The sequence below is a fragment of the Leptodactylus fuscus genome, chromosome 3 (genome assembly GCF_031893055.1).
Source record: "Leptodactylus fuscus isolate aLepFus1 chromosome 3, aLepFus1.hap2, whole genome shotgun sequence".
NCBI lineage: Eukaryota > Metazoa > Chordata > Amphibia > Anura > Leptodactylidae > Leptodactylus > Leptodactylus fuscus.
Genome location: NC_134267.1, coordinates 143590155 through 143662243, shown reverse-complemented (window position 1 = coordinate 143662243; position 72089 = coordinate 143590155). Strand labels below are relative to the sequence as shown.

The window sequence follows — 72089 nt, the reverse complement described above, 5'->3', positions numbered from 1 at the left end:
TGTCGCAGTTGCCATCAGGTCCAGGAAGGCGGGAGTTTCAACAAGCCGGAACGCCAACATCTCCTGGGCCAGCAGTTTAGCGATGTTGGCGTTCAAGGCTTGCGCGTGTGGGTGGTTAGCAGTGTATTTCTGCCGCCGCTCCAATGTCTGAGAGATGGTGGGTTGTTGTAAAGAAGCGCCTGATGGTGCCTTTGATGGTGCAGGAGAAGGAGATAAGACAGGAACAGGGGAGGATGAGGGAGAAGTCAACAAAGTGGCGGAGGCAGATGAAGTGGTGTCCTGGCTCGTCCTCTGGAGTGCATCGCCAGCACAGTCAGCAGTGGCAGTGGCAGAGGCAGTGGCAGAGGCAGTGGCAGAGGCAGTGGCAGTGGCGTGGCCTTTGTCCTGCCGTTGCTGCCTGCCACTGATTCCAGTGCTTGGATTCCAAATGACGGCGCATTGAAGTGGTGGACAGGTTGCTCTTCTCAGAGTCCCTAATCAATTTCGAGAGGCAAATTGTGCAGACAACACTATATCTGTCCTCGGCGCATTCCTTGAAAAAACTCCACACCTTTGAGAAACGTGCCCTCGAGGTGGGAGTTTTTCGGGGCTGGGTACGAACTGGAACATCTTGGGAGATTCCGGGTGTGGCCTGGCTTCACCTAAGCTGCTGACCTCTGCCTCTGCCTCTAGCTACCCTTTTTGGTGCTGCACCTGCCTCAACATCCACACTACTTTCCCCGCTTGACATCCCCCCTGTCCAGGTCGGGTCAGTGTCCTCATCATCCACCACTTCCTCTTCCAACTCCAGTCTCATCTCCTCCTCCCGCACAATGCGCCGGTCAACTGGATGCCCTGACGGCAACTGCGTCACATCATCGTCGATGAGGGTGGGTTGCTGGTCATCCACCACCAAATCGAACGGAGATGGAGGAGACTCTAGTGTTTGAGCATCTGGACACAGATGCTCCTCTGTTAGGTTCGTGGAATCGTGACGTGGAGAGGCAGGTTGAGGGACAATGAAAGGAGCGGAGAACAGCTCTGGGGAGCAGGGACAGTTGGGGTTATTGTTCTGTGAAGCTTGGGAATTTTGGGAGGAAGGAGGACAAGACTGTTGGGTAATAGGAGGAGAGGAGGCAGAGTCTGACTGGCTGCTGGACAATGTGCTGTAAGCGTTCTCTGACAGCCATTGCAAGACCAGTTCCTGGTTCTCGGGCCTACTAAGGTTTGTACCCTGCAGTTTAGTTAATGTGGCAAGCAACCCTGGCACTGTGGAGTGGCGCAATGCTTGCTGCCCCACAGGAGTAGGCACGGGACGCCCTGTGGCTTCACTGCTACCTTGCTCCCCAGAACCATTCCCCCGACCTCGCCCACGGCCTCGTCCACGTCCCTTTCCGGGAGCCTTGCGCATTTTGAATTCCCAGTTAGAAATTGGCACTATATACCAGTAGCAAAAATTGTGGGTGCACGTAACCCCAATATATTCTTTGAATTACCAGTCAGAAACTGGCACTATATGGCAGTAGCAAGAAATGAGGGTATTTGTAACCCCAATATATTCTTTGAATTCCCAGTCAGACAATGGCACTATATACCAGTAGCAAGAAATGAGGGTATTTATAACCCCAATATATTCTTTGAATTCTCAGTCAGACAATGGCACTATATACCAGTAGCAAGAAATGAGGGTATTTATAACCCCAATATATTCTTTGAATTACCAGTCAGAAACTGGCACTATATGGCAGTAGCAAGAAATGAGGGTATTTGTAACCCCAATATATTCTTTGAATTCCCAGTCAGACAATGGCACTATATACCAGTAGCAAAAATTGTGGGTGCACGTAACCCCAATATATTCTTTGAATTCCCAGTCAGACAATGGCACTATATACCAGTAGCAAGAAATGAGGGTATTTATAACCCCAATATATTCTTTGAATTCCCAGTTAGAAATTGGCACTATATACCAGTAGCAAAAATTGTGGGTGCACGTAACCCCAATATATTCTTTGAATTACCAGTCAGAAACTGGCACTATATGGCAGTAGCAAGAAATGAGGGTATTTGTAACCCCAATATATTCTTTGAATTCCCAGTCAGACAATGGCACTATATACCAGTAGCAAGAAATGAGGGTATTTATAACCCCAATATATTCTTTGAATTCTCAGTCAGACAATGGCACTATATACCAGTAGCAAGAAATGAGGGTATTTATAACCCCAATATATTCTTTGAATTACCAGTCAGAAACTGGCACTATATGGCAGTAGCAAGAAATGAGGGTATTTGTAACCCCAATATATTCTTTGAATTCCCAGTCAGACAATGGCACTATATACCAGTAGCAAGAAATGAGGGTATTTATAACCCCAATATATTCTTTGAATTCCCAGTCAGACAATGGCACTATATACCAGTAGCAAGAAATGAGGGTATTTATAACCCCAATATATTCTTTGAATTCCCAGTCAGACAATGGCACTATATACCAGTAGCAAAAATTGTGGGTGCACGTAACCCCAATATATTCTTTGAATTACCAGTCAGAAACTGGCACTATATGGCAGTAGCAAGAAATGAGGGTATTTGTAACCCCAATATATTCTTTGAATTCCCAGTCAGACAATGGCACTATATACCAGTAGCAAAAATTGTGGGTGCACGTAAACCCAATATATTCTTTGAATTACCAGTCAGAAACTGGCACTATATGGCAGTAGCAAGAAATGAGGGTATTTGTAACCCCAATATATTCTTTGAATTCCCAGTCAGACAATGGCACTATATACCAGTAGCAAGAAATGAGGGTATTTGTAACCCCAATATATTCTTTGAATTCCCAGTCAGACAATGGCACTATATACCAGTAGCAAAAATTGTGGGTGCACGTAACCCCAATATATTCTTTGAATTCCCAGTCAGACAATGGCACTATATACCAGTAGCAAGAAATGAGGGTATTTATAACCCCAATATATTCTTTGAATTACCAGTCAGAAACTGGCACTATATGGCAGTAGCAAGAAATGAGGGTATTTGTAACCCCAATATATTCTTTGAATTACCAGTCAGACAATGGCACTATATACCAGTAGCAAAAATTGTGGGTGCACGTAACCCCAATATATTCTTTGAATTCCCAGTCAGAAACTGGCACTATATGGCAGTAGCAAGAAATGAGGGTATTTGTAACCCCAATATATTCTTTGAATTCCCAGTCAGACAATGGCACTATATACCAGTAGCAAGAAATGAGGGTATTTGTAACCCCAATATATTCTTTGAATTCCCAGTCAGACAATGGCACTATATACCAGTAGCAAGAAATGAGGGTATTTGTAACCCCAATATATTCTTTGAATTCCCAGTCAGACAATGGCACTATATACCAGTAGCAAAAATTGTGGGTGCACGTAACCCCAATATATTCTTTGAATTACCAGTCAGAAACTGGCACTATATGGCAGTAGCAAGAAATGAGGGTATTTGTAACCCCAATATATTCTTTGAATTACCAGTCAGAAACTGGCACTATATAGCAGTAGCAAGAAATGAGGGTATTTGTAACCCCAATACATTCTTTGAATTCCCAGTCAGACAATGGCACTATACACCAGTAGCAAAAATTGTGGGTGCACGTAACCCCAATATATTCTTTGAATTCCCAGTCAGACAATGGCACTATATACCAGTAGCAAGAAATGAGGGTATTTATAACCCCAATATATTCTTTGAATTACCAGTCAGAAACTGGCACTATATGGCAGTAGCAAGAAATGAGGGTATTTGTAACCCCAATATATTCTTTGAATTCCCAGTCAGACAATGGCACTATATACCAGTAGCAAGAAATGAGGGTATTTATAACCCCAATATATTCTTTGAATTCCCAGTCAGACAATGGCACTATATACCAGTAGCAAGAAATGAGGGTATTTATAACCCCAATATATTCTTTGAATTCCCAGTCAGACAATGGCACTATATACCAGTAGCAAAAATTGTGGGTGCACGTAACCCCAATATATTCTTTGAATTACCAGTCAGAAACTGGCACTATATGGCAGTAGCAAGAAATGAGGGTATTTGTAACCCCAATATATTCTTTGAATTCCCAGTCAGACAATGGCACTATATACCAGTAGCAAGAAATGAGGGTATTTGTAACCCCAATATATTCTTTGAATTCCCAGTCAGACAATGGCACTATATACCAGTAGCAAGAAATGAGGGTATTTGTAACCCCAATATATTCTTTGAATTCCCAGTCAGACAATGGCACTATATACCAGTAGCAAAAATTGTGGGTGCACGTAACCCCAATATATTCTTTGAATTACCAGTCAGAAACTGGCACTATATGGCAGTAGCAAGAAATGAGGGTATTTGTAACCCCAATATATTCTTTGAATTACCAGTCAGAAACTGGCACTATATGGCAGTAGCAAGAAATGAGAGTATTTGTAACCCCAATATATTCTTTGAATTCCCAGTCAGACAATGGCACTATATACCAGTAGCAAAAATTGTGGGTGCACGTAACCCCAATATATTCTTTGAATTCCCAGTCAGACAATGGCACTATATACCAGTAGCAAGAAATGAGGGTATTTATAACCCCAATATATTCTTTGAATTACCAGTCAGAAACTGGCACTATATAGCAGTAGCAAGAAATGAGGGTATTTGTAACCCCAATATATTCTTTGAATTCCCAGTCAGACAATGGCACTATATACCAGTAGCAAAAATTGTGGGTGCACGTAACCCCAATATATTCTTTGAATTACCAGTCAGAAACTGGCACTATATGGCAGTAGCAAGAAATGAGGGTACTTGTAACCCCAATATATTCTTTGAATTCCCAGTCAGACAATGGCACTATATACCAGTAGCAAGAAATGAGGGTATTTGTAACCCCAATATATTCTTTGAATTCCCAGTCAGACAATGGCACTATATACCAGTAGCAAGAAATGAGGGTATTTGTAACCCCAATATATTCTTTGAATTCCCAGTCAGACAATGGCACTATATACCAGTAGCAAAAATTGTGGGTGCACGTAACCCCAATATATTCTTTGAATTACCAGTCAGAAACTGGCACTATATGACAGTAGCAAGAAATGAGGGTATTTGTAACCCCAATATATTCTTTGAATTCCCAGTCAGACAATGGCACTATATACCAGTAGCAAGAAATGAGGGTATTTGTAACCCCAATATATTCTTTGAATTCCCAGTCAGACAATGGCACTATATACCAGTAGCAAGAAATGAGGGTATTTGTAACCCCAATATATTCTTTGAATTCCCAGTCAGACAATGGCACTATATACCAGTAGCAAAAATTGTGGGTGCACGTAACCCCAATATATTCTTTGAATTACCAGTCAGAAACTGGCACTATATGGCAGTAGCAAGAAATGAGGGTATTTGTAACCCCAATATATTCTTTGAATTCCCAGTCAGACAATGGCACTATATACCAGTAGCAAGAAATGAGGGTATTTGTAACCCCAATATATTCTTTGAATTCCCAGTCAGACAATGGCACTATATACCAGTAGCAAGAAATGAGGGTATTTGTAACCCCAATATATTCTTTGAATTCCCAGTCAATGGCACTATATACCAGTAGCAAAAATTGTGGGTGCACGTAACCCCAATATATTCTTTGAATTACCAGTCAGAAACTGGCACTATATGGCAGTAGCAAAAAATGAGGGTATTTGTAACCCCAATATATTCTTTGAATTACCAGTCAGAAACTGGCACTATATGGCAGTAGCAAGAAATGAGGGTATTTGTAACCCCAATATATTCTTTGAATTCCCAGTCAGAAACTGGCACTATATAGCAGTAGCAAGAAATGAGGGTATTTGTAACCCCAATATATTCTTTGAATTCCCAGTCAGACAATGGCACTATATACCAGTAGCAAAAATTGTGGGTGCACGTAACCCCAATATATTCTTTGAATTACCAGTCAGAAACTGGCACTATATGGCAGTAGCAAGAAATGAGGGTATTTGTAATCCCAATATATTCTTTGAATTCCCAGTCAGACAATGGCACTATATACCAGTAGCAAGAAATGAGGGTATTTGTAACCCCAATATATTCTTTGAATTCCCAGTCAGACAATGGCACTATATACCAGTAGCAAGAAATGAGGGTATTTGTAACCCCAATATATTCTTTGAATTCCCAGTCAGACAATGGCACTATATACCAGTAGCAAAAATTGTGGGTGCACGTAATCCCAATATATTCTTTGAATTACCAGTCAGAAACTGGCACTATATGGCAGTAGCAAGAAATGAGGGTATTTGTAACCCCAATATATTCTTTGAATTCCCAGTCAGACAATGGCACTATATACCAGTAGCAAGAGATGGGGGTATTTATAACCCCAATATATTCTTTGAATTACCAGTCAGAAACTGGCACTATATGGCAGTAGCAAGAAATGAGGGTATTTGTAACCCCAATATATTCTTTGAATTCCCAGTCAGACAATGGCACTATATACCAGTAGCAAAAATTGTGGGTGCACGTAACCCCAATATATTCTTTGAATTCCCAGTGAGACAATGGCACTATATACCAGTAGCAAAAATTGTGGGTGCACGTAACCCCAATATATTCTTTGAATTCCCAGTCAGACAATGGCACTATATACCAGTAGCAAAAATAGTGGGTGTATATAGTCCCAATTCTATTGCTAGGGGACTTGCAGGGTATTTCTGAGGTGAAGGTGGGGGGGCACACCGTTGGAACGGGGATTTGGGGTGTATATATGGGGTATACGGGAATACACTGTCAGTGTGTTCCATTCAGGATCCTGGGAAAGCTGGGTTGCGGCGATTGAGCCCGTCAGTGCCACGTTACACTGACAAGCTTCTCCCTGGAATTGAAGTTATATGTAAGCCCAATATATTCTTTGAATTCCCAGTGAGACAATGGCACTATATGGCAGTAGCAAAAATAGTGGGTGTATATAGCCCCAATTCTATTGCTAGGGGACTTGCAGGGTATTTCTGGGGTGAAGGTGGGGGGGCACACCATTGGAACGGGTATCGGGGGTATATATCGGGTATACGGGAATACACTGTCATTGTATTCCATTCAGGATCCGCGGAAAGCTGGGTTGCGGCGATTGAGCCCGTCAGTGCCACGTTACACTGACAAGCTTCTCCCTGGAATTTAGCTCTTATAAGAGCTGTTGGTTGTCTTCTCCTTCCTATCCTAGCCTGTCCCTGCCTACCCAGAATCTAACCCCTAGCTAACTGGACGGAAACCTCTGTCCCCGGTGAATTGCAAGCTCAGAATGACGCGAACCTGGGCGGCGCTGTTCTTTTAAATTAGAGGTCACATGTTTTCGGCAGCCAATGGGTTTTGCCTACTTTTTTCAACGTCACCGGTGTCGTAGTTCCTGTCCCACCTACCCTGCGCTGTTATTGGAGCAAAAAAGGCGCCAGGGAAGGTGGGAGGGGAATCGAGTAATGGCGCACTTTACCACGCGGTGTTCGATTCGATTCGAACATGCCGAACAGCCTAATATCCGATCGAACATGAGTTCGATAGAACACTGTTCGCTCATCTCTATTAATCACATGTTTTTGATAATTCGTCACATAGTCAGTCTGCACATCATATTACATCTGAGACAATTTTGAAAAACACAATCCAAATATAGAGCTAAGGCTAATTTTCCTGTCTAGAATGTACCTTACAGAAAACAAACACAAGTGACAAGTGATAAATACTTTCCAATACTCTGGGAACTGCATAGGGGTGTGAAACACTTATTATATACCCATAATATAGCATAGTATTTTCAATATTACCCGTATGGTAAGATCCATTAGCACTTTCATGCTCTCGGGGATACTACTTACACTACATCTTCAGTAGCCGTCTATCTGCAGTCTCGTTTATGGTGATTTTCTTCACCAGATATGCCCCAGACCATCCTGAAGAGAAACAACTACACACAAGCACGTACTCATACCGTCTCACCTTTAGTAACTGTATATACTTAACCTGCAATCCCTGGAACAGGTACAAGGGCTTCAGGCCTGACTCTTTGGCCTAACGCACGCCATATGGGCTTACATATATATCTGACTATAGTGATGTTAGATCCTGCAGCTGCCCATCCTCCGCTCACCAGGTCACACATGGCTACTTCTAAACAGTACACTTAGTAAGAAGCTGCTTATGCCATAAATGGGGACAATGTTCTCAGTACATACTCTCTTACCACCAGACACCAGGACTTGTACCTCCTCTTTCCAAGTCTCCTTTCCTCCTGGACCATTTTCGGTGCATCAGTGTGGTAAAACCTGAAAAGATTGCTAAAAACGGGTTTGGGTGACCCCTGTAGTTACATGTCCCCTAGGCTTATGCAGCTGGGCTAATGGCAGTGTCTGCCCACATGTTACCCTACTTTCTTTCCTATCAGCCTTGGTGTGTGGCCTGACTTCTGACTATACCCACCTATGAGCAGCGGCAGAATCTCCATCACACAAAATGTTCTTGCCCTCCAGATCGGACCATAATTCTACTATATCAAACACCTACCCTCAGACATTGTACCATGTTCAAGCGATGGCTTCAAGTTCAGCTGAGACCCATGGAGTCCCATAATAGGTCTCCTTACGCTTGGTTTACCTCATATACGGTGACTGTGGCATATCTGATGCAGGATTCACCATCTTTCCCAAATCAAGAAACATCAAATCTGCAAAGAACTTAAAAAATCTAAGTTAACAATAGGTTCATCATTCAAATAACTAACAGTCTCTTGTGACATATAATCATGTTGTTCTATTCTATATTGTCAGCAGAAAATACTTATATATTTCAGTTACTCCCCCCTTGAACCTATTGTTAACAGCTACAAACAGTAATAAACAGGATGGGGCGTGCTAGAAAACAAATAATTTTAGAAACAACTCAGGTAACCAGTTAGATCTCATATCCTGTCCATGTCCAGCCACTGTTATCTTTGTCTGCAATGCAAGATCTACGACCCCCTGTGCCCCCCTCCCTCTGACTTCTGTGTGTAAGTAGGACTACAGGATTCAGCAAGCTCCAGGGCACACTTCTTAAAGGAACAGAAACACATTCATACAATCTCATTAGCAGAGAGGGCAGAAACACTGAACAAAGGATCACAGCATCTCCAGATCACATAACACAATTACACACAAAGAACATCACACAACAGATATAGGGGAGGCTCCTAATTCACTTAATATGGAACAAAGAAGTTTCCTCTCTTTTACTTCCTAAAACCAAAACATCATTACAAAAATAATCTGTGCTACATGTTTTTATCAATCAGCATATACACACACATGTTGCTTTTTGTTTTTTTAAATTTCAAAACTTGGGACACCTTTTTAAATTTCCATAACCTTTATCCTACAATGGGGAACAATCCTGATTAATAGGAGCATGGTTCATCACAAAGAACACAGAATGTAACAGAGCAGAGTATACTGTGTACGTCTGGGAGGGTCCTGTGTTAAAATCAAAGATGGCGTCGAAACACTAGGGCGACACCCTTCCTCCTGCATTCCATTGTGGAACAATGATACCAAATCCTTAATGGCGGATAGTGAATGTTTACACAGTATAGGTGTGGATATATATATATATATATATATATATATATACTGCTGAGACAAAGAAAGGTGAAATTAGCATAATTAACATAACAGAACACAAGATAAAGTTACAACACAAGTTTAACACACAACCATTGAACATAGACACATAAACAAAATCAGAATATCCTTTGTTCCCTGAACTCTTGCACAAAAATTGTAACTTGGGATAAAACCCCAACTTGTGGATTGCGGAGGTGACGAAAGGGGAGTGGCCAGTTCCCCCTGCGTGATCTCCCATACCCATGCTATAGAGATTCAAAACTTTTCACTATCATCTTTTTATTTCCCTTGCATTCAGATGGCCCTTGAGGTCCCTTCCAACTCTACCATAAGAAAAATAAAAGAAAAAAAATAAGAAAGAAAAGAAAGATGCAACAGTTTAAATGACAATAACAGACAAACAGAATATAACATAACCATCATATACTTGGATATATCCCTGTATACACATAGTCAGTACATTTGACTGAGATTAACCCTTTGTATGCCCAACCATGTTCCTTTGAACACCATGCAACTTTTTGAATATTTTCATAGCAAACCCCACTTTATAATCACCACAGATGTTCAGAACTTCGTAAACTATACTTGAAGTTACCATAATTTACCAAACTTTTACAACTTTCTTTACTAGATCCCAACCAAAATTTAAACGTATAATCCTCTAAACATCATAATAGTAGTATACAGTGAGGTCGTTTATAGCTGAACTTATCACTGGTTTTACAAGGAGTCACATTCAACTTCTAAAAATCCCTCTCTTGCTATAGCACACGCCTCTAAACCATGCTGTGAACATTCCATTGTCTCTCACTACGGCTCTGGGACTGACTACAACTTCACGTGCTGTTAACCTTTTCATTGCCTGTAACATGCTGCTTGCCTGCTTGCTTCACAATTAAATCATGGGGGTTATTCATGTCCCGCAGGGACAGGCTCTTTTGACTTAAACATGGACCATATACATTCTCAACTTTCAGATTCAGTCCATCTACTGAGAACCCTGACTGATTGAGCCACATGAGACACAAAACAGCAATGCGTGGTTTATAAAACTGCAGAGGAAAGGCCCAGAAAACCCCCGTCCCTTCTGGGGTTCAGACAAATAACCCGTCATAACTATCACATGTACTAACCACCATTTTCCGATTCACAAGTGAGAATACATATATACAATATAAGTAAACTCACCGTGATCAGTTGAGATTCCGGACTCTCTTCGGAAAATGATGGCTTTCAATTGTAATAATCCGCGCGGGTCAGAAGCCTCTCTGAGTTTCCGTCAAAGCAGTTTTCCCGGGTTTCAGCACCAATTATCAGAGTCGAATTGACTATATCTTGGATCAATCAGTCAGTCCAAATTAAATGAGCATGTTTGTGCACAAATCGCTAATAATGAGACAGACACAGAGTTCCGTATCAAACCAGCCATGCTCTTCACCCACCTCAGCATTACTGGCTCTTTATTGAAAGTACACACACTTTAGAGACAAAGAAAGGAGGGGTTACTGCCCCCATGGCATTCCTGAGTTGTCCAGCTTCTATTGGTTTCAGTCCTTTGATGTCCAGCCTTCCTTCGTCCACCCAGACGACCCCCCTTGCTGTAATTTGAAGACTTCTACCACGAGGCATGGCAAACAAGCTCCCTCTTGGAAATTCCTTTGTCTCAGAGTTGTAGGAAAAATTAGTATTTCCAAAACACATCATACATATAAAGTATATGAAACTTGATTCATGTTCTCAGACTTGACAGCATGGTTGTTGGTGCCAGAAGGGCTGGTCTGAGTATTTCAGAAACTGCTGATCTACTGGGATTTTCACACACAACCATCTCTAGGGTTTACAGAGAATGGTCCGAAAAAGAAAAAACATCCAGTGAGCGGCAGTTCTGTGGGCGGAAATGCGTTGTTGATGCCAGAGGTCAGAGGAGAATGGCCAGACTGGTTCGAGCTGATAGAAAGGCAACAGTGACTCAAATAGCCACCCGTTACAACCAAGGTAGCCAGAAGAGCATCTCTGAACGCACAGTACGTCGAACTTTGAGGCAGATGGGCTACAGCAGCAGAAGACCACACCGGGTGCCACTCCTTTCAGCTAAGAACAGGAAACTGAGGCTACAATTTGCACAAGCTCATCGAAATTGGACAATTGAAGATTGGAAAAACGTTGCCTGGTCTGATGAGTCTCGATTTCTGCTGCGACATTCGGATGGTAGGGTCAGAATTTGGCGTCAACAACATGAAAGCATGGATCCATCCTGCCTTGTATCAACGGTTCAGGCTGGTGGTGGTGGTGTCATGGTGTGGGGAATATTTTCTTGGCACTCTTTGGGCCCCTTGGTACCAATTGAGCATCGTTGCAACGCCAAAGCCTACCTGAGTATTGTTGCTGACCATGTCCATCCCTTTATGACCACAATGTACCCAACATCTGATGGCTACTTTCAGCAGGATAATGCGCCATGTCATAAAGCTGGAATCATCTCAGACTGGTTTCTTGAACATGACAATGAGTTCACTGTACTCCAATGGCCTCCACAGTCACCAGATCTCAATCCAATAGAGCATCTTTGGGATGTGGTGGAACGGGAGATTCGCATCATGGATGTGCAGCCGACAAATCTGTGGCAACTGTGTGATGCCATCATGTCAATATGGACCAAAATCTCTGAGGAATGCTTCCAGCACCTTGTTGAATCTATGCCACGAAGAATTGAGGCAGTTCTGAAGGCAAAAGGGGGTCCAACCCGTTACTAGCATGGTGTACCTAATAAAGTGGCCGGTGAGTGTATATATATATATATATATATATATATATATATATATATTAATGAGCACACAATTGAAAGGCTGCACGGAATGATCCTCCGGACTCCGCACTTAGCTCACTAAGTGTAGTAATACACTGTGATAGGGTGATTCAATATTATTATGTGTGTGATGAAGTAATCAGATGGCCTCTAACCTTGTGGGGCTGTGAATAGATCACAAGACCCTTGATGGCATGTAGGCAATGCTCTTTTCTTGTGAGAGTGGCAGCGGTTCAATCTGCATGCACCAGGAGACCGGGAAATATAATGGATACAGCAAGGACTAGAGGTCCGTATCAGAAGATCCACGCTCTCTGGTTGTAGAGGTGAAACACAGGCCAGGGAATTCAGTTGAAGAACCTTATATTGAGGTAGCTAATAAACAGTACGGCACAACGCGTTTTGGGCTGTAACGCCCTTTATCAAGAGCAAAATGACTGTAACAGTAAAATAACATAAAAACATGAGTGCTGGACTTAAAACAAAATAATGCATCTAGACCATGCAAAATATACAAGAAAAAATTAAAATCAATCATTAAGAATCATACATTGATATCAGAACGTATAGACATACAGAACCTGGTCATATGCAAAAAAAAAAAAAAAAAAACACATTAAAGAAGTATATATAAAAAAGAAAGGCATCAGTCGGACAATCAATTCAGTATGATGTACATGACTAGAGATGAGCGAACAGTGAAATATTCGATATTCAATATTCGTTTTGAATAGCCCCTCAATATTCCACTGTTTGAACGAATATCGAATCCCATTATAGTCTATGGGGGAAAAGCTTTGCTTTTGGGGAAACCACTATTCGACTCAGGACAGTCACCAAGTCCACTATGACACCCCAGGAAGTGATGCCAACACCCTGGCATGCAACTGGGACAGCAGGGGAAGCATGGCTGGGGGCATCTAACAGGCCCAAGTCACTTTATTACGTCAGGATCCCTGTCAGCTTCCGATATGCGCGAGCTGACTTTTTCCCATAGTAATGCATTGACCAGCGTTGATTGGCCAAATGACATACAGTGTACAGCATTCGGCCAATCAACGCTGGTTCTGCCGGAGGAGGCGGAGTCTAAGATCGGTCCACAGCAGTCTCCATTGTGGTCCGATCTCAAGTGTAGCAGAGTTCAATGCACAGATCTGCTACATCTCAGATGTAGCAGCGCTCAGCGCACAGCCAGCTCTGTGTTCAGCACACAGCCAGCTCTGCTACATTTCAGATGTAGCAGCTCTGTAGCAGCGCACAGCCAGCTCTGTGTTCAGCGCACAGCCAGCTCTGCTACATTTCAGATGTAGCAGCGCTCAGCGCACAGCCAGCTCTGTGTTCAGCGCACAGCCAGCTCTGCTACATCTCATATGTAGCAGCTCTGTAGCAGTACACAGCCAGCTCTGTGTTCAGTGCATAGCCAGCTCTGCTACATCCTGCAGTGATGATGTGTCATAAATGTAAACATTACTTCTGCAGCCTATTGCAGGCCTTTGTTATACTGCCAGCATATACAGCATATGGCCACTGAAACCATTGATTGTTACAATTTGAACCCATTTTTGTTAGTCCTGGACAAGCCAATTACCAGTCCTCATGTGGTACATAAATTTGCATAGTGTTTTACTTAATAGTATAGTGGATGTTGGCACCTTAAATATGGCACCCACTCAAGAGCTTTTCTTGAGTCAAGTGTCCTCTTTGATCATGGATATTAACTCTTTGTGTACCTCCCACTCCCCCCCCCCCCTATTGTTTTTTTTTTCCCCTTCCCCAGCCTGCTCACCTTTATCTTCCATTATGGCACCCATGAGATTGCGGGAGCCATTTGGTCTCAATGACAGCTGGAAGCCTTCTGAAGGCTGCCGGATATGTCATACCAATATAACTATTGAGGCTTGCTTACAGAAGTCCTTAGTAAATAGGCATTTTCCCTTGATTGCAGTATGTAGCAGAGATCTAATGATCATGAGTTGAAGCCCCCTAGGGGGAGCAAAAAAAAATTATTAAGTATTTTAAAAATATAAAAAAAATATATAACATTTTAAATCACCCCCTTTCCCTAGATTGCATATAAAAATCATTAAACAAAACTAAAAATAAACAGTATAAGCAGGAAAACAAAGTATACGTCAAGATTAGCACAGAAATTATTCAATTCAATTATTTTGGAGGGTCTTCTGAACGGACAACCTATTATTCTCTGTAACATTTACGCCCCTAATTCTGCTCAGCTTTCCTTCCTTTGTGGGGTCTTTTCTAGCCGGAGGTCTTTCGCTGGGGCGGCCCTGCTGCTTGGTGGTGACTTCAATCTTTTTTTCTCTGAACATGCAGACCAGCTGTCCCTTCGTGACACTACTCTTTCTGCCTCGCAGCTTAGCCTCACCAGGGAATTTTGCCGTTTAATGCGCTCTATGGCATTGTATGATCTCTGGCGCGTTAAATATCCCTCAGCCCGTTCTGTTACCTTTTTCTCCCACCCACATAATACACATTCTAGGATACACTACTGTTTCGGTAACACTCTAGCTTTGCGTCTTCTTGTTGATGCTGAGATTGGTCCTATATACTGGTCTGACCATGCCCCCATTTCTGTCACTCTCTCGTCTACCTCGCCGCCAACTTGGCGCTGTCACTGGCGTTTGAACGAGTTCCTCTTGCACTCGGAATCTACCCACACTTTCCTGCTGACCCATCTCCAGGAGTACTTTAGGTCCAATGAGGTTTCCGTCCCGTAACTACCCTTTGGGAGGCCCATAAGGCCGCTATACGTGGTCACTGTATAGCTCTTTCCACCCGGTTTAAAAGAGACTGTAAGGTTAGGGAATCTAATTTACTTATTGAGGTGAGCTCTCTTACTGACCGCTTAGTGGCCCATCCTTCCCTTTCCCACCTTCGCTGGTTGGTTGCTGCTAGGGCCGATTTTCAAGAATTGGCTACCCATGCTACCCAACGGTTACTTTTGTACACTCACCAGCGCTACTATGAAAGGGGTAATAAGGCCCACTCCCTACTAGCTCGGACCCTCAGAGACCAACAGGCCTCCTCTATGCCCCATGCATAGTTACATAGTAGATGAGGTTGGGTAAGAACATTAGTCCATCAAGTCCAATCTATAACCCTCCGTGACTCCTTGGGTAGCCTGCTTCATCATCCTGACGCCGTAGCTTCGGCGTTTCGTTCTTATTATGAGCACTTGTACAACCTTCCCACCCGGTCTGCTTTCCCTCCGTCCTCCCTTGAGGCGGATTTACGCACTTTTCTTGCCTCCTGCCCTCTTCCCTCCCTCCAATCTTCGGCCTTGCAATTTCTTAATGTACCGATCTCCTCCGAGGAACTGGTTGAGGTTCTAGGGAATCTGCCTAATGGTAAGGCCCCGGGTCCTGATGGCTTCTCTTATTTGTACTACAAAACTTTTCAGTCTGACCTAGTGCCCTACTAATGTGGATTATTCAATGCCTTTTTAGATGGTTTTCCCATTCCTCACTCTATGCTCCATTCTCATATCACTGTTATCCCCAAGCCTAATAAGGACCCACAGGAATGTTCTAACTATAGGCCGATAGCTCTTCTTAACTCAGATCTAAAACTCTTTACCAAGATCTTAGCTGTTAGACTTAACGCTTGGCTTCCATCTCTCATCCACAAGGACGAGGTGGGTTTCGTCCCCTGTCGTCAGGGGGGTGACAACACCAGACGGGCTGTGGACCTGACTGATGTCGCCAATTGGTGCTCTACTCCCACTTTCCTCTTAAGCTTAGATGTCGAGAAAGCTTTTGTCCATCTAGATTGGTCCTTTAGGCCACTTTAGAGAGGTCTGAATTCAATTCTCATGGCAATCTCTGCACTATACTGTTTCCCATCAGCTGTAGTCAAGCTTCCCCATGCCTCCTCTCCTCCGTTCTATATCTGTAATGGCACTTACCAGGGCTGCCCCCTCCCTCCCCTTGTTTTTGCCCTCTGTATTGAACCGTTAGCCGCTAAGATTAGGTCCAACCCTGACATCACTGGGGTCCGAGTGTGTGATCGTGACTTTAAAATATGCCTCTTTGCGGACGATGTCTTATTGTCCTTTACCAATCCTCACACTACCCTTCCCTGCCTATTCTCGACTCTGAAGGAGTATGTCGGGGTATAAGATTAACTCCTCAAAGACTGAGGCCCTACCTTTGAATATTCCGGACCCTGGTCTCCACTTATTGCAACAAAACTATAATTTCCAGTGGCGTGAGTGCTCCATTAAATATCTGGGTATCCAGCTTTTTTCCTCTTACTCTACTTTATACTCGGCTAACTTTCCACGCCTCTTCAATGAAATACACTCGCTTATGGACATGTGGCGCCCCCTACATATCTCCCTCATGGGCCGTATCACGGCAGTTAAAATGACCCTCCTTCCCAAACTTCTGTATTTCTTTGAAACTCTCCCTGTCGCTGTTCCTCGCTCTGAGCTTCGTCCCCTTCAGAAGGCTGTCTTTCATTTTATATGGAACCAGAAGCGTCACTGCATGCCTCGTTCCGTTATGCTGGCGGGCAAGGCCGAGGGGGATTTCGGGGTCCCACACCTCCTGCATTATTATTGGGCTACTCACCTGCGCTGTGTTCCATTTTGGGCTGCCCTTCGTGCATTTGCTAGGTGGGTTGAAATTGAAAAGCTGTGGCTGACCCCGATCCACCCCAATGCCTTTCTATTGCATAATATCAATAAAGGTTTGCCAAATCATAAATCTTTTTTTATTTATTCAGTTCAGAGATATTCTTGCCAGTGTTGTTCTGCAAAACAGGTTTGTTCATCTTTGCATTCCTCTTGTGCAGATGATATATAAATTACGTTAAACCTAGTTTTCAGACAGACTGCATTTCTGAGGTGTCACAGCTGCTTGAAGGTATGAACTAAATCTTGCCATAGCTGAGTTTTTGTTTCTGTATTAATGCTATAATGTGCACTGTATTTACAGACTTAGATTTTTTAGGCTAATAATGCTGTACTGTAATGTACTGTACTGTATAATTTGGCATATATACTGAAATTATCAAGTAATGGTATATTTAACAAGTACTGATGAATAAATGTAAAATAATAGGTTTTAGCTGTAAAGTCACAAAAAAAAAAACATTTTGAAGGGCAAAGATAGGGAAGAATAAAGCTGGGGACACCAGGGGAGGAATTGTAGTGAGCTAGCCTTTGCAAATATACTGGCTAGTAACCAAATGTGTTCTGCAGATCCTATATACTTTAAAGTTACAGGGGCTCTATCAGCAGAATCATGCTGATAGAGCCCCACATATGCATGAATGCATGAATGTATTCAATGAATAGGAACCACGGAAGCTGGGAAGCATACTCGTACAGGAATAGGACCTATTCTATATTTTATGGCCCGCACTGTGTAATTCAGGGTCACATGTATGGGCCCATAGAAATGAATGGGTCAGTGTGCTATCCAGGAAAAACGGTCGTATGCAATGGGGCATAGGCTAAGGACTAGAGATGAGCAAACAGTGAAATATTCGAGATTCGATATTCGTTTCGAATAGAGCCTCAATATTCAACTATTTGATCGAATATCGAATTCCATTATAGTCTATGAGAAAAAATGCTCATTTCAGGGGAAACCACTATTCAACTAAAGGAGAGTCACCAAGTGCACGAATAGCAGGAGGAAAGTGTTTAGGAGGAGTGCTGTGCAGTTAAAGCGCACGGACCCCATTATAGTCTATAGTTAACTGCACAGCACTTGCAGTTGCGCTGATAAAAAGTAAGCTCCCTCGTAACCGCAAGCTGCCAGCTCTCCTGACTAGCAAAGACGAACCTGCGGCAAATCAACGCTGATTCTGCAGCCGGCTCATCCTTGCTAGTCAGGAGAGCTGGCAGCTTGGTCTTACTTTTGTCATAGGAATGCATTAACCAGCGTTGATTGGCCAGTGTACAGCATTCGGCCAATCAATGCTGGTTCTGCCGGTGGCTCGTCTGTGAGGAGGCGGAGTCTAAAATCGGACCACAATGGAGACTGCTGTAGTCCGATCTTAGACTCTGCCTCCTCACAAATGAGCCTCTGGCAGAACCAGCGTTGATTGGCCGAATGCTATACACTGGTCAATCAACGCTGGTCAATTCATTCCTATGAGAAAGACTCAGCTCCCTTGTAACAGTAAGCTGCCAGCTCTCCTGACTAGCAAGGACGAGCCTGCGGCAAATCAACGCTGGTTTTGCAGCAGGCTTGTCCTTGCTAGTTGGAAGAGAGCTGGCAGCTTGCTGTTACGAGGGAGCTGAATTTTTCTCATAGGAATGAATTGACCAGCCTTGATTGGCCAGTGTACAGCATTCGGCCAATCAACGCTGGTTCTGCCGGAGGCTCATCTGTGAGGAGGCGGAGTCTAAAATCGGACCACAATGGAGACTGCTGTAGTTCTATCTTAGACTCCACCTCCTCACAGACGAGCCTCCGGCCGAATGCTGTGCACTGGCCAATCAACGCTGGTCAATTCATTCCTATGAGAAAAAAATTCAGCTCCCTCGTAACAGCAAGCTGCCTGCTCCTAGCAAAGATGAGCCTGCTGCAGAATCAGTGTTGATTTGCTGAATGCTATACACTGTATAGCATTTGGCCAATCAACGCTGGTTCTGAATAGAATATTTACTGCGAATAGCTAGTAGTATTCGACCGAGTATGAATATTTTGAAAACCGTAGTATTCGATCGAATACCTACTCGATCATCTCTACTAAGGACACATGTTGCTGTTTTTGTTATAGCAGATTTTACTGCATTTGTTTAAAGAGGACCTTTCACCACTTTGCAACCTGTGCAGCTTTCTGCCCCATGTTATAGATGCAGCTGCATAGACTGTAGTGCACTTTGAATTACCGCCCTAGCCCCCCTCGTTTTGGAGCTGTGAGCCCCGTAAATTTTGGCGCCCTGTATGGTAATTAAGGCTTTAGTGTCAGAAGGGCGTTTCTGACAATAAAGAGAAAAGCTACGTCAGTCTGACACTGTCCAATTAGCAGTGGACAGTGTCGGAGCTGCTTCTCCTGCCTAATCTCGTGAGTTCTCGTGAGATCAGGCAAACGTCTCTTCACAGGGCTGCACAGAAGACCCGGAGAAGCGATCCAGGCTGAGCACTGAAGTGGATGAAGGAGAACTTCAGTGACATCTTCACAGGTAAGTGAAGAAACCCCTAAGCAATGAGCATAACTGCCCTGTACACCCTGTGGTCCTAGGTCTAGCCCCTATACAACGAGCATTAACCCCTATAGCCCCCTGGCAATGAGCATTAACCCCTATAGCCCCCTAGCAACGAGCATTAACCCCTATAGCCCCTAGGGGCTATAGGGGTTAATGCTCATTGCCTAGGGGCTATAGGGGATAATGCTCATTGCCTAGGGGCTATAGGGGATAATGCTCATTGCCTAGGGGCTATAGGAGTTAATGCTCGTTGCCTAGGGGGCTATAGGGGTTAATGCTCATTGCCTAGGGGGCTATAGGGGTTAATGCTCATTGCCTAGGGGCTATAGGGGGTTAATGCTCATTGCCAGGGGGCTATAGGGGTTAATGCTCATTGCCAGGGGGCTATAGGGGTTAATGCTCATTGCCAGGGGGCTATAGGGGTTAATGCTCGTTGTATAGGGGCTAGACCTAGGACCACAGGGTGTACAGGGCAGTTATGCTCATTGCTTAGGGGTTTCTTCACTTACCTGTGAAGATGTCACTGAAGTTCTCCTTCATCCACTTCAGTGCTCAGCCTGGATCGCTTCTCCGGGTCTTCTGTGCAGCCCTGTGAAGAGACGTTTGCCTGATCTCACGAGAACTCACGAGATTAGGCAGGAGAAGCAGCTCCGACACTGTCCACTGCTAATTGGACAGTGTCAGACTGACGTAGCTTTTCTCTTTATTGTCAGAAACGCCCTTCTGACACTAAAGCCTTAATTACCATACAGGGCGCCAAAATTTACGGGGCTCACAGCTCCAAAACGAGGGGGGCTAGGGAGGTAATTCAAAGTGCACTACAGTCTATGCAGCTGCATCTATAACATGGGGCAGAAAGCTGCACAGGTTGCAAAGTGGTGAAAGGTCCTCTTTAAGCCAAAGCCTGGAGTGGATTTAACTTGAAGTTAGAAGTAAAAGAATATATCCACACAGCTGAGTTTGTTGCTGAATCTTCCCTCCTATTCATTTGAATGGGAGGCAGACACTGCTTTTTACTGATTTTTCACTGATTTGTGATGGACATTAAGAGGGTTGTTTCATGCCAATTACCTTTGATCCAATGTTTGTGGGCATTGTTACCTTCCCCTTGTATTCAATGTTTTGTGATATGATTATCCTTTTGTAATGAAAAATTTCTTTCTCAATAAAAATCAAATTTAAAATAAAATAAAATCTGCAACAAAAAAGCTGCATTTCCACAACGTGGGACCTCAGCCTCAGATTCCTGAAGTTTACTTTTTCAGCTTGTCCAAATTCCACAATATGAACATATCCTAAGTGCTTCCTTTATATTTCCCATTCTTTTTCAAACAATTCTTGACTTTGGCTCCAAAAAAGTCACAAAATCTGCAAAATAAAAATCAGCTTTTCTGCAATCTGTGGCCTAAGCCTCTGGACTTTTTCAGTGGCTTTCAATGTTATTACTATGAAGAAATCCTTTGTATTCATAACTGTACCCTGTGGAGCACACACACAATAAGGATTTTATGCTTTTTAAATGGTTCTATATCTTTGTTTACATGAACCCAGTATTTTTTTTTGCTCACTTTAATAATTTTCTGACACATTTTAGATAACTCTTTTGCTAAACTAAAAAGGATGGATGTTATCTGGATACTTCTTGGGCTGCTGTTGATACTCTCCAGTATGCAATATATGAAAATTCAGAAAATTGCAGCATTACTGCCCCCAGGACCAACTCCTCTGCCTTTCATTGGAAATCTTTTTACAATAAAATTCCATCTGAATCATTGGAAGTTAATGAAGGTAATGGTAGAAATGAAACCCTCTTTACTATAATTCTGTATATACATTTAATCAATATTGATTTGTTTTTGTAGAAACGTTTTAAATAGCAAGGCTGCGTTCACACTGACTCAAATTCCTTCTCCAAAAAATGCCTCACCATACAATCCTAACGCATTGGCAAGTGGTGAGAACTAAGAGCACACGGAACCCATAGACTATAAAGTGGTTTGTGCTCTTTCCGCGTGGTCTCCGCACGAGTCATGTGGACATGAAAGTAGATCGTGAAATACTTTTCTCTCCACATGTTCCGTACGGACACCGCACGGAAAGTACATGGAACCCATTCTAGTCTATGAGGTCCGTGTGCTTTCACTGCACAGCGCTTTCCAACACATTTGGTAGTCTGTTTGGGGGGGGTCCCCATGTGGACTCCCCGAACAGATTACTGAACGCAGATGTGAACCAAGCCTCAATTTTGAAAGTATGGCAAGCAGTGGTGAACCTAGCCCCTCTGCTGCCTGAGGCGGACGATCAAAAGAGCCCCCTCTCCCCCCAGACTGAAGACCGGGGGGCGTGATTAGCTTTTTCTTTTGATCCTCTGCATCAGATAGCAGGGGGATGGTGTGTGTTCTAGCAGTAACATTACAGTGAATACAGTGCAGTAATATTTTGTTACTTACAGGAGACGTCTTCGCACATTTCCAGGCTCCCTCATTACCAGACGTCTTCCCTTTGAACCGCCATGACCACTTCACAGACATCTTTGACTCCTCACTTCTCCATGCACCCAACACTCATATATATATATTATGTCCCACAGCAGCCCCCTGCAACCAGCGGCTGTGACGCATAATAGAAGTTGCAGGGGGCCGCTGTGGGGTGTAATAGATGTTCCAGGGGCTGATGTGGGGCACAATAGAGGTTGAAGGGGACACTGTGGCCCCTGCAACCTCTATTAATCCCCACAGTTGCCCACCCAATTCTATTTTACCACATAGTGGCCCACTCCTGAACTATTATTATACTTGGTGGTCTTTTCAGCCGGAGGGGGACAATAAACTGGGGCAGCTGGAGGCAGACATGTCCCCCTCCAGCTACCCTTCTATCTGCCTTCAGTTAAACTGCCCTCTAAATCTGCCCCCAGTTCCCTCCTCTTTCTCACACATGCTGTCTCTTCTCGCCTATTTATCTTCTTTCAGTCTCCATTCCTGGCAGCTTGCTCTCTCTGTGTAACACTGCAACTGTCCCACGTGGCTCTGCCCACTAACGAGTCTGCTCATAGCCTAGTGAACTAAAGGACCTGTGATGATGTCATTACAGGTCCTTTAGCTGATTTGCAATTCAACATCTATCTAGGTCCTAGATACTCGTAGATGCCGAATTGCAAGTCTTTAAAGGACCTGTGATGACATCGTCACAGGTCCTTTAACTTTAATAACATTTAGGTAAAAAAATAAAATAAAAAAAAATCCTGTGGCCGCCGCCCCCTCCGAAAGTGCCGCCTGAAGCAGCTGCCTCACCTCACCTATTAGAGAGGCGACTCTGATGGCAAGAGCACTGTATGTCTAAGGCCCTATGCAGTGAATCACTCAAAAAAACGCTGCGGAAAAGACTGCTGCACTAACACATCATGGTTGTTTCCACAGTGTTTTTCACAGAAAATCTGCACAGTTCCTCTGTAGACTTTCTGCCTCTATTGCGGAAAACACCAGTATCTTTGTAGGTATAATTGACATGCGGTATTTCCATTGCAGATTTTTTTCTGTAGTGTGTAAATGGGATTAGCTAAAATCTCATCCACTTTGCAGTTAATGTAAAATGCAGTGGTTTTTGCTGCTGCATTTTTGCAACTTGGAACCCTGGCCTAAGGTCTCAGTTTTGTCAAAAGAAATGTGAAACTTCTTACAATAGATATGGAGCTTCATGAAATTCCCCCACAGATTACAGACAAGATATAAAAGACTTATTTACATTCAACTTTGATGTATATATGTGAAAATAAGATTTTAGATGCTTATCAAATTAGGCAAATGGTCTATTACAGTATATGAATTAAAGGAGTCCAGTTTCAGACAAATTTTATTGTTTGTATAATAAAGTTATACCATTTTCCAATATACTTTCTGTATCAATCCCTCATGTTTATTTAGATGTCTGATTGCTGTCATTTAATCTGCCAGTGGATAAAAGTCAGTCATGTGCACATGGTTACCAGGCAGATATCGGATCACTATAATGATCCATGCGCCTGTGTGTTCATCACATGACCATGGTTTATATTACACTATATTCACACATTGGAATTTTGCGGCAGAATCTGTTGCAAAAATTCAGCCTACTTTTCATTTCAATGTTTCAATGAGAGATTCATTTTCTTATGGCTGAAAAAATTAGGTAGCAGAAAAAAAGAAGTGTATTGTTCGATCTTTAGGTGGATTCCGACCAAATCTCCCATTGAAGAGAATGGGAGTAGTTAATCTTTCTGCTGCCAAAAGGTAGATTTCCGAAGTGGATGTTTAGCGCCTCACCCTCTTGACATGCATTGCCTGGTAATCTAGAGCTGAGACCCAAGGCCTGCTTGAGATATTTTTGGCCTCTTGATTCTGCAAACCTCTCCAGCCTCTGTAGCAGAAACACAGGACAGACCCCTGACCCTAAACAAATACATACTCTAAGACCAGACCCCATACATGTATTGAATTGCTGGTCTGCCCTCTGGCTTGAGGACCAGCAGAGATCATGTGCAGGGTCTTTTACAGGTCCTTTACATTTCTGCACAAAGCAGTATAAAACCCCAAGCCACACAAACTCTCCATTATATTATAATCCACCCTGGTAAATGGGGCATATATATATATATATATATATATATATATATATATACATATACACTGTCAGGGGCGGATATACTGTCCTGGCTGATGCGTTTCGGAATTGGTATTGGTATTCCTTAGTCGAAGCCTAAGGCTATGTGTTCACTTTTCCTGCATTGTATGCATTCTGGGCTGACAGAACTACAGTCCGTGCACCCGGTTCCTCTACTAAGGATGTGAGTTTTTTATTTTTTTTCACCATTTTTACATGTAGGTTATGTTTCCCTTCTCCCTAACCCTCATCTCTTGATCTCTGAAGTACCACCCTCGGCCACCGGGCCTTCAATCTCCTCATAAGGAGAAACTCCTGTAGGAACTCTATCATGGTGGGCAGAACAGTACTGCACCAATGCCTGATCAGCCAGCCGCGAGGAAAGGTCGCAGGAAGTATTATAACTTTTTTTTTCCTTCCCTAAAGGGCACCATGTCCATTTCAATGCTTAAATTTGAAGATTTACACAGTATTGGCCCACAATTGTAGATACGTTTAACAGGTATTTCGGCTTGTCAAGTTTATCATATTGTGCAAATGTAAGCTGTGAGGAGTGAATAAGTGTATAACAAGATGGAGAAGCAATCAAAATAGGAACATGAAATTGTTACCTGGATAAATTACAGTATGTCAGGAGTTTTTTAAAAAAATATAATTATTAATAATTTATTTCATTATTTATTATATGTTTCTTTCAATTTATTTTCAGTTATCAAAGATTTATGGAAATATCATGACTATTTGGATTGGGCAAACCCCTTTGATTGTGCTGAATGGATTTGAAAGTATAAGAGATTGTCTAATCAGCAACGCAGAAAAAGTTTCAGAACGGCCTACAACACCCTTCTTTATGTACTATGCTGAAGAAAGAGGTACAATACAAAGGGTTTAGGGACTCGCACCAAATTGAATAAACTACAAAGTTTCCCTACTTAATTAAAATGTAACTTTTATTCCTAGACCCCTTCAAACAAAAACCTACAAAGGGAGGGTTGGCGGCAGAGCAGTCATACAGGGCAAATACCAAAACAGTGTTATAACAGTGGGCTAATCCCCTCTATTTCCTTTTATATATCGGCCTCACTGTCCTCCTGCTGGGGTTGCGTTCCTTCAAACACCCAACTACCCTCCGCTCAGAAGATAAAATAAGAATGTGAAGTAATGTAAGAGTTAAGATAGCTCTTCTAGTCCTGCATTCAATTGCTATTTTACTTCTACCCCGTCGATCCCCAGGGGAGAGAGCACAGCTAAGGACCCACGTCTAATCTATTTCCCTTTCCTTTCACATTCGGACCTAATTCAGACCTCGACGCGTTTCCCCCTACGGTTCATCAGGAGGCACGATATATCAGCACAATCGCTATGTGGTTAAACAAATGCGGTGAAAACCGCAGTTCGCGGGACCATGAGGGTTGGCCCCGCTACTTGATAAGGATCCTTTAGGGCAAAACTTACTATGGATGGAAGAGAAATATGTAAATAGTGTGAGCAATATCAGCATACAACGCGTATTTAGGTATTGTGAGGGAAAAGACACTAAAGGTGACCACCCAGAATCCCCTCCAACCCCTCCAACCCTAGTATCTACTGGGAAAATAGTGGGCAATTTGGTATACCTTATGTTCTCTGATCAGCTTACATATTCACTTTTCAGTATCTGCTGTGCATTAAACTCCTCAAAAGCATATGCTCACTATGCCCCTTGGTAAATTCTTTGAGGGGTCCAGTTTTCAGAAAATGACATGGCATGGCATCCAAAAACCAAACCTCTAAACTGTTCTCTAAAAGCCAAATAGCATTCCTTCCCTTCTGTGTCCTGCCGTGTACCCAAACAGCAGTTTATGCTCACATGTATGCAGGGGTGAACCTGCCCCTCTCACCGCCCGAAGCGAACGAGAGAAAGCCGCCCCCCCACCGCTGGGGAGGGGTGGGGCTTAGCGGAGGAGGCGGGGCTTAGCGTAGGGTCGGGGCTTAGCGCCGTTCACAGGCATGAGAGCAGGCCTGCTCTCTGCCTGAGTGTGAGAGGGCGGGGCTTAGCAACATTCGCAGGCAGAGAGCAGGCCTGCTCTCTGCCTGAGTGTGAGGGGAGGCTGCCGGAGCAGCGCTGCTTCAGCGGCCTCCCCAATCCACCGCTCCGTACTAAGCCAGTCCAGGACAGCTTGTCCTGGACTGGCTTAGGTAAGAAAAAATGCCGCCCTCCCTGAGGCCCTGCCATAGCGCCGCCCAAAGCGCTCGCTTCAGGTCGCCTCATGGGAGGTGCGGCACTGCATGTATGACACTATTGTACTTGGGATACCTCACTTAAAGGGGCTCTATCACTGGGAAAAGTCATTTTTAACTAATCACACCTTTGCATAGCCTTTAGAAAGTCTATTTCACACCTACCTTTAGTATGTAGATTGCCTCAGTGGTTTCTGAATAAGTTCGTTTTTATTCATATGCTAATTAGACTGGTGCACGATACATTGTGCACACCTCTCCTGTTGTTTCCTATGGGAGGCTGCTGCTGATGATGATGACTCAGCTTCCTGTTTGCCTCACACACATAGGAGATAATAGGAGAGAGGAGGCTGCTGGGAACTTCCTGTGCTGGCTGGAAGCTCATTAGCATATGAATAAAAACGGACTTATTCAGAAACCACTGAGGCAATCTACATACTAAAGGTAGGTGTGAAGTAGCATTTCTAAAGCCTATGCAAGCATGTGTTTAGATAAAAATGACTTTTCCCAGTGATAGAGCCCCTTTAATATCATATGGGTATAAACTGCTGTTTGGGCACACATTTGGGCACAAGAGGGTAGCAACACTATTTGGTGTTTGGGGCACAGATTTAGATTTTTGTTTGTGGACGCTATACACACTTTTTCTGAGACCCTGAAATACGAGTAAAGTGGAGTACCCTGACAAGTGACCCCCATTTTGGAAACTGCACCCTTTAAGAAATGTATCCATTGGTGTAGTGACCATTTTTACCTCCCTATGTGTTGCGTTATTTATTTTTCAGAAGTGAATGTGCAGCTGATGGTGAATTTTTCCAGAAATTCACAAGTTCACTGTGCAATATGATATGGCCATCTTGTGTCACAGACGATCACTCCAAATGCTGTTTTATGTGTGATAACCCGCTTCCCATAATTTGTAGTGTATGTCTCTCCTGACATAGGTTGGTGCAACATACTGGGCACTGAAATGGCGTAACGCTAGAAAATTGCAAATTTAAGTTTTCTGGAAACTAGATTAACTCAACATTCAAGAATTAGGAAACACATCACTTTCAGCTAGTCCAGCATAATAACCAAACAACCCCAACAAGCTCCCATAGCACCAATTGTAAAATATAGAGTCGGTTTTAAACTTTGCTTGATAACCTTTAAATCCATGAACAACATAGGATCCAACTACTTGGAGCACCATACTCCTTCCCACCATCTCATATCAGCAGACATAAATAAATTGTCTATCTTAATCCCTTCCCATCATCCGCCATGCTAGTACAGCGGACACCGGGTTTTTAGGTATGGTGCCCGCACCGATTGGGGGCATTAACCCCTCCAGAGCCTCGGTCAAAGCTAGATGTGCTGCTATAGGCTGGTTGAATTAGAATGATAATGGCTGTGATCAAGAATATCAATTTGATACATGCCTGATAATGTGTGAGGCTTTTATATCAAGGTGTGTTGTTATAGGTTGCTGGAATTAGAATGATAATGATGTCTCTCTCATATCGCTTATTAGGAGTATACAGATATCAGTTATTAGGTGTATACGGAGACATGTGCTGGCAAGTTGTATGTGTTATAGCCAGCTGTGTCGCTATAGGCTGATGGAATTAGAATGATAATGTTAATTTATTTTCAGAGTGAGGTATTAGGTTGTATACGGATTAAACACAGTAAAATATACATTGTTTTAAGAACTTTATTCAACAAATCCGACTTACATTATATAATAATACACCGTTACATTGTATCATAATATACACATGAACACTATTTACAATTTACAAGCTTAACCAAGAAGCTTGTAATATTGAAGGAACGCGCTGTTTCGGAAATAAGCTGGCTTTTGTAACACCAATAGCTGAGGAAGGTTTGACCAGGAGATGGCGCTTAGGGGTGACATTTACAGGAGAGTCAATCAGGTTCGTTTTAAAACCGTCCAGAATCTCTCTCATAGATGAATTACCTACTGTACAACAGTAGAAGGCACATTTATGTCGGCCATGGCCAGTGTAAACGCTTCCCACCCCAGAGGGGCTTTGTTTCTTGAGAGCCTATGGCTTTGCGTATCGTTGTGCACAAGGTCCAGCATGTTAGAGCCAGGAACAACGCCCTTGTAAATAAATTAACCTTTATCATTCAAGAGCGCGATATCCACCATTTTTTACTACAAACAGCGTCAAGGCTGCTTTAGTCGAACGTTTTAATCGTACTTTAAAATAAAAAATGTGGAGATTTTTAACTAGCCGCAATACCCACTGCTATATAGACGAACTAAATAATTTTTTATACAGCTATAATCACATATACCACAATACAATTCGGTGCAGGCCTGGGGATGTAACACAAGACAATTCATTAAGAGTATGGAGAACCATTTATGGCAAGTGCTTGGGTCTTAAACCGGATAGACAGACATTAAAAATAGGTGACAATGTTCGCATAACGCAGTATAAAAGCTCTTTCGCTAAAGGGTATGAACAGACTTACACGGAGGAGATTTTTGTCGTCTCGAGCGTTAACATAAGATTTCAAAAACCTATATATAAACTCGTTGATTTAGCGAATGAACCGATAGAAGGTTCGTTTTACAGAGAGGAATTGGTGAAGGTGCCTGCCGATACTTACCACTTCTACAGAATAGAAAAGATACTGAAAAAGAGACGCGTGAGGGGCAAGGCTCATGTTTTCGTAAAGTGGCTAGGCTACCCTGTGTCTTTCAATTCTTGGATTAATGAAAATCAGCTGACTTCTATATAATCATGGATTCTGGCTCCTTTTTTTTAACTCTGCCTTGTAACGCCTCATCCGACACCTACTCCGAGAACACTATCGCCACGTACACGACGAAATTAGCGTGACCGCTCCATTTCTCGGGTCCCTTTGAAGTTGCTCTGACAGAAATCCAATACCCCCATTCTTGGAACACATTTGATGCGTGGGAGGCAAACTTTTTTATCGCTAAATCAGGTGAGGCGCTGACCGAGCACTTTTTAAGCCCCGCGTATTTTTTGAGCTTGGAAGAATTAGTTTCAGCTCTGAATGACGAGATCAAACAATTAAATCATGAAAACTTTAGGCTCCGCTATGATGAAATAAGGGGCACTGTGAGGATCCCCACATCACGCACAAGCTGGCTAATATTTTTTGGGTTATCGTGTTTTTTTAATGGATCCGAGACTGAAAAACACACAGGCCGCTGGAAGCCGCATCCTGATATAAAAGACGGATTTTACACACTGTACGTCTACAGCAACATCATACAACATCAGTTGGTGGGTGACAGTTACGTTCAACTTTTAAGAACCGTAGAGATTGCCGGAAAAAAAAACGATATTGTCACGTTGCGCTACAGCAGCCCAGACTATATACCCCTCTGTACGAGGGAATTTGACTCCGTTAAAATATCAATATTAAATGACCAGGCTAAACCGGTTAAATTCAAGTACGGCAAAACCATTGTACGATTGCATTTCAGACCGTACAAGGTGGTGCCGCGCTAAAATGCTGTCCCAGAGGATGTATGGTGACCTGAGTGTGTATGCGCGCTAGTACATTAATCAGGCTGGTAATGGTTTAGAAGGCTTCAAGGGGGATGAGTATATGTATGGCGCCGGCCTAGCCGGTCTGTTTCACGGTCTTTTCAGACGGGCCATGCCTCTTTTCAAGCGAGGGCTCGCTCTTGTGAAACCGCATGTCAAAACTGCTGCCAGAAATATCGCTAAAGACGCCAACACAAGTATATCAACCGCTGTGATGGATACATTAAACCAGCAGCCGAAAGATCAGAGAGGCTCGGGCCTAGTTTATGTTGTGAAGAAACAGCACCTCATTTCCACCCCTGCTCAAGAATAAAAACAATAGGCGTAAAAGACGCCACCGCCAGAGAGTTGTTAGACCGTCTGCAGATGACAACTTTTAGTGAAATAATATGGCCTTTATACACGACGGTTCTTTGGAGTGTACCAAATCCAAACTAGATATTTTTGAGTTACCACCGAAGCAGACAAGCATAGAAAAATCGCTCTTTGTAGAGGTACAGCCCATAGCGACTCTTGTGGACAATGCCCCGTTGGATTTCTTCATTTCAGGGAGCGGTGAATATTATTACGACCTGAGCAACACGCTTCTGTACATCAGTTGCCGTATTGTGAAGGCGGACAATACGGCTATTCCCGCGGACACTAATGTTGGCTTGGTCAATTATCCAATTTCTTCCAAGGAAAACCAGCAATCTCAAATGGCATAAAAATCGACTTTGCTTTATTCTTCATAGATTTTTTTTTTTTAAAACATGTACAAAAATTTAGTAGTCAGGCTACGACTAAGATACATACGGTACCGAAACACGTCAGCCCTGGCATTTCTCCACACCCATGTGAGTCAAATATTGCTATATATGTCATGTATTTTTTGAAAAAAAAATTTTGTACATGTTTTTTTTTTATAAAAAAAAAAAAAAAAGAAGAAAAATCTATGAAGAATAAAGCAAAGTCGATTTTTATGCCATTTGAGATTGCTGGTTTTCCTTGGAAGAAATTCCTTTTAACCCTTGATCGAATTGCTCCTGGCCGTGGAGTTTAATCCGTGCAATCTACCCAAAGTATGGGATATCATATATATATGGACATAGCATTTTTGTCTTTATTATGCATATATCTTTCTGTGCTAATCTTTGAAATAGTGGGCTGTGTTTCACTTTTCCCCTACCCTACATGTGCATGCTTTTTGCCTGATGTCTGCGGATGCTGAACAATTTAAGGTGCAAATCTTACAAGCCTGCCTGTATGTCAAGAGGGTTCTATCGGCCACGGTGAAGTATCCGATCGATAGGGCGTGCCCCAAATTTTATAGTATACTCGCCGCTCTGCATCTTACGAACCAAGAAAACCTGTTTCTGGGACAAGTGCCTAAAACGGTGATAATAGGTTTTGTTGAAAATGAAGCCTTTAGCGGATCATATAACCACAATCCTCTATGCTTCCACCACTATAATGTGAATCAAGCATCGCTTTACCTGGATGGTCAGCAGATCCCTGCAAGACCGTTTCAACCGGATTTTGAAACGGCTTCTGCCGTCAGGGAGTACGCAGCCCTTCTCCATAATTCAGGCAAGCAGAGAAGTGATAGTGGATCAGCCATAGACAGAGATGAATTTATAAACAGGTATATATTTTTTGCATTTGATTTGTCACTGGATCAAGAACCAGGCAGACATTTTTCACTCATTAAAATAGGGAATCTTAGAGCGTAGATGCACTTTGCACTTGTGCCAACACCCCATACAGTGAATATGATAGTTTACTCTACTAATATTAATATTGTGGAAATTAACAATCACAGAGAAATCGTATGCGATTTTTGATTAAACAATGAGGTGTTTTGGGCATTAAGGGGGCATGGTACCTTTCAACTTCAAAGAAAGGGGCGGAGAAAGGGGCGGCTTGATGAAACATGTAGAGGCTATACTACTGCTGGGTTCACACTACCGTTGAATTCCGTTATGAAGATGTCCGTTAAACACCCCCCTCCCCAAAAAAACAGACACCTTTCATAACAGACATTAACGGACACTAACTGATGTTAATGTGTCCGTTTTTTTAACTGATCCATTTAATGGATGAATTAAAAAAAACAAACAGACACACTAGCATCATTAGGATTTTTTTGTACGCTAGAAAAAAACTGACTTCTAACGGATTGTGTATAAACGGACATTAACGGACACAATATAAAATCCCATTGAAATGAATGGAAATTTTAACAGATTTCTAACGGTTCAGCTAGTGTCCATTGCTAAAATCTTTTAACGGACAATAGCTACGGACACTGCTGATGGTCACCAACAGTAGTGTGAATGCCCCCTAACTTCACGAAGTTGTGTTTTAATTATAGGAATCATTATGGCTACTGGGCAGAACTGGAAATTGCAGAGACGCCTTGGTATAACGATTATGCGCAACCTGGGCATGGGCAAAAAGGTTCTGGAGTGGAGAATCAAAGAAGAAGCGCGTTATCTGCTTGATGTTTTTCTTTCTACAGAAGGTGATTAATCTTTTGTATATTTCTCGAGACAGTGAAGGAACTTCACCAATGTTTGCTAAAGTGATACATTGATGTATCATCAGTTCTATATGGAAAGTCTTCTAAGTCAAGTGACCATATAACAGAAATCTAAAGCTTGAGAAAGGAATTAGTAGAACCTTTTGACATGGTAAATAGCCATTAACCTATATTGCTAATGAACGTAACTAGAGATGAGCGAACAGTGTTCTATCGAACACATGTTCGATCGGATATCAGGGTGTTCGCCATGTTCGAATCGAATCGAACACCACGTGGTAAAGTGCGCCAAAATTCGATTCCCCTCCCACCTTCCCTGGCGCCTTTTTTGCACCAATAACAGCGCAGGGGAGGTGGGACAGGAACTACGACACTGGGGGCATTGAAAAAAATTGGAAAAAGTCATTGGCTGCCGAAATCAGGTGACCTCCATTTTAGACGAATAGTGGATTTCAAATCCGGGTCATATGAGAATGTGAACTTTGTGACTATGAGACAGGGATAGCTGTACAGGCAGGGATAGCTAGGGATAACCTTTATTTAGGGGGGAATGTTATTAAAAATAACTTTTTGGGGCTCTATCGGGTGTGTAATTGTGATTTTTGTGAGATAAACTTTTTCCCATAGGGATGCATTGGCCAGCGCTGATTGGCCGAATTCCGTACTCTGGCCAATCAGTGCTGGCCAATGCATTCTATTAGCTTGATGAAGCAGAGTGTGCACAAGGGTTCAAGCGCACCCTCGGCTCTGATGTAGCAGAGCCGAGGCTGCACAAGGGTTCAAGCGCACCCTCGGCTCTGATGTAGGAGAGCCGAGGGTGCACTTGAACCCTTGTGCACCCTCAGCTCTGCTACATCAGAGCCGAGGGTGCGCTTGAACCCTTGTGCACACTCTGCTTCATCAAGCTAATAGAATGCATTGGCCAGCGCTGATTGGCCAATGTATTCTATTAGCCTGATGAAGTAGAGCTGAATGTGTGTGCTAAGCACACACATTCAGCTCTACTTCATCGGGCTAATAGAATGCATTGGCCAGCGCTGATTGGCCAGAGTACGGAACTCGACCAATCAGCGCTGGCTCTGCTGGAGGAGGCGGAGTCTAAGATCGCTCCACACCAGTCTCCATTCAGGTCCGACCTTAGACTCCGCCTCCTCCGGCAGAGCCAGCGCTGATTGGCCGAAGGCTGGCCAATGCATTCCTATGCGAATGCAGAGACTTAGCAGTGCTGAGTCAGTTTTGCTCAACTACACATCTGATGCACACTCGGCACTGCTACATCAGATGTAGCAATCTGATGTAGCAGAGCCGAGGGTGCACTAGAACCCCTGTGCAAACTCAGTTCACGCTAATAGAATGCATTGGCCAGCGCTGATTGGCCAATGCATTCTATTAGCCCGATGAAGTAGAGCTGAATGTGTGTGCTAAGCACACACATTCAGCACTGCTTCATCACGCCAATACAATGCATTAGCCAGTGCTGATTGGCCAGAGTACGGAATTCGGCCAATCAGCGCTGGCTCTGCTGGAGGAGGCGGAGTCTAAGGTCGGACCTGAATGGAGACTGGTGTGGAGCGATCTTAGACTCCGCCTCCTCCAGCAGAGCCAGCGCTGATTGGTCGAGTTCCGTACTCTGGCCAATCAGCGCTGGCCAATGCATTCTATTAGCCCGATGAAGTAGAGCTGAATGTGTGTGCTTAGCACACACATTCAGCTCTACTTCATCAGGCTAATAGAATACATTGGCCAATCAGCGCTGGCCAATGCATTCTATTAGCTTGATGAAGCAGAGTGTGCACAAGGGTTCAAGCGCACCCTCGGCTCTGATGTAGCAGAGCCGAGGCTGCACAAGGGTTCAAGTGCACCCTCGGCTCTCCTACATCAGAGCCGAGGGTGCGCTTGAACCCTTGTGCAGCCTCGGCTCTGCTACATCAGAGCCGAGGGTGCGCTTGAACCCTTGTGCACACTCTGCTTCATCAAGCTAATAGAATGCATTGGCCAGCACTGATTGGCCAGAGTACGGAATTCGGCCAATCAGCGCTGGCCAATGCATTCTATTAGCCCGATGAAGTAGAGCTGAATGTGTGTGCTAAGCACACACATTCAGCACTGCTTCATCACGCCAATACAATGCATTAGCCAGTGCTGATTGGCCAGAGTACGGAATTCGGCCAATCAGCGCTGGCTCTGCTGGAGGAGGCGGAGTCTAAGATCGCTCCACACCAGTCTCCATTCAGGTCCGACCTTAGACTCCGCCTCCTCCAGCAGAGCCAGCGCTGATTGGCCGAATTCCGTACTCTGGCCAATCAGCACTGGCTAATGCATTGTATTGGCTTGATGAAGCAGTGCTGAATGTGTGTGCTTAGCACACACATTCAGCTCTACTTCATCGGGCTAATAGAATGCATTGGCCAATCAGCGCTGGCCAATGCATTCTATTAGCGTGAACTGAGTTTGCACAGGGGTTCTAGTGCACCCTCGGCTCTGCTACATCAGATTGCTACATCTGATGTAGCAGTGCCGAGTGTGCATCAGATGTGTAGTTGAGCAAAACTGACTCAGCACTGCTAAGTCTGCATTCGCATAGGAATGCATTGGCCAGCCTTCGGCCAATCAGCGCTGGCTCTGCCGGAGGAGGCGGAGTCTAAGGTCGGACCTGAATGGAGACTGGTGTGGAGCGATCTTAGACTCCGCCTCCTCCAGCAGAGCCAGCGCTGATTGGCCGAATTCCGTACTCTGGCCAATCAGCACTGGCTAATGCATTGTATTGGCTTGATGAAGCAGTGCTGAATGTGTGTGCTTAGCACACACATTCAGCTCTACTTCATCGGGCTAATAGAATGCATTGGCCAGCGCTGATTGGCCGAATTCCGTACTCTGGCCAATCAGCACTGGCTAATGCATTGTATTGGCTTGATGAAGCAGTGCTGAATGTGTGTGCTTAGCACACACATTCAGCTCTACTTCATCGGGCTAATAGAATGCATTGGCCAATCAGCGCTGGCCAATGCATTCTATTAGCGTGAACTGAGTTTGCACAGGGGTTCTAGTGCACCCTCGGCTCTGCTACATCTGATTGCTACATCTGATGTAGCAGTGCCGAGTGTGCATCAGATGTGTAGTTGAGCAAAACTGACTCAGCACTGCTAAGTCTGCATTCGCATAGGAATGCATTGGCCAGCCTTCGGCCAATCAGCGCTGGCTCTGCCGGAGGAGGCGGAGTCTAAGGTCTGACCTGAATGGAGACTGGTGTGGAGCGATCTTAGACTCCGCCTCCTCCAGCAGAGCCAGCGCTGATTGGCCGAATTCCGTACTCTGGCCAATCAGCACTGGCTAATGCATTGTATTGGCTTGATGAAGCAGTGCTGAATGTGTGTGCTTAGCACACACATTCAGCTCTACTTCATCGGGCTAATAGAATGCATTGGCCAGCTGTTAAATATCTTGTATTTGCCGGTGAGACTTGTGTCCACTGTTAAATATCCGGACCTGGCCTTGTCCACGATAGGAAGAAGTCAGCTTGTTATAAATCAGTGTAGAGGTTTATTAATATCTTGAAGGAAAACACAGGAACAGGGAAAATGTCCAAATAACACAAATATCAGTCAATTGTCAATAGCTTACATCTTCAGAGAAGTTAAATCATCTGGATATCTTGTAGTTACAGCTTGGTTCATGCTTGTCATCTGGTTGGTGGACTTGGGCTGGTTACGACGTCCATGGATGTCCATCTGCCTGGACCACCCACCCTGGTGTTCCCAAAGACAGACCTCCTGGTCTTCCCCTGGTCTTCCCAAAGACAGACCCAGACATGTGTATTTCTTACTCATTTATATTCATGAGAGTGGGTGTTACCTTCCATCTTGTAGCTATGTGAGGAGATTTCTAAAATAGTGTACACTAACCGCACCCATGTTCCAAGAATATAAGACTATGATGTCAGTAGAGTGTTAACCCCATGTCTGCTAGAGAATATTGTAAATATATATAATATTTAACATTTCCCCCTTTTGAGAGTGAAATATCTGTTTGAACTCTCAAGATATACCATACAACAATATTCATTCAATTAGATTATATCTTCTTTCTTCTTTGCTGAATACTGGAACTTAATTTTCATTAATTGTCCATATAATAATTTCATCAATTTGCGATACATTTTGTCATTAATAAATATTATGGTATGTTATGGTAAACTGTGATCAAAGATGAAAACAATTTGATCCACTATCTAACCTACACCTGATGACGGCTCTTCTTTCATCGTCTGGTCTTCTGGTCATCTCTTCTTCCATCATAATAGAAGGCTTATTACCACAAATGTAGTTCTTGACTTAAAGTCCTTTAGATTTCCTCCGTGTTGTGCAGATATTATAACATTGTCCATTAAAGTTCATATTGAGAAGATATTGATATAACAACAAAGTCCATATGTTTCACTTCACCAAGACATAGACTGTAGAGGAGTTTCCTTTGGTAATTCCCTTGACCACCTGTCACTGTACAATCATGTGACACTTCTGGAGCAATACTGCAAAAGCAAGGCAAGTGTGAATTCTGACATCATCCCTGCTGCTTGTCAGTAAGGTTCAGTCCTGGAATCTCAGTCTCTTGGATACACAATATCTGTGTTCGGGTTTTATCATTCATAACCCTTTTGCGTACAAACAACTTGAAGTCTTGAAATAGAGAGGATTCCACCAAACATTGATGAGGACGTCTTTATATCTGTCCAATCATCCGCTGATCAAAGGTTCCAAACTCCAGTAATAGTTTTTAAACACAGTCCTTGGCATAAGCTTAAGCATATAGCATCATACCTTCAGATTTTGTCTTTTCCCGCACATCTTCTTCTTGTAACTGTTAAAGTCTTTTTATTAACATTTGATATCAAACTTTATCATAATCTTGGACTTGATTGAAGATAAGTTTTCTTTCCCTAATAGCTAAGCCAAACTAGGCAATTAACTAAACTATAATATCACAGTGTACCATACCATTCATTTATATATCATACTTCTCTTTATATTGTATCAATATTTATATTTGACTTATAAAATATTGATATTCAATACATTTATCAAACTATCAGATAATAGTACTTTGGATACAATAATCTATATAAACATCATATATCAACATATATATCTTTATATCTATATGTATGAATATATATGTGTAATTTACTTGTGATGACAAATTGCAACATAACTCTGAAATATAATGTGATTATTAATTACCATTCTATAGACAATCACAATATTTATTCTTTAGTTAGAACTTTTCACCAATTATACTAAACATATGTTCCTATATGAATGTGTTATCATACTTAATCATACATTTTAGTCACTTTATTTTCCTTTTTAATAAGAAATAATTTTATTTTAAACATTCATTTATTAAATATCATTGTGTTCTTTATCTGAGACACAATATTAACCTTTATTCATAAAAACGTATGTGCCTAAAGTTTCCTCTTAACACCTCGTCTCTTCACAGATTCCTGTGACCTTCTTAACCTTTCAGATACCTCCAATACCAAGAATAGAGACAAGACTTAAGACACTTGACTCTGTCTTACACTTAACTGTATATATTCTTGTGTACTGGTTGTATATGAACACCATATATATTAAATAAGTATATAAAACATAAGCATTTCAAAATGTCACATCCTATAATCAGAAGTTTAAAGAATAAACCAGAGACTATCACTCTTGATATCCCATATTCTTTGATGATATTATACTTTTCCTTTCATGAAGATGATTAGCTTATCTCATTTGCATATAAGACATATTTTTCCCAATGTTTGTAGATGTTGATGTGTGTAAGTGTATGCAAGTGTGTGCGTACATGTAAGAATACATAATCAATAAAACAATAATACAATAAATCAATACTGGCTATAACTAACTAGATTTTCTGCCATAACTAATATATTTATTATCCCATGATCCAATTACCACAATAAACCTTTATTATTTGTCAGGTTTGAACAAATATATTGAAGATTATCTGTATCTTCTCAAAAGCTACTTTTTCCTACAGAATGTTCACCTAAAATAACTTTGCTTTGTAGTGCAGCTGTCACCTTTTCTCTCAGCTCATGTGACTTAAACACTTGGTTTTCCTGTAGGTATAAACATATGAGGTTCCTTTCAATGGATTTCACATATATTTGCTAATTTCCCAATTTAATATAGAGGATCATATAAGATAAAAAATAGAAAGAAATAGAAAAAGAAAATAGAAATAGAAAATAGAAAGAAAATAGACGTCTCTTTGTTGGATATATTTTCCTTTTTTCCTTGTTGGATGCATCCTGATTTTCTTAGGCCTATTTGTGATGTCACAGATCTGTTGTATACACCAGTCGACTCGACACATAACACTTAACACTTATACTGACCAGCCCATCAGGGTCACAGGTCACAATGTGTTGCTGTCAATCAACTGACCACATGAACGAACACTTAATTCACAGTAAGAGCTCCATGCCTAGTTGCATGCCTTTAAACAAAATGGATTATAACTTGAAAATCCTAAAAACATGGACTTTACATGAAACTATTGAAAAACATGCTTAAGGTAAGTTAGGACTTATATCACTTTATCATGCATTGTTATTAGTCACACCACGATAATTTGTTTACTCATTAATAGTTAGACACTCCATGCATTCTTTTGGCTATAAGGAAAGAATGATGAATGAATGGACATCACTGATTGAACTTCTGCATTTTTCCATATATCTATATCTGAAGAGAAAAATAGATAAACTTTGGCAAAAACCAAATTAATACAATATTGATCTTAACCAATGGAAAAGTTTAATAACTTTATGGACTCCTAATACTATTTGATCATATTCATATATTGTACATATATTCATATACATGTCATATATTCATATATTGTATATAACATGCTCCTTCTCTCTCTGCATCTAGAGAGTGGACTATGACGAAAATCTGTCACCACACATGAGACTCTTCTCCTGTGTGTATATATATATACTGTATATAATAATATGATCCATAGTATTATTCACAATAGCATAATTAGGATTATTTATAAACATCATCACATAATCATGTGGATTATACCTGATCATTGGACTTCTCCTCATGTAAAAGGGATTTCTCTTTACATAGCCAGATAGTACATAAGTAAATACTCAATAGACAGTCATTCCTTCAGAGATACTTTTAAACTCGACCCCTGACCTTCCTGTCAATCACATCCCACAATAACTCCACCAGGTCATTAGAGAATGCCAAGCTTGCCCTTTTCCTAAAAATATTAGGTAGCTCAAATTCCTCTTGGTTACTGGGAAGATCTGACATTTTGGAGACAACTGGTACATTCCCAGATACATTCTTTTGCAGATACTCAATAGATTTGGCTGGCTGCAATTCTTTAATTTCAGTTAATAATGGAATTTCAATTTGTGGATTTTCTTGCATGGCATATGGTTTATATGCAACATGTAATTTCCTACGTTTCTCATAGATTTTGTCACTTTCCCTCCTATAAATAGGGGACACTTTAACATGATTTGACAGATGTCTCTTAATAGGCTTTGCTTTTTGCTTTGGACATACTCGATTTACATTTGACATATGTTTCTGATGTCTTCTGGCCATGTCCAATAAACTAGCAGCTTCAAATAAAGTCTTCTTATCTGACGCACTGGCAAGGGTGACTGCATCCAAGAATTTGAACTTTTTAACAAAACTTTTCACCATAGATGAAGAGTTCACCTTTTGAATGACAGTTTTGTATGTTCTCTCAAATTTAGACATGAATGCATATGTACATTCTTTTCTGCCAATCTTTATCTCATTCAGTATGTCAGGTGTTGGCATGCTGTCACCTCTAGTGCACCAGATTAGTTTCTTTAATCTCTCCACATCACTGTCTTTTAACCATTCATTTGACTCATTATCATAAGACATTTTTGCAGACAAACGTTCTGTAAAATCAATAGGAAGCCATAATTTAAACAGTTTATTTCTCTGTTCAATATTTAGATCAAATTTCTCTGCATGGCTTTCAAAAATTTCTGAGTTTCTACACACATGGATCTTTACATCATATGTGGGAATGGCTTTACTCAGATTGATCAAATATTCCTGAGATTTTAATTTCAATTTAGTTTCTTGTATCATTTGTTCCTCACCATCTATGGCCATTACTGCCACATGGTGCTCTTTATCAACATATTGAGATTTCTCATCTGTCTGAACAGATTTATGCATACTATTACTTAATTTCTTTTCTGTTACCATGTCATTAAAAATCTTTACCAAAGAAGCAATATTCCTAAATACCTGCTTCTCTTTTGTAGAACAAATTCTATTTTCAATCTTAGAATTTGCCTGCTCACATTGTGTATACAAATCTTGCCATATACTCGCTAAATTGTCACTAGACAAAACTTTATACTCAAAGTTACACTTTTTAGACAATGACTCTAATTTTTCCATACTTTAAAAGTAAAATCTTTACTCACCACTGTGGAAAGCTTCACCTTTAGCTTGTCCTTGGAACAGTTGGTCCCTGTCATCAGAACGTCTCAGTACGTCTGGCACTTGTGGTCCTTCTGTGTTTCCTCACAGGCTTTCCTCACACAGGCTTCCGTATCATATAACACGTACAACAGTCATCTGTATCTCACCAATATAAGTTCTTTTTCGAAGTCTTCCTGAATCTTGCAATTCATACAACTTGCAAAATACTCCTCTCTTCCCCCTTAATTGCAAGTGAACGGAACGAGAAAAACAGGAAAAAAAACGACCGTGCTGGCTCGCCACTGTTAAATAGCCATGAATTAACGGAGGAAGGCTGGCTCGCCACTGTTAAATATCTTGTATTTGCCGGTGAGACTTGTGTCCACTGTTAAATATCCGGACCTGGCCTTGTCCACGATAGGAAGAAGTCAGCTTGTTATAAATCAGTGTAGAGGTTTATTAATATCTTGAAGGAAAACACAGGAACAGGGAAAATGTCCAAATAACACAAATATCAGTCAATTGTCAATAGCTTACATCTTCAGAGAAGTTAAATCATCTGGATATCTTGTAGTTACAGCTTGGTTCATGCTTGTCATCTGGTTGGTGGACTTGGGCTGGTTACGACGTCCATGGATGTCCATCTGCCTGGACCACCCACCCTGGTGTTCCCAAAGACAGACCTCCTGGTCTTCCCCTGGTCTTCCCAAAGACAGACCCAGACATGTGTATTTCTTACTCATTTATATTCATGAGAGTGGGTGTTACCTTCCATCTTGTAGCTATGTGAGGAGATTTCTAAAATAGTGTACACTAACCGCACCCATGTTCCAAGAATATAAGACTATGATGTCAGTAGAGTGTTAACCCCATGTCTGCTAGAGAATATTGTAAATATATATAATATGTAACACCAGCGCTGATTGGCCGAATTCCGTACTCTGGCCAATCAGCACTGGCTAATGCATTGTATTGGCTTGATGAAGCAGTGCTGAATGTGTGTGCTTAGCACACACATTCAGCTCTACTTCATCGGGCTAATAGAATGCATTGGCCAATCAGCGCTGGCCAATGCATTCTATTAGCGTGAACTGAGTTTGCACAGGGGTTCTAGTGCACCCTCGGCTCTGCTACATCAGATTGCTACATCTGATGTAGCAGTGCCGAGTGTGCATCAGATGTGTAGTTGAGCAAAACTGACTCAGCACTGCTAAGTCTGCATTCGCATAGGAATGCATTGGCCAGCCTTCGGCCAATCAGCGCTGGCTCTGCCGGAGGAGGCGGAGTCTAAGGTCGGACCTGAATGGAGACTGGTGTGGAGCTATCTTAGACTCCGCCTCCTCCAGCAGAGCCAGCGCTGATTGGTCGAGTTCCGTACTCTGGCCAATCAGCACTGGCCAATGCATTTCTATGGGGAAAAGTTAGCTTGCGAAAATCGCAAACTGACAGGGATTTCCATGAAATAAAGTGACTTTTATGCCCCCAGACATGCTTCCCCTGCTGTCCCAGTGTCATTCCAGGGTGTTGGTATCATTTCCTGGGGTGTCATAGTGGACTTGGTGACCCTCCAGACACGAATTTGGGTTTCCCCCTTAACGAGTTTATGTTCCCCATAGACTATAATGGGGTTCGAAACCCATTCGAACACTCGAACAGTGAGCGGCTGTTCGAATCGAATTTCGAACCTCGAACATTTTAGTGTTCGCTCATCTCTAAACGTAACCATATATTTATATACTGTGGGGAAGGTAGCTCAGTAGAAGCAGTAGTGCGGACCCAAACAGTCAAGACAGGGACACAAAATATACAGTAAATTGGTTTATTTAGAAAAAAAAAAAACAGGAAAATAAATAAACCTTAACTTCAGGCACAAAATGAGCAAAACAAAATACAGCTTTAACTTTAGGCAAAAACAAAATAAAAAGCTGCTCGTCTGAGCGACTAACAAAAACAGTAATGATAACCTAACTATACTTGTGGCTTACCACCAGCCAACAAAACAAGCACAGCTTTGTCTCATCGAACTTAGGGTTACAGGACAGAACCATACACCTCCTTTCACTCCATGGATCTGCATTGGAGTGCAGAATCTGCAGCCTTTTTCTTTAAAGATGAGATTCTTCTCTTTAAAATGCATTTTAAAGCATCAAGATATGTTGATGCAGTCCAAAGATATAAGGCTCTAAAGCAGGGGTAGGGAACCTTCGGCTCTCCAGCTGTGATGAAACTACAACTCCCAACATGCTCCATTCATTTTCATGGGCGTTCCAAGAACAGCAGAGCCAGTATTCATGCTGGGAGTTGTAGTTTTGCAACAGCTGGAGAGCCGTACGTTCCCTACCCCTGCTCTAAAGTGTCCCCCCCTCTCCTGTCTAAGCAAGCAATTTGTGAACTGTAACAGGAAAGGGAGGGGGCACGAGCAGCCCAGCAGCGTGCACAGAGAAACAATCTGACTCTGTGCATAAATTGTATGTGACACCAGGAGGGGGGTGGCAGGAACTTTTCTGTCCCTATTAACCCTTCTCCTACCAATCAGAGAGCATACTATACATTTGCTGTCTGATTGTCACATACAGGTATAATGTAATTTCCCCCTGAGCCTTACTAGTGGGGTATTCTTATGTAATACCCTCAAAACATAACTAGGAAGTTTATTGGCGCTGTGACCCAGATGTTTACCATTGTCCAGGTCGCAGCACCAAAAAAAGCCACACCAAACACTTACACAACATATACACAAAATCATGAATAAAGTTTACATTTCACCCAATCCCTGTCCTGTCTATACCTGAGCTTTCTACAGTAAAATATGTCTCTATTGATATTCGTTACACGCTACAATAATAGTAATGACGATTATCACTAGAGATGAAAGTATAGATTGCTAAAATTTTTATAGGGGGATGGAAAATAACATTTTTATGTAAAGTCCTATTTAATTTGCATGCACAAAATGGGATGGCGCATTTATGCGATTTTGGCGTTTCTTTAACACTCGCACCTGGAAATATATACATGTGTGGTGTCTATGAACTCCTCACCTATTGTAGTTTTTTAGAAAGTACATTTTGTTTGCAGAAAGGGATTGCTTGAGCCGCACTTTAGTGGCAAATTTGAATTTTTGTGCAATTTTTGCTTGCAATCTCTGTTTGCTGCAACGTTGCATGAAGGTGAACTATTAAATTGTGTTTTTATATACAGTATGCTGTGTAATCTGAAAAAGTTAGATTTTGGTATCACAGTCACAGTTTTCTAGGTGCAGTATAGCTTTTTAACATATTAGTGAATAACAGCAAAATCCTGCTTGTCTTCTGTATCAGTGTTTTTGGGAGTCTGAGCTCTTGTTGTAGTTGATGTTTGCGGTACATATAGAATATATACACATTGTATACACCTTAAGCTATTATTTTAGATGTATTTGTATATGAATCTGAGATTGAACATGAGTTGCATTTTTTCAAAAAATTATTTGTGTTTGTCACAAAGTTGCATGAAGGTGGATGTGGCTATTGATGACCCATTAAGACATTTGTAATCTTAAGGTTGTCTACTTTCAAAAAATATATAGGGTTTAGGGGTTCACTTACTTTTCATGGTGTGTAATCCCTACATTTTATAGGATGATACTTTTTTAACATTTCCAGCTTCAAAGCAGATTTCTGTTCCTTCCAGTTCTGGTGATTTTCTGAAGACACGTGCATGCGGGTGTAGGCCATTAGGCCATAGTGATATGAATGAATTCTGCACATGTTGAACTCTTATTTTTAGGAGGTTTGGTGCATTTATTTTTTTTTTGTTTGGTTTCCACTTTTAGCAACTAATATTCATTTATTTGCATTTTTTCATGAAACATTCACTTGAAATCAAAATTGCATGAAGGTGCCTGTTCGTATACAGTACTAAGTGGCATTCATGCTGCAGGTGTCTACTTTAAGAAAATATATAGGTATGGGGGGGTTGGATGCTTTTTTAATGTTGCAATTTAGGTTTGATTTGTCCATCTCAAAACTGTGAACAACTATGTACTGTGTTTTTTTTTTTTTATTTAATGACCCTCAAAGCCAAAATCTATGCAAATACACATTTTTATCAATTATCTTTGTTTTTAATGTATTTATTTTAATTGTCCCTTCAGGAAGTGCCTTTGACCCTAAAGACTGTGTAACTAATGCTGTCAGTAATGTGGTGACCGCTATAAGCTTTGGCCATAAATTCTCGTACAAAGATGAACTCTTCCATCGTATCATAGATTCATCCAATGTGGTTGGTGCATTTTTTGGTACCACCTGGGGCCAGGTAAGTGTGATCTGTATTAGATCATGTATTTTTGAAATACAGGAACATAGCAGTTTGTTTTCTGCTGCTATTTCTAATTGCTGTAAATGGACACGGTCAGAGGAGTCACTTTATTTACATACATTAGAAGTTCTTATTTTATATTCTCAATCTGTGAAGTCTAGTCTGTGAAGACTATTATGTTTCATGTTTATAGCTGAACACTAACAGCTGTTTGTACAGTATATAATTGACAACATTGAAGACATAGGGTACAATGAAAATAATAACAATAGAACAAAGATAAAAGTCCACAGAAAAATCAAATCTACTAAATAAAACAATGAATAGGTCAGGTTGTATGTTGGCACTATTCAATTACTGTCTGATGGTTTTATTCAGTCACTGTATGATGGTAATATTCGTTAACTGTATGGTAGTATTATTTAGTCACTGTATGAAGGTATTATTCGGTCACTTTATGATGATATTATTCAGCCTCTCTATGTAATCCATGCATAATGGAATTATTCAGTCTGTCTATGATATTATTTAGTCCCTGTATCATGGTATTGTGTAGTCACTGCATGATGGATTTTTTTCAGAAAATGTCTGGCAGTCTTATTAGTTAAAGGTAAAGTAGCTAGTAGGTCAAGTAGCCCCCTGACAAAGCAAAAGGGGCTACACGCACATAGGGGCTCAAGATAGACGTCGTAGAGTGTATCTGGTAGCTATTTTATATCACAACTTTGATGTATGTATATCTCCATTTGGTATATGTAGTATATTGCAAATCTGACTTGTGTTAGACTACCTCAATGTAATACATGATTATGATGACTAGTGGATCACATAAACTGGTTACTTTTTGGTATATATGCACACAGCATTTTAATTGTAATTAATGCACAAGCACTGGAACTCTTTATTTTAGTGCTTTGTTGCATTTAACCACATGGCAATGGAATTAGTCATGCAGCATTCCGATAATGCAAATCTGTGATATAAACAATGCATTGGGCACTTTTTTTTTTACATTAAAGTTTATTGAAGTTTTTCAAATTTATTACAAAGGGGATATAGGGGAAAGGGGGGGAGGAACAAGATGAACAGGTATAATGGGTGCAGTGGGGGGGAAGGAGGGGGGAAGGGATAAGAACATACTCTGATGCCACAGAGTCAAAACATTAGTCTAGTTGCAAAAAAGGAATAGTAAATATCAGTAACAATGGATATGCGAATGCTACTAGCATACTAGAATGCTACTAGCACGGTCCTTTCTTGGCTGAAGGAGTTTCTCCATTTACGCATGATGGAGGATTTGGTGGCTGCACTTTGCCCTGGTGAAGGGCTGCACCAGCAGACTTGGATTCTGTGGAACCACTTTTACTACTCCACTGATTTCCGTACCCTCTTATGTAGAATTAGTTCTGTTGAAGTTTGTATACGCTACCAGTGTTTTAGTGTGTAAAAGCACACGCACCGCGCTTCACTGTAGGGGTAGCACGCCCTTCCAATCTAAAGCAAATTATGAATAAAATTCTAGCCTGAAGAGGTAATGCATGGGTGTTTCAAATATCCACACCACAATAATAATACTAGCAGAGTACTCTTCCTCCAGTGGCTACACAATCACTACTCTTCCTCCTATCAATATCAGGGTTCAAAAGGAACCAATGCTACCCTAGCTGCTTAAAGGAGCTCTATCATTGGGAAAAGTTATTTTTAGATAAGCACATCCTTGAGTAGCCTTTAGAAAAGCTATTTCACACATACCTTTAGTATGTAAATTGCCTCAGTAGTCTTTGAATAAGTCTGTTTCTATTTATATGCTAATTAGCCTCCAGTGAGTACAGGAAGTTCTCAGTGAGCACTATGTGCTGTGTGTGGTGTGTGAGAGCAGAGAGATGAGGCATCAGGAGCAGCCTGTGCTTTGCACACAGCAGACAGTACTTGATGAGACTTCTGTGTCTGCTATTCACTGTGTATGCTAGCAGGGAGATGAGTCATCAGCACAGCAGCCTGTACATACACATAGAGAATAGTATAGAGGAGTGCACAGCGAGACTTCCGGTGCACTCTGGGGGCTAATTAGAATATGAATAAAAACGGACTAATTCAAAGACTACTGAGGCGATTTACTTACAAAAGGTACGTGTGAAATAGCCTTTCTAAAGGTTATGCAAGGATGTGCTTATCTAAAAATGACTTTTCCCAATGAGAGAGCCCCTTTAATGTAAATCCTCTACGCGTTTCCCCCCACTCTTGGGGTTCCTCAGGAGGTGATAAGAAAAATAAGTAGGACCTAAGATGATAAATGTGTGGTTGAAACTGCAGTTCCCGTGGTCCTGGTGGTGGACTACGGTACTTCATTGGAAGCCGCCTTCAGGCTAGAAGTTCATACATAATTTGCTCTAGACTAGAAGGGAATGCTACCCCTATAGTGACGCACTGTGAAGTTTTACACGATAAAACACTGGCAGCATGTACTAACTTCAACAGGACTAATTCTATATAAGAATGTGGGATCTAATTTTAGCTAGCACCTTATAGTATATCACGTTTTCATTTGAATTAATTGACACAGTTTTTTAATAACAGTTTTATTAAAAGTTAAGTTTTATGCTGCTGCTCTTCTGTGACCTAATCAAAACTGAGTGACATTCCCTTTGATAATTAATTGTTAGATAAGTCATTTATTATTAGTTAAAGGGGTTGCAGATCATTGCAGGTCTGACTGCTCAGAACCCCACTGAATGGTGCATCGATTGTGCAGAATGTGCACTTCTCCTTTCATATCATTGAGAATGCCAGAGATTTATTAATGGCATTAATTTATTATTTTTTTTGTTGCCATTCAGCTTTATGATGCATTTCCCAGGATTATGCATCATCTTCCAGGTCCTCATCAGACCGCATTCAAACACCTTCAATTTTTAAAAAAATATTTGTTGCAAGAAATAAGACAACATCAACAGAACCCTTCAGATGAACCTCAAGATTTTGTGGATTATTATCTCCAACAGATCTCAAAAGTAAGTAGTAGAAACTGCAAACAATATTACTGGACACTAGTTAGTTTAGCCTGTCTGCTGTCTCTGATATCATGTTCTGTATTTGAAACTGAGTCTTTGAAAGCTGGACTTCTTGTGCTTCCATCATCTACTAATCTACCTACTAACCTATTTGACCAAGATCTGTATCTCACTTCCATATTGAATCACTTGTGTACTTATGATGTCATCTACATCTAAATAATATCTTCAGGTCCTGAATGCAGCAGAAAGGCTAATCTTTATGTCCAGATGCTACACAGACACCTCCAGTCTGTGCTAGTCACTGCACTGGTTGGTCATCTGCCTTATAATACAATTTATGCTTATCGCTGTCATCCATAAAGCTTTTCACAGTGCTTCACCACCCTATATATCTACCCTCATCTCTGTCTACCAACCTGTCCATGCTCTCCATTCCACCAATTATAGAAGACTAACACCCTCCATTGTTAATTTACAATGACCATATTTTCAACCAGTTTTCAAATTTTACACACGCTTATTCCTTATCTAATAGTTCTTCAACTAGCCTCCATGTACTATTACTACTACGTTGTTCCAACACACTCCATGCACTCAAAAACATTTCATATCTGTGCATATACAGATATTGGCTAGTGACTGGTTCAAGCAGCTTTATGTGTACTATTGTAACATCCTTGCCCATCTGGGCTTTGGCGTCATCATCCGGCCGCATGCTGCGGCGCAGGAGATGTGTTCGGTTGTGATTTATTCCGTTGGTTTCTTCCTGCACTGTCTGAACACTGTCCTATTCTTTCACCTTGGTAATTGATTTTCCACCACACCCGTCTCCTTCACCTTGTTTTCTCTGCTCCTCTAATGGTTAATCTGGCCTTGCCCTGTGATTGACAGCCACCTTCATGTCAACTCCATGGGCGGATTCTTCCTCCCTATTTAGCCTTGGCTCTCAGTCACACCACTGCTTACTATTGCCGTGTGCATACTTGCTCCTGACTGTCCATATTTTTTCTTGCATTCTTATCCTTGACCTTTGGCTTTCCTCACTGACTATTCTTTGGACTCTGATTTGGCACTGCATCGCTCGACTGTTACTGACCCTTGGCTAGCTGACCTCTCTTTGTTGTTGTCCGTCTTGTCTGCGTTTTGTGTCTCAGATATCCAGGAAGGGACTGTCTTCGTGGTTGCCGCCTATTACGTAGGATAGGGCCTGGCAATAAGAAGGGACAGTTGGGGGCTTCAGCTTAGGGCTCACTGTCTCTTGTGTCCCGTCCCAGGGTTCCCTAACAACTGTATAACAACTATATTGTTTTTGTAAAAGACAGCTAGACTATTGTAGAAGACTAACACTTTTGAAAGAGTATTGCCTTTATCTCCTTATAGACTGTAAGCGCATTAAAATGTACAATGCTGATTATTATTAGAAGGTCGACCAGTACTATAATACTTTTATCAGCAGGTTTTATTATTGGGGAGATGGAGAAAAGCTATAACCAGATAATTCCGGCAGTGCTCCATCTTCTGCCAGAACTAAGACCCTGACTTGATAAAATCTAACACGCTAGAGTCTTGCTTCTCCTCTGCAAATTAGAATTTTGTAAAAACCCAGCAACATTAAAGGGATATTTCTTTTTCAAGCATTTATAGTATATTCACTGTACCACAGACTCCCCCCTCCTTTGCCAATACAAAGCAGTCATTAAACGACCTTTATCCTAATATATGACTAACTTTAGTTTACCCAGTATGAATAATTGTTTAGGAGCACAGAACTAAAATCCTGCATTTCTATATGAAATATCTTCTATCTGATAAATATATACAATACATTTATAAGATTACCACTAGCACAGCACTGACAGATGTGTCAAATCAAAAACCATCGATTCAGTTGTATCAGGATTTGTAAAAGTCTGTTGTGTGTGATCCTTGTCCTGTCTCATAGGCTCGGGATGATCCTTCTTCCACAATTGATGAGGACAATCTAATTCAGATATTGGTGGATTTTGTGCTGGCTGGTTTTGAAACTGTGACATCCACAATACGGTGGGGCTTGTTGTACATGGCATTCTACCAAGATATACAAGGTGCCTTTTTTCATACATTTTTCTTGCAGTTTACATATTAATGTGTGTGATAAATTACATGGTAGATAGTTGATGAAATAAAGAGGTTGCAGTGAGTCTACTAACACGTTGACACTTCTGAATAGTCAAAATACCCAAGCCTCCTATTTACATAATTCAAAGAACAGCTCAAAAGATAACATGTTTGTCTTCCATTTTCTACAAGTCCTTAGATGCCTTTTACATTAACCAATGATCAAAGAACATTTATATCTGTTTCTGATTGTTGCCTTGGCTATACTAGATATAAAAATGATATCTCACTATGTAGACACATGATGTGATACCAGTAAACTATGTCTATGAGTGGAGGGGTTTAGAACAAATCATTATTGTCATTTAAATCCCACCCAATAACTTACAAGTGAAATAAGTGCCATTCAACTTCCTATATTGTTGATAGGTGCCTGTTACAGGCAAATTATCTGGTTGTGGTATAGAACTCTTAGGGCCCCTTCACACGGTGTAAGCGTGCCACTCATTTAGACATTTAGACTCATTTAGCACGCGTATATCGGCATATACGCGCACCTCCCATTTAAATCAATGGGCTCTATTTTGAAGCGCCGCACTCGTACACGTGTATGCGTGTCTAAATGAGCGACGCGCTTACGCCGTGTGAAGGGGCCCTTAGGGAGAGTTCGCATTATGGAAAAATCTGCCTTGAATTCATTTTAATAGAAAGCAGAAAGATGAAAAGTCTGAATTTTTTCAAATATTCCATTGAATTGAATGAGAGTAGGGCATCTTTATATAGACTATAGGAAGATTTCAGCAATGGATTTTGCATGTGAAATTATCCTTAGACTCTCTCTGCAGTGGTGAATGTGAACAATTCATTTCTTCTAATATTTATCACTGCAGAGTATAGGTCTTTAGGCTAAGACCCCACATTGCGGAAATGCAAGTTTTTCTGTTGCAGATTTTGTTGCGGTTTTTTGAGCCAAAGCCAGGAGTGGATTGAGTAGATGGTAGAAGTATAAGAACTTCCTCTATATTTCCCATTTCTGTTGTAGCCATTCTGGCTTTGACTCAAAAAAACGCAACAAAAAAGCTGCATTTCTGCAACATTGGGCCGCAGCCTTATATAGGTTCCTTAGTAGAGATGAGCGAACACTAAAATAATTTTTTTTTTTATTAACCAATACAAAGTACCACTGTAACAGGAAAAAAACTGACAGCCTGTGGTAGTCTGAAAAATCTCTGTTTGTTAATGGGATTTTCCCATCTCACTGTTTCAGAAGTTAGCCTGCTTCCTCCTCTTCTTACTTTCCCCACACACACACACACATACACCAGCTTGCTGAATGGAAACACAATACTTATCTAAATCAAATACTATGCACATGCTTGTAGAGAATGGACTCAGTGTTATCTGTGTGCTTACATAGAGACATAGCAGACTCTGCTTTATCAGCAAACTGCAATTAGCTGAGCTGACTGTCGTGCTGGCAAAGAACTGTTGAGATGCCAGAACAATCACAGGCACAGCATGAGGAACAAATTCAGCAGCAGGACAGCTTGAGAGATGGCGATACACTGGAGCAGGCAAACAATTGACGGCAGTAATTTGCTGAATATAGGTGGATCATCAATGACAACAACATGGAGACAAAGTTGCAGGCAGAGGCTAGTCTCCTATACATATAAAAAGGAGTTTCTGTCTATCTGTCTGTTCTTTATGCACACCCAAATGACTGGACCGATCCTCACCAAGTGTCCGGGAAGGTTTAGCAGCTTATCTCAGGTCCCAGGTCTGTTATCTCTCTGTATAAACACACACTAACCCTCAGGGATTCTGTACAAACATTTGCATATTATCTGATCAGCTCCAGGGAGTGCTTACACACTGGATGGGAAAGCACCTTTAATCCAAATTGGCAGTTTGCTACTTTTAAACATGCTGAGAAAAAGAAAATCTAATTTGTTGCAAAATTCTAAAACAACGAGAGCTATGAAGGAAGCCAGAAGTCACAGAGTTCTCCTCAAGTAGAGCTAACGGGTATCATCAGCGCCAACAATACACTCATTATATGGCTTCCCAGCAAGCTGCTAAGATGCCGGAGCGATCACGGGCACAGCGCGAGGAATGAGATGAGTGGCAGGCCAGCTTAACAGATGCCAAAACGCGGGAGCAGGTGGGTCATCAACGCCAACCACAAGCTCTTTATATGGTGTTCCAGCGAGCTGCTGAGATGCCGGAACAATCACGAGCACAGTGCAAGGAACGAGTTCAGCGGCAGGCCAGCTTGACAGTTGCAGAAACGCCGCAACATGCGGATCATCAACGACAAAAACACGCTCATTATATGACGTCCCAGAGAGCTGCTGAGATGCCGGAACAATCACGGGCACATAGCGAAGAATGAGTTCAGCAGAAGGCCAGCTTGACGGCTGATGAAACGCCTTGAGCAGGCTGATCATCAACGCCAACAACATGCTCATTATATGGTGTCCCAGTGAGCTGCTGAGATACCAGAACAATCACATGCATGGCGTGAGGAACAAATTCAGTAACAAGACAGCTTGAGAGCTGGCGAAACACTGGAGCAGGTGAACTATCGACGACAGCAATTTGCTGAATATAGGTGGATCAACAATGCCAACGACACGCAGACAAAGTTGCGGGCAGAGGCTAGTCTCCTACACATATAAAAAGGAGTTGCTGTCTATCTGTCTGTTCTATATGCACAATCAAACGACTGGACTGATCCTCACCAAGTGTCCGGGAAGGTTATAGACTGGATCTCAGCTCTCTAGGACGTACTGTTCCTGAGATACAGTATTCCCAAAACAATGACCTGCATTAGCCAATACAAACCTGCAAGTCTTTTACTCATATTCCAACTGCCATACACACAGGCACTCCACATGCCCACAGCTTTTCTCCAGGTTTCCATAACTGATATCCAACACTGATATCCAAACTGAGATATACACATCACAAAATTAGATACACAGCTCAGGACACACCATCACAAATTAGAGGGTTAGATACAGAGCTCAGCACACACTATCACACATCAGAGGATTACATACACAGCTCAGCACACATCAGAGGATTAGCTACACAGCTCAGCACACAGTGTGACATATCAGAGGATTAGATAAACAGCTCAGCACACACCATCCCAAATCTGGGAATTAGATACACAGCTCAGCACACACCATCACACAGTAGAGCATTAGATACACAGCTCAGCAAACACCATCACAAATTAGAGGGTTAGATACAGAGCTCAGCACACACTATCACACATCAGAGGATTACATACACAGCTCAGCACACATCAGAGGATTAGCTACATAGCTCAGCACACAGTGTGACATATCAGAGGATTAGATAAACAGCTCAGCACACACCATCCCAAATCTGGGAATTAGGTACACAGCTCAGCACACACCATCACACAGTAGAGGATTAGATACACAGCTCAGCAAACACCATCACAAATTAGAGGGGTAGATACAGAGCTCAGCACACACTATCACACATCAGAGGATTACATACACAGCTCAGCACACATCAGAGGATAAGCTACACAGCTCAGCACACAGTGTGACATATCAGAGGATTAGATAAACAGCTCAGCACACACCATCCCAAATCTAGGAATTAGATACACAGCTCAGCACAAAATATCACACTTCAGGGGATTAGATACACAGCTCAGCACACACCATCACACACCAGAGAATTAGATACACAACTCAGCACACACCATCACACATTAGAGCTTTACTCCAGGTTTCCATAACAACCTAGCCATTTTTTTGCACTGCTGTAGGTCAGCTTTAAAGGAGCAGGTCACTGTAGATCACACTGTTACACAAGGTCACATTCACACAGCTTTAGGCCAGGTTTCCATAACAATGGCAGATTTTTCACTGATATCCAAACTGAGATACTCATGATCACATGATGCTTATAGACACATACACACAAGACATACAAAATAGACCAGTGCAAAACTGCGTGATTCTTTTAGGGCCACTACACAAACAAAAAATAAATATACCTGTGTGAAGTCAGGTCCTTCTGGTAGTACAATATACAAATGCAAATGCTTCAGGGTAGAGGCATTGCAGAGATGGTAGGTACAGATAAGAAAAGGTTAAAAAAAAAAAAAAAAGTAGTAGTAGAAGGGATATCACAATTTAAGGATCTTTCAGTTCTCTGTATGGAATGATCTCCGCTTAGCTCGTTGTTGGTTGTACAGCCTAACCATAGCAGGGAGGAAAGACTTCTCACAATTATTGTGAAGCGATTGGTCACTGATAGTACTGCCCAGTGCTATTGCCGTCTCATGCATGGAACTCACTATGGACAGTATCCTTCTGTCATCTGCCACTTGCACTGGGTCCAGGGGGATCCCCAGGACAGAGCTTGATCTTCTAATCAGCTTGTCGAGCTTATTCCTATCCCTGGTTGATATGCTCCTAATCTGCTACATTACAACTCTTGTTGCACACGTTGGAGAGTCTTTGTGAGCAGCAGACCACACAGATTGTGTGTGAAAGATTATTGCATTCAGCAGACAACAGAAACACTGTGTTATTTTAAGATTTGTCATGGGAAGCTCATGAGGGAAGTGTGTGGCCTTCTCAAGCCCTTTAAAGAGGCCTCCAAGTTTGTCAGCAGGGATAACTTCAGGATTATTGATGTTATCCCTTCATTATATATCTTACAGAAAATACTTTCATTCATACAATGAGAGATGGAAGAGGAAGAACAGCTTCCACCTCTTGGTCACCATCATTGTACTGGGTTGATGCAAGGGGAACTGGAAGAATATAAAGATCTGGGTCGAGGTTATTATGGTGGATGAACTGGGACTCAGAGACTGGAAAAGGAGAAGGAGGAAGACTCTCATTTGGATGTAGAGGGGTCCTTTGATATGCCAGAGCCAGGGAAGGAGTGTGACTCTTATTTCTTTCAAGATGATGATGATGATGACGATGACCACATTGCCCACGAAGACCAACCATGTCAGGCCCTGGGGTCTGTACACACATTTGCAAGTATGGAAAGCTATATTCTTCTTTGCTTACAGTGGCAAGCATATTATTAGCATCAATCAGAGAGTTGACTACTGGATCACTGTGCTTTTATACCCTCGCTGTAAAGGCAAAATAGGGCAATTCTTCACTGCCACTGAAAGGGAAACAAAATTGTCATATTATCAGGCATTGCTGTATATCCATCTTGACGCAGCTTTTAGGAAAGCCACTGCAAGTGCCAGCTACATGTGTGCGTAGGTGGCCTTTGTTTATTCCCAGTCCACCTCACTCAATGTGGATTAATGCTGCTGCACACCATATGCATGTGAAAACGTGAGATTTATTGGTACATATAAGCCATGAATTGGGTAAATTGGTTTGTAAAGCATAAAGAACAACTAGATCATTTCAGTGGATAACGTTTCGGTCATATTAGACCTTCATCAGATGCGATCTAGAAATGGGCAGCGTTAGCAGCGGGGTCATGGCGTCACATGGAGTCCACCTCACTCAGTCAATGCTCAAGCTCGTCTACCAGTGCCACAGCTACAAGTAACAAGAAGAAAAGAAGCAGCATTAGCAGCCAGTACAGAATCTGGGACGTGATGAACCAGAAATTCTTCATCTTGCAGCTCCACGTCCCACAAAAGGCAACTGGCACCCATATATCTCTTGACTCCATGTAAATCTGGGTCAATAGGTCAGAACAGTGGAATGAACTTGGTGAGTTTGTTGTGGAAGTTTTATCACTTTTCATCTAGGCTCACAGCCACAAATATTTCTCCAAAATGACAAGCCTCTAGCACTTAGAAGTCTGGACCCTGTTGACAACAGATGCGTCCCTCACAGGCTGGGGAGCACATCTGTGGAAGACCCCGGTACAAGGTACGTGGAACCAGCGGGAGAGGACGCGCTCATCCAATTGGCGCGAGCTTACCGCAGTTCATCGAGCCCTTCTGTCGTTTGCACCAGTTCTGCAGGGGAAAGTGGTCAAGGTAAGGTTGGACAACCTGACGGCAGTCTACATCAACAAGCAAGGAGGTACCAGGTCTCCCTCGCTCCTCCAATCTGCCTTGCCTGGACCTAGACAAATTCAACCTCACTGCCTGGAGGTTAACCGTGCCATATGCGCAGACAGAGGATTGTGCCAGGGAGTGCTAAGTACCTTAGCCCATTCAAGAGCAGAAGCAACCAATCCGAGCTACCAGAGGATCACCTGGATATTCCGAGATTGGTGTACAGGCAACCAGCGCGATCCAGACAGAGATGCAGTCCTAGAGTTCTTACAGAACGGCCTGGAGAGAGGACTAGCACCTGCCACCCTCAAAGTCCAAGTGTCAGCTCTATCTGCTCTCCTGGAGACACGGTTATTACAAGATCCTCTCGTCAAGCAGTTCCTTAGGGGGGCTGCCAGGCTCCGCCCCCAGGTACAGCCCCCTGTCCCCAGGTTGGGCCTGGCCGCGGTTCTACAAGGGCTCTGTGCGCCCCCCTTCGAACCCTTATCCGAAGTGGACTGGAAGTACCTGTCATTTAAAGTGACCTTCTTGCTGGCAATAACCTCCGCCAAGAGGGTTGGCGAACCACAGGCCCTAGCGGCCTCCGAACCCTTCACAACTTTCTTTCCAGACAGGGTGCAGCTGAGGTTCGTCCCAGGATTCTTGCCAAAGGTACCCACGCTTCAGAATACCAATCAGGTAATTGCCTTGCTGGCCTTCTTTCCCTCTCCCGCTTCGGAGCAGGAGGAGAGGTTACACTCACTGGATCTGGTAAGAGCACTACGTATCTACCTAGACCGTACAGCACCATTCCAAAGATCAGGGAATCTTCTAGTCAATGTGTTTGGCCACAATAGAGGCTCTAAAGCATCAAGGGCAACCCTGTCAAGATGGATCAGAGAAGCCATTAGCTGTTCCCTATGGGCCCAAGATCTTCCCGTTCCAGAGTTTATACGAGCCCATGCCACCCGAGCAGTGGCAACATCATGGGCAGAGACACGGTTCCTCTCCTTAGAGCAAATGTGTGCAGCAGCCTCTTGGAGCTCACAGCTGACTTTTGCCAAACATTACAGACTACACTGGCATACGACAGATGCTACAGCATTTGGGCACTCCGTATTGGCATCAGCCTGCCAGGATGACCCACCCTAACGGAAGCGATACTTGCTAAATCCCCAGTTGTGCTGCTGTTGGGCATAGGGGGAAAGAAAGATTATGAATGATAATCTGTTTTCCCTTAGCCCAAACAGCAACACAAGGCTCCTTCCCTATGATGTACTGATTGTACAAATTTTTATGGTGTGTATTATTATATGTAAACTGCTCTCTGTATGCTATACTTGATACTAACACAAGGGAGGAGCAGGTCTTCCTGCCTCTTATAGGGGTCAAAGCTGTTAGGTAATTAAATATTCCACCTGTCCTAACAGCTCATAGGGGCAGGAATACCCCAGTTGTGCTGCTGTTTGGGCTAAGGGAAAACAGATTATCATTCATAATCTTTCTATTTTGCTAGGTCAAATATTCTGATTATGTATTATAGTAAAAACCCAGAAAGAAATTGATGAATTTGTAGAAAGCACTGAAAATCTTCAATATGAAGACCGCTTGAAAATGCCGTATACCAATGCCGTAATCCATGAAATGCAGAGATTCTCTAATGTGGTTCCTACTGGTCTGACCAGGCTATGTACAACAGATATTGAACTGCATGAATACTCAATTAAAAAGGTAATTAAGTGAAAATTGTAATAATTATGAAATAATTACAGCTAGAATTTCTAGTTTCTTTTAAAAAAAATCACCCCTGTAACTGGTTTTCTCAGACCCCAAAATGTCACTAACAATATGATAAAAATGATGATTTATGGAATATCATGAGATAACTGATACAGATATAGCAAATCCTTACACAAAAAAAGTCATAGAGCTGCTGCAATTTGTAAATCATTTCCCAGTGATGCTAACAGGGTCCTGAAAATTACATACAGTGCACTTGAAAAATAACATGACCTAGTGTTCAAAGGAGTTCATAGTGGCGCAGTTAAAGTGAAGTAAAGGACAATGAGCGCTGTATACACGGCTATGGACACTGCCATAATTCAGCTGCCCTCTGACCCGGTGGACACGTGATCCACTGGGAGCAGAGTCTTGCAAAAGCTGCTGGGTCCTACAGGACCCCAGATCAGCTCAGTGAGCTGTATATACAGCGTGCAGGAGGCTGGATTTCTCCTGCAACTGGGGTTAAATGTAGCAGCCCCAGTAATAGGTCAAATCAGCCTCAAGTACAAAAAATAAGTGATCAGATGTCCTCAAAGGTCTCTTATCACCTTATGGGGACACAATCTGGGAAAAAAATAAAATAAAAATATAATAAAAAGGTTTTTAATAAATGTAAATAAATAAAAAATAAAAAATAAATAAATAATACGCTAATAAAACGTCGTTATTAAAGGTTATAGCCCTACCCCCGACGACACCATACAAAATAAAAATTACTGTAACGGAGAGGAAAAACTATATTATAAAGTTTTTCAGTAGCACTTTGTGTTATGAAATAAAATAAATAAATAAATAAATTGAAAACCAGACACAATTTCCCTCCTATTTTGTTTACATTTTCCCGGATATAAAAAAAATTAAAACACATTTGAAAATAAAAATAACATAAAAATAAAGCCCTATGTGTCCCTGAAAAAAGACGCAAAAATTAGTTGACTGAGACATACGAGAAAAATTTTACAGACCTGAAAACCGCACATACAAAATAAACCTAAAATATGTCTGGTCCTGGACCACAAATTGGCCCGGTACTGAAGTGGTTAAAGGTGCGGCCCTGGTCTCAAGTTACAATGGTAATAAAAAGACCATTGCAGGCTCAAAATATTATGTCCTTAGGCCATTGAGCTTTGAGGAGTCGTTGTACCATTTGAGCACCCATTAAAACCATTACCCAAATTTCCTAGATTTTTGAATAGCACATACACATTGTTATATAGTATCATTTAATCTAGGAAAGAAAGGTGATAACTAGAGATGAGTGAACAGCGTTCGACCGAGTACATGTTCGATCAGATATCAGGCTGTTCGAGATGTTTGATTCCAGTCGAACACCAGGTGGCAAACTCACTAAAAATTCAATTCCCCTCCCACCTTCCCTGGCGCTTTTTTTACACCAATAACTGCGCAGGGGAAGTGGGACAGGAACTACGACAACGGAGGCATTGAAAAAAAATCGGAAAAAGTAATTAGCTGGCTAATTCAGGTGAGCTCAAATTTATACGAAAAGTGAATTTAATATCCGGTTCATATGAGACTGTGAGCTATGTGACTGTGAGACAGGGACAGATGTACTGGCATACTGGCAGGGTTAGCTAGGGATTACCTTTATTTAGGTGGGAATGTTACTCACACAGCTCTTTGGGGCTCTATCTGGTTGGGATCCCTGTCAGCTTGCGATATGCGCGAGCTGACTTTTTCCCATAGGAATGCATTGACCAGTGTTGATTGGCCAAATGCCATACAGAGTACAGCATTCGGCCAATCAACGCTGGTTCTGCTGGAGGCTCGTCTGTGAGGAGGCGGAGTCTAAGATCGGACCAGAATGGAGACTGCTGTGGACCGATCTTAGACCCTGCCTCCTCCGGTAGAACCAGCGTTGATTGGCCAAATGCTGTACTCTGTATGGCATGCGGCCAATCAACGCTGGTCAATGCATTCCTATGCCGAGATGTAGCAGTGCTGGCCGTGCGTTCAGCTCGACTACTACGTAGATGCAGCCGAGCTGAGCGCACGGCCAGCACTGCTACACCGGAGATGTAGCAGAGCTGGCCGTGCGCTCAGCTCAGCTACTCAGGAGATACAGCCAAGCTGAGCGCACGGCCAGCACTGCTACAATGGAGAACCGCTGCTACACCGAAGAACTGCTGAACCCTGCTGCATACTCAGCTCTGCTGCATCAGAGATGCAGCAGGGTTCAGCATGCACTCAGCTCTGCTACATCTCTGATACAGCAGAGCTGAGTGTGCAGCAGGGTTCAGCGCACACTCAGCTCTGCTACATCTCTGGTGCAGCAGAGCTGAGTGTGCAGCAGGGTTCAGCGGTTCTCCGGTGTAGCAGCAGTTCTCAAGTGTAGCAGTGCTGGCCATGCGCTTAGCTTGGCTGTATCTCCAGAGTAGCTGAGCTGAGCGCACGGCCAGCTCTGCTTCATTTCCGGTGTAGCAGTGCTGGCCGTGCGCTCAGCTCGGCTGCATCTACGGAGTAGTCAAGCTGAACGCACGGCCAGCACTGCTACATCTTGGCATAGGAATGCATTGACCAGCGTTGATTGACCAGTGTACAGCATTCGGCCAATCAACACTGGTTCTGCCAGAGGCTCGTCTGTGAGGAGGCGGAGTCTAAGATCGGTCCACAGCAGTCTCCATTCTGGTCCGATCTTAGACTCCGCCTCCTCACAGACGAGCCTCCGGCAGAACCAGCGTTGATTGGCCGAATGCTGTACTCTGTATGGCATTGGCCAATCAATGCTGGTCAAAGCATTCCTATGGGAAAAGCTGACAGGGATCCCGACGTAATACAGTGACTTGGGCATGTTAGATGCCCCCAGACATGCTTCCCCTGCTGTCCCAGTTGCATTCCAGGGTGTTGGCATCATTTCCTGGGGTGTCATAGTGGACTTGGTGACCCTCCTGAGTCGAATAGTGGTTTCCCCCTAAACGAGTAATTATTCCCCATAGACTATAATGGGGTTCGATGTTCAATTGAACAGTCGAGTATTGAGCGGCTACTCGAATCGAACTTTGAACATTTCACTGTTTGCTCATCTCTAGTGATAACCTCTATAGGAGAAAATATTTGGCATTTGGAAAAATCAAGATAAAAGAAGCATACTGTATATACAGCAGAAGTGAGTAAAGAGTTTTCTAGACTGACAGGAAACACAATGTCTTTACAAGTGATTGTTTGGTTTAGGTGTAAATGCTCTTGAATGCTAAAATTTACATGTACAGTATGTGTCTAACATTGTGATGATTCTCAATCCCTCAGGGGTCTATAATTTTAGCTAACCTGGCTTCGGCAAACTTGGACCCCAAGCAGTGGAAATTCCCCAACACATTCAATCCATCCAACTTTTTAGATGAAGAAGGCAATTTCCAGGCCAATGAAGCATTCGTACCATTTTCTGCAGGTAACATTCACTGTCTTATAAACAAAGGTCTATGAGATACAATTTCAAAACCAAGAAGAAAGGTACAATTTTCCTGTGCATGATGGACTGATGTGTACTTCAATTGTCTATTTTATAAGTGTTGGTTAGTATGAGATTAAATAAATTGCACTCACCTTATCTAGCCCTCCTAAAGGGAGTCTGTCACCAGGGTTGAGCATATTAAATTAGGAATAGAAAGTTGGATAGGTCAGGCTCTCCTGATATCAATGTTTATTTAACCATGAAAACTTAGGCTTCTGATACAGAGATATACATTTATTTCAGAATATGCAAATTAGCAATCAGGAGCACCAAGGGCAGCTCCATTGCTCCAAACTGCTACATTCCACACTACTCTAATACACGCTTCTTTCCTTCGCTCTTCTTTAAACCATTAGAGACACAAGATTTAATAGTAAGTCCTGGCCGACACATGGATGTACTATTACGTTTCGTGTATGTGCTTTTGGAGCGGGTGTTATCTGACAGCTCAGCTCCACAGCATCTAAGGGTTACCTGTTATAATATTCCCCATTGCCCTGCCCCCCTCAGCAAGTTCAGGGGATGCTGATAACTATTTTGGCAGCCTGGGGTCTAATCAGTGACCCCGGGCTGCATGAGCCCACCTACCTGGTTGATCCTGTTGACATTACAGGAAGTCAGCTGCTGGTTCAAATTCCTTACGGAGCATCAAAACATATAAAAAAAAAACATAAGTGTCAAAAAACAAAATTAAGTGTGTTAAAAAAATTAATAAATGAATAATGACCCCAAAATGCCCCTCCCTAAAAAAAAAAAAAAATGAATAAAAACAATATATATTTGGTATTGCCACTTTTGTAACAACCTTTACTATAAAACTGAAACATTATTTAAAGTTGTAAAAAAAAAAAGGGAAAAAAACACTGGCGTAATGTTGTTTCACCATCCCGCATCACAAAATATGCTATACAAAGTGATCAAAAAGTCATATGTACCTCAAAACAGTGCCAATAAAATAGACAATTCGCCCTACTATAAATAAGCCCTCAATCAACTCTGTAAACAATAAAAATGTTACGCCACTCAGAAGATGTTGACGCAAAAACAATTGATTTACGTCCCCAAATGGGTTTTTGTTCTGCCAAATTAGTAACGCATAAAAAACAATATAAATTAGGTATCGTTATAAACATACTGACTGATAGAATAAAGGTAACATGATACTTATGCTATATGCTGTGTGGAATAAAAAGTTTAAAAGGTAAAAGGCGATGCTAGAATTAATGTACTTTTTTTCTTTTTTTATCTACCAAAACCAAAACTGAATCAATAAGTGATAGGCACCTCGATATAGTGTAGTTACAAAATGCATCTCATCCCGCAAAAAACAAGCACTCTTATAGCTACATCACCAGAAAAATGAAAAAATATAGCTTGCACCATATGAAACAAAATCCAACTAAAATGGCCACATCAGTAGAACAAAACTGGCTTCTGCAAGAACAGAATATATAAGCTGTAGGAGCGTACATCAGAGTAGACCCAAATTTAGAGCTTATAAGGGAAAAGACACTAGAGGTGACCCATTTGAATGGGTTTGAAAGATGTCCGGCCGTGAGCGGCGGTGAGCGTTTTATGCTCTCCGCCGCGAAACCATTATTTTTAAACCGGACACAGTCAGACATGCAGTACTCTGTGTCCGATTATAAAAAATCGGTTTCGCGGCGGAGAGCATAAAACGCTCACGGCCGGACCCGGTCTGACAGCTTTCCGTCTTCTGCATGCAGAAGACTGAAAGCTTAGAACGGACTGCCGAACGCTAGTGTGAACGTAGCGATACATATTCACTTTTCACCATCTGCTGTGCTTTCATGCCTGGGAAACTAATGCTCACTATCAGTGTCGGATTGGGATGTATACAGCTCACCAGTGAAATTGTTTATAGAGGCCCACCACTGGGACCCAATGGCGGACTGAAGGTCCTATGGCCCACCCAACAGCTTCCTGCTAATAGCCTACACCACGACTCCTTCACTGAAATCTTACATACTATATGTGCTGACTATCCGGTGTTACTGAGTATGTTCCCAGTATAGTCATCTCCTTTAGTACTGTGCAAGCCCCAGCAGCTCCATGGATGGTTCATGCACAGTACTGTATGGGAAAAGACACTGCCATGGAGCAATACACATATGTGCATGATTATAGCGAGGGAGCTCTGATGCACCCCCCCCACCCCCAGTATAATGATCCACATGGTATATACTGCTCCGCATGCTTTTTAATACTCCACATTGCCCTCCGCAGTATAAATTGCCCTCCAGTGCCCCCCCACAGTGGCCCCACATGGTATATAATGCTCCACACAGTATAATACTCCTTTGTGGCCCCACATGGTATTATATGCTCCCCTGAGCCCCCACACAGTATAATACCTCTTTGTGGTCCCAAACAGTATAATATGCTTCCAAGAGCCTCCACTCAATATAATACCCTTTAGTAGCCCCACACAGTTTAAAATGCTCCCCAAAACACCCCCAATATAATGTCCCATAGAGGCTCCACACAGTATAATGTACTCCCCAGATCCTGGCCCCACTGCAGTATAATGCTCCACATGGCCCACACACAGTATAATATGCTCCCCATAGTCCCCCCAGTATAATGCTCCACAGTGGCTCCACAGAGTATAATATGCTCCCCAGAAGCTCCACACAGTATAATAAGCTCCCCACACTCCCCCCAGTATAAAGCTCCACAGTGGCCCCACATAATATAATAGGCTCCCCAGAGGCCCTCCAGAATAATGCTGCACAGTGGCCCCATATAATATAATATGCTCAAACATGTGGAGAAAGGGACCCAGCACAAGATAGCTTAAAATGTGATTAAAACTTAACTTTTAATAAAGATTCTGAAAATCCATAAAATAGCACCAGATACAAAAAATGCAAAAAATAGTCCAAACATACGGAGACATGATGATAGGACTACACAAGATGAGACACAAAAGGAAAAACACCTACGCGTTTCAAAGCTACTGCTTCTTACTCATGGTCTTACTCATCAGGAGTAAGAAGCAGTAGCTTTGAAATGTGTAGGTGTTTTTCCTTTTGTGTCTCATCTTGTGTACGTCCTATCATTATGTCTCTGTATGTTTGGACTATTTTTTGCATTTTTTGAATCTGGTGCTATTTTATGGATTTTCAGAATCTTTATTAGAAGCTAAGTTTTAATCACATTTTGAGCTATCTTGTGCTGGATCCCTTTCTCCACATTTTTATGCATTTGCCTTGACTGGGAGGTCAATTTATCCGTGCACTGAATATCCAAGGACTCTTCATTTCCATGCATTTATATACCTTTGGGCTGGAGACTTTTTTGCTTTCTGTTTCAAATATAATATGGTCCCCAGAGCCTACTCCCCACCACAGTATAATGCTTCCCACACATTATAATACGCTTCCCATAGTTCTCCCCAGTATATGCTCCACAGTACCCCACAGATTATAATATGCTCCTGACAAGCTCCACACAATACAATATGCTCCACAGTGGCACCACATAATATAACATGCTCTCCAGCAGGCCCCCAGTATAATGGTCCACAGTAGCCCCACACAGTATAATAAACTCTCCAGAGCCCCCCTCGCCACTTCAGGTGAGCCCTTCAAATATAGTTTTGCTATTATTATATTAGTATAATAAACAGACGACCGTGTGCTAGCCAACGTCAATGATTGAACGGCACATCCAGCACATGGACAGCACACGGATGTCATCCAATGAATAGGAGCCATGGAAGCCTGGCCCCGCAAAACCGGATAGCATGGGGTCCACATGTGGATTTCCTATTACATGTGGGCCAGTCTGAGCCTGCTCACTACACCTCTTGATAAATTCTTTGAGGGGTGCAGTTTTCAAAATGGGATCAATCCCCAGGGAATTCCACTTTACTGTTGTCTTACAGACTCTCAATCTTGACATGGTGTCCAAACATCTTAATCTCCGCTCCAAAAGCCACATAGCACTATTTCACATCTGCAATTTATGCCCCTGTGTATATCACTGTTGTACCCAGAATAACATGGAAACTAAACTAATGTAACACTGAAGAATTAAAAATACTCGCTGCACCACTTGTTAAATGCTTTAAGGGGTGTAATTTCCAAAATCACTTGTTTACTGCCAATTTAGTGGCTCTGTAAAAGTGTCCTGATGTCCATAAACTAAACTGCATTCCATAAACCAATATAAGGAAAATGTTGTTTTTGTACCATGTTAGCCAGTGGGTAGGAAATATAAAAAAACAAAAAACTTGAAAGTCTTCAGTGGATGATACCTTTTTTAATGGCTAACTCATAATTATGACAGATTATAACGTTTATTTAGCGCTCCTTCCCTTCTATCCCCAACAGTGTGCCCAAACAGCTGTATATGACCACGGCCAGGCTAAATGTAGGCAGATAACTTGGTGGACAGACATATCCCCACTCCCATAAACGTCAGAACTCAACTATCTGCAGTGCTTACATTGAAATAAATGCGAGTGCTGTCCACCAAGTACAATGGAAAAAAAGCCTCACAGAAATACAAAATAGCCACATGAATTTAACAACTAAATTGGAAAAAGTAGTGGCAAAATCTAAATCAAATAACCCCAGAAATAAGTATATATTATATATATATATATAGCAGATGGAATAAGTCAAAGAGACAACAAATGACACATCACATATAGACTGCTGCAGTCATATCAAGCATGACATTGGTATAAATGCTGCTCAGATAGATAGATCAGGATAGCAAGAGTAAGCTGATAAAACAGGTATATCCAATAAAGTATCTCACATAATGCTATCCACAAGGTGATACGGCTACACTCAGCTTGGCTGTGGTAAGGCTCAATGCACAATGGGAGGGGGGGGGGAGTATCCCCATTTTGATGATCAGTGGTTGTCTCATTGGTCATATCCCCACCAATCAAATATTTATCCTCCATCCTATTAATAGTGAATAAACCTTTCTCATGGCATATTTCCTTTCATCACATCTCTTGGTAGGTAATCGCATTTGTATGGGAGAACAAATGGCCAGGACTGAACTCTTCATATTCTTCACCAGCCTCCTGAAGACTTTTAGCTTTCATCTTCCCCAAGGAGTGACCGAAATTAACATGGATGGAATTCTTGGAACCACATTTCTACCTTATCCATATCAAATCTGTGCTTTGCCGCGTTAGAAAAGCATTTTTTACTTAGTGGGGTATGTTCACACTGTGAATTCCTCTTCATTTTTCCGCTGCTGACATTTTTGCGCGTGGTCGGCCACGACCGAATTCTGATGCAGGGCATCCCCATTCCGTCTTGGCTTTCCACTGCTGATTAGGCCCATGTGAATGGCCCTAATCAGTAGTGAGTCTAAGGGTCCATTCACACGGAGGAAAATGGTGAGGAATTTGGTGTGGAATTTTAGCGCTGAAAAAGAGTCTCCCATTTACTTCAATGGGTTCTTTTTTCTCCTAGAAAAAGAAACCCATTGAAGTCAATGGGAGGCTTTTTTTTCAGCGCTGAAATTCCACACCAAATTCCTCACCATTTTCCTCCATGTAAATGGACCCTTAAGCTGTAGAGTCCACGGCTGAATCAGCCACAAAATCCACGTTAAGATTGACCAAAACGCTTATTTTTTCCACATCCTGCTGCAATCTCTGCCTCCCATTGAAAACAATAGAAGGCGGACTCCGGATTAAATCTGCCCTAGACTCGGAGAGAGAAAAAGTCTTTAAAACCACGGCAAATTCCACTGTGTGAACATACCCTGACATGTATAAATTGCACAAAAATTCAGCCACTGTTATTGGTTTTAATATTATTGCTGTTGGATTTACATATCCTATTCTGTAACCTTGCTTTCTCTGACTTCTCTGTGGCTAACTTACAGTGGCTCTTATATTGGCTTGCAAAAGTATTCATACCCCTTGAACTTTTTCACATCATGTCACAATTGAAATGTATTTTATTGAGATGTTAAGTGATAGACCAACACAAACTGAGATTATGAAAGATAATCTGTTTTCCCTTAGTCATAACAGCAGCACAAGTGGGGTATTCTGCCCCTGTGAGCTGATAGGACAGATGGAATTTTTAATTCATTAACCAGCACAACCTGGCCCTATAAGAGGGCACAAGGGCCTCCCACCTGCGTGTTAATACAAGAGTACATAATCTATACAACACACATAACAATAATTTACCAAAAGTAATAGGGAGGGAGCCTTGTGCTGCTGTTATGACTAAGGGAAAACAGATTATCTTTCATAATCTCAGCTTCCCTGTCGTCAAACAGCAGCACAAGTGGGGAGTTAGCAAGTAATCCCCCCACTCAGGGAGGGTTTCCACGGCCCATAGATGTCAGGATTGACTGCCCAAAGCCGTCGCGACAGACGCCCGTGAGTTTAGGCGGTAATGCCTTACAAAGGTGAGGGGAGAGGACCAAGAGGCGGCCGCACAGATGTGCTCCAATGGAACTGCCGACCCCACAACATAACAGGAGTTGACAGAACAACCACAGTAATAGATATTAGTGCAAGCTGCACTAAAACAAAAGGAAAAGCTGAAAAAAGATTCAGTTTACCTTACTGCTGGCAATGAATCAAACTGCAGCAGCCGAAAATATGACTGCAATATAAACCTCAATCTTTCTCTGAAAGAAAGAAAAAGGGAAAGGAAGAGAAGGTTTGCAAACACCTTCTTCCAAACCATTCAGGAGACCACACAGGCCTCCTCCACCTGTCCCACCATCACAGGACAGAAAAAAACACGCAGGTGGGAGGTCCTTGTGCCCTCTTATAGGGCCAGGTTGTGCTGGTTAATGAATTAAAAATTCTATCTGTCCTACCAGCTCACAGGGGCAGAATACCCCACTTGTGCTGCTGTTTGACGACAGGGAAAGCAAAATGATACATGGTTTTCAAAATTTTAATCAAATAAAAATCTGAAAAGTGTGACTTGTGAAATTATACAGCCCCCTGTACTTTGATAATCTGTAATCAGAGAATCTGTCCACAGGACAACTATAAGTCGTGCACTCCACAAATCTTTCTTTATGGTAGAGTGGCAAGAAGAAAACCATGGTTGAAAGAAAGACATAAGAAGTGCAATTTGCCATAAGTCATACAGGGGACACAGCAAACATGTGGAAGTCTAGGCCTAAACCCCATTGAGCATCTGTGGCAAGACAAGAAAATTGCTATTCACAGACACTCTCCATCCAATATGACTGAGCTTGAGCGTTGTTTCTAAAATGCATTGAGTATATGATGAATAGAATATCAGATATTTTATTATTTTCTGCATTATCTTAATATAAAATTTAAAAATAAAATACTGTCACTGGTTACAGATGATAGCATAATCCTTAACCCCTTAACATTCTAGCTTTCAGAACTTTTTTACATTTTATGTCAGTGTAGCTTCCAAGAGCTTTTTTCTGTAAAACCACTTAGGTGCTATGGTCAGCATTGACTGCAGCATCTAAGGGATTAAATAGCAAGTATGCCTTCTGATTAATGAATGAGGGGGGGACGATATCATAAACAAAATTCCATGGCACCCGCTTCATCTAAAGTCACATGGGCAGAAGAATAGGAAATCATTCTCCTCCCCCTGCACACTGTTGGCTGCATGTGTTCCCCTGCATACTGATTAAAGTGATAGATGCAACTATATGTAGCTCTACTTCAACCAGTGAAATCTCGGGATCTACTAGGAATACAGGTGTAAAGTTGATCTTATTTTAAAGATGTGGCTCCAGAGCTGGAGATTTTTGAGTGACTGCTGACTCTGCAGTTTCACTTAGAAATCTCAGCTCAGGGTAAAATGAATATACTTTGCTCAAACCCTGAGCAGGAGACGTTCAAAACTATTAGGAGGTTAAAGTTGTTGTCCAGGATTTGGAGCAATCCATGTGGAGGTCGGGGGACGTGTAAAATAAATAAAAAGCCTACTTAGGGCTTGTTCACATCTGCGCCCGGGACTCCGTTCTGCAGGTTTCTGTTTCCTGCACAAAACAGGGCAGGAGACAGAAACCTGCAGGCATCTTTCAAACCCATTCATTTGAAGGGGTCTGAAAAGTGTCCGGCCGTGAGCGCCGGTGAGCGTTTTATGCTCTCCGCGGTGAAACAGTTTTTTTTAACCGAGCACAGAGTCAGACATGCAGTACCCTGTGTCCAGTTTTAAAAAAAACAGTTTCACCGCGGAGAGCATAAAACGCTCACCGGCGCTCACAGCCGGACTCGGCATGACAGGTTTCCGTTTTCTGCATGCAGAAGACGGAAACCTGATAATGGAGTCCAGGCGCTGGTGTGAACCCAGCGTCATCTGTCACCTTTATCTGACACCAGTATCCATTCAGGCTTGTGGCAGAGACTCATTGCTGGAGCACAGTGGAAGCAAGGAAGAATCAAGCTTTCTAGCAAGTTTTATTCCAGGTTGCATGTGTACCCAGGGTACCAAGTGGCAGTGCAGACCAGTGGAGTATGGAATATGACTGACACATATACATTGCAATTTTCATTTGTGACTGTATATCAAACCTGTGTGATAGCTCTGTGCAACTTTCAAGAACTGTACCATTCAAGACTGTATGCATTTTCTTTTGGGCATGTACTGTTCCAATAAAGCCTTGTTATACTGCCGTTCTTCATTCTCACAGAACAGTTATTGTTATCAATACATTGTGATCATTAATGATTAGCATCTGGGACAGGGTCTGACTTTCTTGGGTTACTTGTGAATTGATTATTTTTTATTTTTTTAATTATTTTTTAGAAAACTTTATGGAAAATTTCAGTAAAATCAGGGACTGATGTCCAAGATGGATGAACCCTGAAAGCTAAAAGTGAAAATGCCGTCACAAGTTAGTCATAGAATATTAATATAATGTACCGTATATACTCGAGTATAAGCCGAGTTTTCAGCCCAGTTTTTGGGCTGAAAAAGTCTGCCTCGGCTTATATTTGGGTCATTACGGTAATACCGTAGTTACAGACTCGGCATACAGACACGGAGGCGGGTGCCGGGCCGCAGCATCGCCCCACGCTCCTGGCAGAAGTACCGGGGCCTTCTAGCAGAAGTACTGTAAGTACTGTGAAATAACAGCATCGCCATGGCGATGCTGCGGGCCCGGCACCCGCCCCGGTGTCTGGATGCCGGGCTGTAACTACGGTAGCTGCGTAGTCTGTAGCTATAATGCGGTCGCCATTAGAATCGGCATCGGAGCTGAAGGGGGGATCCCCGGCAAGAGCGCAGACCTGAAGACCTCGGCTGTTGGATTTGAAGGGAAACTAAGGCCAGCAGAAGCGCTGAGGGGAAATCCAGGCAGCCGAGTCTGCCGGGGATTCCCCTCATCGCTTTTGCAGGTGACCGAACACAGTTCCCCTTCAGCTCCGGCAGCCGGGGATTCCCCTCAGCACCTCTGTAAAGGCTCCCTGGCTGCAGTGCTTTTCTTTTGCAGGCTACTCTTTGCAGCCTGCAAAAGAAATGACGATTTTTGCAATGTATTGCAGTGCATTAGCATTGTAATGCATTGCATTAGTGATCAGACCCCCTGGGGTTCAAGACCCCTAGAGGGTCTAATAAATGCAAAAAAAAAAAAAAAAAAATTAAGTAAAAAAATAAAGTATAAAAAATTCAGATCACCCCCCCCCTTTCCCTAGAACACATATAAAAGTAATACTGTGAAACACATACACGTTAGGTATCCCTGTGTCTGAAAACGCCCGCTCTACCAATCTATAAAAATATTTTTCCTGTACGGTACACGCTGTAGCTAGAAAAAAAAGTTGTCTAACTGCCCCTTCCCTGAGACTGTTTTTTTCCCCCCACTTGGAATTCAGTCTGACTATAGCCAGGCTAAATATAGGGGATCTGCAGTGCTCCTGTTCCATCGGGAAGGGGTTAATAGGAGCACTGCAGATACCCTATAGTCAGCCAGGCTGAATTCCAAGTGGGGGAAAAAACCCAGTCCTCAAGCTCAGGGAAGGGGCAGACAGACAACCAAAACACCCCCTCCCCTTCCCCAGCACCCAGCAACTACTGCACCCAAAAACTCCGACCATTTTAATTTTTGAAATTTTCCAGTAGCTGCTGCATTTTCCCCCTAGGCTTATACTCGAGTCAATAAGTTTTCCCAGTTTTTTGTGGTAAAATTAGGGGGGGTCGGCTTATACTCGGGTCGGCTTATACTCGAGTATATACGGTAGTTTATTGTACCTAGAATTATGTATTGCCTTTTTCTCCCAGCTCACATCATGTTCAGTTCTAAAATCAAGACACTATTGTATACTTTTTTTGGTGGTTTTCTTTAA

At 42.2% G+C, this 72089-nt stretch overlaps 1 protein-coding gene across 1 annotated transcript; it reads left to right on the top strand.

Annotated features, from left to right (window-relative positions):
• Positions 1-21283: 21283 nt before the first annotated feature.
• Positions 21284-66962, top strand: LOC142197840 (cytochrome P450 2J2-like). Its single transcript, XM_075268465.1, has 9 exons — positions 21284-21451; positions 25008-25170; positions 32414-32563; positions 45233-45393; positions 48234-48407; positions 50353-50494; positions 58073-58260; positions 61576-61717; positions 66784-66962. The coding sequence occupies exons 1-9, from the start codon at positions 21284-21286 to the stop codon at positions 66960-66962; spliced, it is 1467 nt and encodes a 488-aa protein (XP_075124566.1).
• Positions 66963-72089: the final 5127 nt, after the last annotated feature.

What these genes read in the sequence shown, in the direction of transcription:
- LOC142197840 (XM_075268465.1), top strand. Translation starts at nt 21,284, where the DNA reads ATGGATGTTATCTGGATACTTCTTGGGCTGCTGTTGATACTCTCCAGT. An exon ending in GTACTATGCTGAAGAAAGAG is followed by an intron (nt 25,171 to 32,413) that starts GTACAATACAAA and finishes TTTTAATTATAG; the next exon opens with GAATCATTATGGCTACTGGG. An exon ending in TGTTTTTCTTTCTACAGAAG is followed by an intron (nt 32,564 to 45,232) that starts GTGATTAATCTT and finishes TTGTCCCTTCAG; the next exon opens with GAAGTGCCTTTGACCCTAAA.